Below are 72,089 nucleotides of genomic sequence, written 5' to 3' on the forward strand. Positions count from 1 at the left end.
GCCTAACGACTGCGCTACGATCTGCCTGAATTTACGATTACAGTAGCTAAAACTCGAAATTACACCTCCTATACGGAAACTCACACGCAATTTAAGTGAAAATCTACGAAGTAAACACTAAAGCGCGATGCTACAACTCTCAAATACTATAATACGCCCGAAATTTGTGAATTAAACAATGCAAGTACCCAAAAACATGCAAAGAAATTGAGAATTAAACTATGTAACAAATAAGTAAGCTAGGGGTATACTGCTTGCTGCTGCAGCTGCTTATCCAACGGCGGCAGGGAACACACTCAAACTAAACACTTTAATTTCTCCCAACAGAAAAGGAATGATGTTCATTACGGTGATTATAATCCCCTCAAGAAATGGAAATATTACCTCTTCATAAATCACCATGAAGTCCCATTGTTCTGTTTAATGGGATAAGATAAAGAAATCACTGGTGATTTTAAATTTCTTAAAATCATGTGTTATTGTCAGCAAAATTGTTATTCAGTCTAATTCCTACATTCAACTTTCGAAATAAGCTAGCTAATGGCTCTAAGACAATTACAGATAATATATTTAGAGAACGGAGTTATATCACGAAACTAACCGTCAACAGCCCATCAGATTATTGCATGCAGGTCCTTGTTGTATGTGTAAGTACTGAGTAGGTTAAAACGTCTACTAATCTGAGCCCAGCAGAGAAGTTAATCTACCAAAAATTGAGTAGTTTAGGAAATTACTCAAATATATGAACACGAGAGATATTTACAGTGCTTGTGACACGAATGAAAATTACAACAAATTCATCAATAAAATCATTATGTTGTTTCAAAAATGTTTTCTTCCTAATGTAATTCGGATTAAGCAGGAGTCTATAACAAAGCCAGGGAATAAAGGTATCTCGCAGAACAAAAGTTTATGTGTCAGACAGGAACAGCTCCAAAGTTGATGATTTAGCTCATTACAAGGAATACTACTGAACAAAAAACACAGTAATCTAAACATCAGAGTAAATGCAGTATGAGAGAAGGATAGCAATACTGGGGAACTAAATATAGCATTTTTTTAAATTTTATCCATACTGGATTAGAGGTCGTGGTTGTGAATGTCAATTTTTTAAAAATATATCGGCTTAACCACTTGTTTATAGTGCAAAACACTAAAATTGGCGCGTATCGGAAGTCAAGCTTCCATCATCAGAATAATTAAAAAGTAAAAGAACCTGTTGAAACTCGCTAAAATGGAATTGCACCAGGCTCAATAAAATTGATAAAATATTGATATTTCGCAAAAAGTGACTAACATTTTCAAACCTTTTAAAGTTAATATCGCTTTTCAGGCCCATAATAAGCTGCCTTTTAAACTAAGAAATAATTTACAGCAGGAAAGTGATAAATATGAGAGAGCTGGGGTCTAAAAAATTCAGTGTAACACGTGCAAGGCAAGATATGTAAGCCAAACTGGTAGGTCCTTTAAGTACGTTACAAAGAACATAGCGATGCTTTCCGGCTTAATAATTTCGAAAAGTCAGCTGTAGCCACGCATATTTGGGAAACGGGACACCCCATGTTCGAAATAGATCAGGATCTCGTTATTTTACATAGACAGGACAAAGGCAAGAAGCTGGATCTACTAGAACAGCTGGAAATTACGATACATAGCGTGGATAATCAGAACACACTGGATGAACTGCTAACTGGTGATACAAATAACTTTTTCAAACATTTCACTGGTATCTTTTAGTAATTACATTTTTAGCAATCGGTAGGATACCATCATTTCATGAGGTCATTTTAAAATGTATACGTTATCTGTTTGTATAGACATCTCTGTGACTTCCTTGTTTACTTGCGCTTGAGCTCACTCGCGTTTCAGTGTCGTGTTTGGCTACGTGGTGTGTGGTATCAACGAAGACGCACGGGCGGTTTACAACGATAGAGGAGAGAGCCATGTGGTTAGATGTTGAACACCATAGGCAACACCATTTTAGAGTTTTTTATATTTTGCCGACTATGTGGAGGTGCACCTTGGAAGACACGGCTGCAACAAGGGAAGTTGCCAATATGTTTTAATTTTATTATCAATTTCATTGTGCCTGGTGCATGTTCCATTTTAGCGGGTTTTAACAGTTCTTTTACTTTTTAATTATTCAGATTATGGAAGCTTGACTTCCGAAACGCGTCAATCTTAGTGTTTTGCACTATGAACAAGTGGTTGAGCCGATATACACTCCTGGAAATTGAAATAAGAACACCGTGAATTCATTGTCCCAGGAAGGGGAAACTTTATTGACACATTCCTGGGGTCAGATACATCACATGATCACACTGACAGAACCACAGGCACATAGACACAGGCAACAGAGCATGCACAATGTCGGCACTAGTACAGTGTATATCCACCTTTCGCAGCAATGCAGGCTGCTATTCTCCCATGGAGACGATCGTAGAGATGCTGGATGTAGTCCTGTGGAACGGCTTGCCATGCCATTTCCACCTGGCGTCTCAGTTGGACCAGCGTTCGTGCTGGACGTGCAGACCGCGTGAGACGACGCTTCACCCAGTCCCAAACATGCTCAATGGGGGACAGATCCGGAGATCTTGCTGGCCAGGGTAGTTGACTTACACCTTCTAGAGCACGTTGGGTGGCACGGGATACATGCGGACGTGCATTGTTCTGTTGGAAAAGCAAGTTCCCTTGCAGGTCTAGGAATGGCAGAACGATGGGTTCGATGACGGTTTGGATGTACCGTGCACTATTCAGTGTCCCCTCGACGATCACCAGTGGTGTACGGCCAGTGTAGGAGATCGCTCCCCACACCATGATGCCGGGTGTTGGCCCTGTGTGCCTCGGTCGTATGCAGTCCTGATTGTGGCGCTCACCTGCACGGCGCCAAACACGCATACGACCATCATTGGCACCAAGGCAGAAGCGACTCTCATCGCTGAAGACGACACGTCTCCATTCGTCCCTCCATTCACGCCTGTCGCGACACCACTGGAGGCGGGCTGCACGATGTTGGGGCGTGAGCGGAAGACGGCCTAACGGTGTGCAGGACCGTAGCCCAGCTTCATGGAGACGGTTGCGAATGGTCCTCGCCGATACCCCAGGAGCAACAGTGTCCCTAATTTGCTAGGAAGTGGCGGTGCGGTCCCCTACGGCACTGCGTAGGATCCTACGGTCTTGGCGTGCATCCGTGCGTCGCTGCGGTCCGGTCCCAGGTCGACGGGCACGTGCACCTTCCGCCGACCACTGGCGACAACATCGATGTACTGTGGAGACCTCACGCCCCACGCGTTGAGCAATTCGGCGGTACGTCCACCCGGCCTCCCACATGCCCACTATACGCCCTCGCTCAAAGTCCGTCAACTGCACATACGGTTTACGTCCACGCTGTCGCGGCATGCTACCAGTGTTAAAGACTGCGATGGAGCTCCGTATGCCACGGCAAAATGGCTGACACTGACGGCGGCGGTGCACAAATGCTGCGCAGCTAGCGCCATTCGACGGCCAACACCGCGGTTCCTGGTGTGTCCGCTGTGCCGTGCGTGTGATCATTGCTTGTACAGCCCTCTCGCAGTGTCCGCAGCAAGTATGGTGGGTCTGACACACCGGTGTCAATGTGTTCTTTTTTCCATTTCCAGGAGTGTATTTTTGAACATAAATATAGCATATTGTGAAAGAGGAAACAGGCAGATAATTTCAAGAATAGATGATACGTTGGTAAACCTCTTTAACAAGTATTTTATATCTGTTGCTGCTACCATGCGATTTGCTGGGTCAGTAAATAATGTCTTAAAATACCTGAGATTGCCCTTTACAAATATCTTCAGTTACCTAAATATGACACTCGCCTTACTAAAGGAAATAATATCTACAACGAAATCTTAAAAAAGAAGGCATTCTAGTGGAAATATCAGCAATGTTAAGTAAAAGCGTTCTTCTGAGTTTAGTACAATCTTAACTTATTTGTGAAACCTGTCTTGTAGCACTGGAACATTTCGTAATACGCTGGAAAAAGCTGACATTAAACTTCTCTTCAAGAAAGGAGATAACGAAATACCGTAAAACTGTACCACAGATTCATTTTTGGAACCTTTTTCAAATATTTTACAAAAGCAAATGTACAGGCTGGTTCTTAAACGTACGACCACGAATAAAAAACTGTCCAAAACACTATTTGAAATTCTAAACGGTTCTGACATTGAGAAACCAATTTACACATATATGCTACATTCTCTTTCCTCTGTGAGGTACTGGTTGTATTAAACCAAATGTTTTGGACGCTAGGCATCTTTTTTTATTTAACTAAGACGCTTCATTGTGTTCATCACAAAATATTGCTGTAGGTGTTGAAGCAGGGAGCAGCTCACAACTGGTTCACCTCTTACTTTAACAACAGACAGCAAAAGATCATTATTCACAATGTTGACAATGGCTGTCATGTGGGGTCTGAGTGGGGCACAGTTAAATGTGGAGTGCCCGAGGGATTAGTGCTGGGGTCACTCCTGTTCCTCATTTATATAAATGATATGCCCTCTAGCATTATAGGTAATTCTAAAATATTTATGTTTGCTGATGACACTAGTTTGGTAGTGAAGGATGTGTGTAACTTCGGCTCTGTTTAAAAATTGGGCAGTTCATGACGTAAGTTCATGGCGTGTCGAACATAAATTAAGTCTAAATCAAAATAAGGCTCAGTTTTTACAGTTTCTAACAAGCAATTCAACAAAACCCATCGTTTTAATTTCACAGAATGGGCAAATGATTAGTGAAACTTAACATTTCAAATTTATAGGTGTTTTAATTGATAGTAAACTCTTGTGGAAAGCCCACATACAGGATCTTCTTCACAGACTTAGTGCTGCCATTTTTACTATCTGAACGGTATTTGAAGTAAGTGATAGCTCGACACGAAAAAATAGTCTAATTTGCTTATTTCATGGGATTATATTTTGGGGTAAATCTTTCCATTCTAGAGTATATTTTTGGCTGAGAAAGGGCGCTTCGGGCAATAAGGGGTGTACGTTCTCAAACCTCTTGTCGACTCCTGTCCACTAGTCTGGGTATCCTGACATTGGCCGCACAATATCTATATTCTTTACTGTCTTTTCTTGTTGTCAATATCAGCTTATTCCCAATAATTAGCAGCTTTCACCCAGATAATACTAGGCAGCAATCCAGTCTGCATTTGGATCGCACTTCCTTGACTCTTGTGCAGAAAGGTGTGCAGTATGCTGCGTCCATTTTCAATAAGCTACTGCAAGAATTCAAAAATCTTAGCAGTAATCGACAGGCTTTCAAATCGATACTGAAGAGCTTCTCCATTGGTCACTCGTATTCTTTCGAGGAGTTCCTTAAAAAATTAATCTGACTCCTATGTTATATTGTTGATTGTGTTCACATAAACTTATGGATTGTCTTGTTTTCGGTTCATAAACATTTTATTTTACCTTCTATTACTTTCATGTTGTAATTTCATGTACTGACACGTTCCCTGATCTTGGAGATTTGCTCCTCAATTTGGTCCTACGGAACTAGACGTGTAAAATATAAAATAAATATAGTGAGAATATACGTAATTTATTGGATAATTAATTACAAGCTGCAGCTATTTTCACAGGTGTTTGACCGTGTTAGCCGGACGAAGTGGCCGTGCGGTTAAAGGCGCTGCAGTCTAGAGCCGCAAGACCGCCACGGTCGCTGGTTCGAATCCTTCCTCGGGCATCGATGTTTATGATGTCCTTAGGTTAGTTAGGTTTAACTAGTTCTAAGTTCTAGGGGACTACTGACCTCAGCAGTTGAGTCCCATAGTGCTCAGAGCCATTTTTTTTGACCGTGTGAACCACAAAACCTTATAATTAAATTAGACTACTGTCGTATCACTGGCAATTTTGTAGAATGTTTCAAGCCATATCTCGCAAACAAGAAACAATGCTTTGAGTCATCATCATACTGTGAAGTAATTAAGCGAGAGTCCTACAAGTGCCATTCTTTATGGACGTTCTTCTTATTCCCAATATTAATTTAGTGAATTGAGCTATTTTCATGTTATTTACAACAAGTTTAATTAACTAATAAGTAAATGAATACAATTGGTTCTGTCAGAACTACTTATAACCTTGGGACTGCCAGGGATAAACCAGTATTGGTATTTGTATTTAGTAAATTATGGGTCTTGCAAGCGAGAATCGTTCAGTTAGAAAATTTAATTGCTTCATTATTTCGGTAGACAAAAAATCTACAAGTGTTGACTATATTTAAAATTACTTGTCCTTTTGCCTGCTATTCTTTTCCGGAAACTGCGTATTGGTACGTATAACCGTTTACGACGTATTTGGGGTTTCAATTTATGTGGTCCAGACTGTGTGGTCTTGCCGCACGTACTGAGACAGTGTTCTACGGCGGAGTTGCGTGTTTCTTGCATGTTCAGTTAGATGCGCAGTGTCTCCACTGTACACTAATCCAATGTCGCAAGTGACTTCGACAACAGGTGGGTGTAGCGTGCTGTGCGGCGGATCCGATTTAGCAGTTGCTCTGGTACAACGTTTCGGCTCACTCTTCGATGAATTCCGTGATACGTTTACCAACAGAGGCATGTACAGCAATAGGGCAACGTGCCATCATTAAATTTACCTTTGACTTTATTTAGTATTTCCAGGATATTGTGTTCTATCTTTCCGTCGTAGCTATTGGTTACGAAAGAGTTACATAATTTTTGCAATTTCGTACTGAAGTGTAATTTTCCGCTGTCTGGTGCATCCTTTGTGCTAGTGTGTACAAGATGGGTCACGACGACAGGTGCCAAAAGGTATTTATCACTGCTGCTTGGTTTCCTGTACACTCTGTGGCACACTTGGGCTTCAGACTTCCAATATAGATCCAAATCGAGGAACGCTATCACGACGCCATTTTTAATTTACCTCTTGAGTTGGGTGGAGATACTAAAATTCACCTTTGACACACTTTCTTTTACTTTAGACTACCGATTTCTGAGTTAAACCTATTGCAAATTGTAGCAACATGGCATGAAATATCCAGTGTTTGAAGAAAGAAGACAGATCTTCCGCGTCCAAACCTCATTAACAAAGGAAAAAATGACAGTCGAAAATTTCACTTAATGCAACTGATAACTAAGAGATGAGGGTCACCAATTTATGAGCTAATGCGAATTTGATGACGATAGCAATAATATAATTTTGTAAGTAATATACTTTCCTCTCACAATGTGACCATGTTACGCTTAAACTGCTACGAATTAAAAAGGTATCACTTACGTACCTGCTGTAGCACACCGGACGCTATGATATGGCATGGTGTGCTGATCAGTCAACAACCTTAATATTATTTTAGGTAGCAGTGGGTGATAAACCTCGTTGTCATTGGGTATTATTCCAACTGCACACTGGATCAAGCACAAATCCATCACGTCACACATACTTTTAATGGGAAACAGATCACGTGACGGACAGGTGCGTTGATTATTAAATCGCGTCAGGTATACGAGAAGTGTAGTATGGACATGACTCTGCGAGAGGAGCTCATCTTCCTGCAGCTGTATACTCAGGATTATGTTCTGAAGAAAACCTACACTGGAAAGAATTCCTTTAACAAACACCAGATGTGTTCCGCGTCTGAAGTACGTAGTGGTTCATAGTATGATTCCCGGAATTTACCTGTATTTCACTGCCTGATATACTACAGTAGTTGTTGCTGCCCTGGTAGACGGTGCTCTATCAAGTGAACATCAATGACTTCGGAAGAATCTACCATCATTATTCTGAGTGGATAGTTGAGGAAAGGCAATATCGTAATTGGATAAAAGAAGGTTTCCGATGGTGTCACATGAGACCGTGAATCAAACACTGGTTCTAATTTATGCTACGATCACCATGTGGTGTGCTGTGGCTGTTCGTGTGATACGGCAATTAACGAACAGAGCTAACGCTCGGTGCGTTGTGTATCTGTCGGAGAGTGCCAGTCAGTGGATGAAGATACGCCTTTCCATCTTGGACAACTAGACAGATCGTCAAAAAGTGCGTTAATTTTTTTGAGGCATCAGTCTAACTGACTGGTTTTGTGTGGTCTGCCACGAACTCCTCTCCTGCGTCAACCTTTCTATCTCAGAGTAGACGAGTAATATCAGAACGGTAGTAAGTTGGAGATAACGGATTGTGTGTGAAGCTGTTCTGTTTCCCTTGTATTGTTTCATCCACGGCACGAGTTTCTTATATTTTTGGCCTATTGTTCAGACGCAATACGTTATTTCGCGAGTGATGGAAAGTGTTACTGCCCATTAAAATTTCCTTCTTTCTGTTCGTTAGATTTCATCGTGGATACTGGGTAGAGTCCTGCGATTCCCGGACACTTTTAATTGCAAAACAAAGCGACGGGTGCTATGAAATTAAAATCTGCTCACACCAAAGCAGCTGGCAAGTTGACAATGACTTCTGTAGTTTGCCTTTCAGTTTGGAACGTCGTAGGGACAGGCAGGTAACCAGAAAAGAAAGTTAGCGGAAGATGATTGTATGACTATTCCATCGAAGGAATTATGGATAAGGATGATTGGCGGCTTTGAAAAACACTGGTTGAAAAGTGGCTATTGTATCACGGGACGGGGAGGCCGGGTAAAACTTAACTATATATTTGTTGTCTCTATAGAGAACTTCCTGCGCAAAACTGTGCTTAGACGATGCATATTTTCAGCATTACTGCAAAAGCTCAGTTTTACGAGAGAATGGGTGAATCTTCAACGAACATTCAACATAAATAAGTGAACCCTGAGGTAAATCAATTAATGTATAATACTTTTACTGTGATAAAACTTTTGCGTATAGGAATAGCTTGTCCACTGCACATGTCCGTGCCTTGTCTTTGAATGGAAATATATTTCAATTTACAAGTAAAATGTAATAAAAATGTAACGCTAGTCTGACTAAATAGGTTCAAGTTACTGCACACGTTATATATCTCAGAACACTTAACAACCATTAACTGAAAGTGACTGCATGCCAGCTAGTGTGGGCCATAGTTGTCAACACAATCTAGCTACAATTCTATAAGATAATACACTGTGTGTTTGAAAAAAAACTCCCTAGTTTTAATGTGTCCTAGAATCTGTACAAAGTGACATACACTATTCTAGTTCGTGGTGTTTGATTCATCGACTCTCCAAGTTTGGCTCCCCTGCAGTTTGCAGGTCTGCTTGACCTTGAGACAGCGCCAGTGCTGTTTTTTTTTTTCGCTGTTCCCTCAGTTCAGCCCAGGCGTGCGTGGAGTGTAGCAACAATGAACAACTCAGCAACGGAAAGCGCAATGTGTTATTTGGCTTGTTAGAACTGAGTCAGTTATAACAGTGCAACGTAATTTTAGATGTCAGTATGGTGGTGAACCACCAGCAGCAAAAACTATCCGTCATTGGCTAAAGTCTTTCAAGGGAACCGGTGTTATTTAAAAGCAAAATCACCAGATAGACCGAGAACTTCTGAAGATGTTGAACAGATCCATGTTTTGTGTTTATTGAGAGCCCGAAGAAGTCATTGGCCAGACGTAGTCACAATTAGGATTACCTAAAGGTACTATGTATTGCCGGCCGCTGTGGCCGAGCGGTTCTATACACTTCAGTCCGCAACCGTGCGACTGCTACAGTCGCAGGTTCGATTGCTGCCTCGGGCGTGGATGTGTGTGATGTCCTTAGGTTAGTTAGGTTTAAGTAGTTCTACGTTCTAGGGGACTGATGACCTCAGATGTTAAGTCCCATAGTCCTGGGAGCCATTTGAACAATACTATGTATGATGTAGTGCGTAAGAGACTTAAGTTGTGCGTTTACAAATTGCAACTGTTACTTGAAATAAAAACCTACTGATAAAATCGGAAGGTATGAATTTGCTGTCGATGATGTCAATTTTTTTAAAAAAAATATTCTCTTTTCTAATGAGACTACATTTCATGCCAGTGGAACAGTTAACCACCATAACAGTAGAATTTGGGGAGCAGAGCATCCACATTAAGTTATTCATCATCAATGTGACTGTCCTACAGTTTGACGTCTTGTGCGTTTTGGTGGAAGACCAGTGATTGGTGTTTTCATTTTTGTAGAAAAAACAGTAAACAGGTACGTTTACTGTGACATGTTGACAGAGTGCGTCTTTCCCCAAATGGACGATATTGAGGCAGAAAAGGGGCTTGTGTTTTTCTAACAAGATTTCGCCCAACCTCATTACGGTAACCACGTGCGTGCTGCTCTTAACGCTCGCTTTCCAGGAAGGTGGATAGGCAGAGCTGGCCCAATACCTTGTCCACCATGAGTGAAAAGATCAGAGACATCAATCATTCACAGGAAAGAATCGTCGCAGCGGTTGGGATATTTAAAACTGAAATGCTGATGAATACATGGCGAGAAGTGGAATGTCGTCTCGAACTGTGCAGGGCAACAAATGGATCCCACGTTGAAGTCCACTAACATTAAACAAAGCTTGAAGGAATTCTCTTTCATGATATGTACTAATTGATGTAATTTTTCATTAATTTCCCCATTAAATATATACGTAAAACTCTGCAGGTCTTTTTCAAATCCCCTGTATATTCTGATGGTGCATTCTGTGGCTGCCTATATGGTACTCAACATCATTTACATACGCCTACATTAAGATCGTAGCAATTGACTCTGGTTTACTAATGTTGCACGTGGCTGTAGAATGGCTACACTGCGCAAACACACTTATATTTCGTAGATGAAACATTGCACATATGAGAAACAGATGCCGTGAATATCAGTCTAAGAGGAAAATTCACACTATTAAATATAGATGGCGCTACTATAGAATGCATAACAAACACAAAATTTATAGAAATAAATATTGATTCTCAGTTGGAGTGGTTTGAGTGCAAGAAGATATAAGGGGCAGTCAAATGAGAACTGAACACCCCCCGCAATGGGACAATGGAATGGTTCCAATCAAAAATAATCACCGCAGACTTTAAGACATTCATCCCACTTTCGTAGAAAGCGGTCGGCCGCTGATGGATCCACAAGCTCACCCGCTCTCACACTTCCTCGTCCGACTAAAACCGACAGCCACGCATGTCTTCTTCAGGTGGCCAAAGATGTGAAAATCACACGGTGAAAGATCTAGGCTGTTTTTCCCAACCAAGTAGCTTAAGCGCAGCCTCCGTTCGTTTGGCAGTGTAGCGACATTCGTCATCGCGCAACAGTGATTCCGTCCGACACCATTTCTGGTCGTTTTTATTTTGGTTCCACAATCGAGAACTCGACGAGCAAAAGGCCCCTGCAGTCGACGAAGAAAATCACCGTGAGCTTACCGGAATTTGTGTGTACAGCTTTGGATTTCTTTCGCGAGGGAGATGTAGGATGTTTCAACTATTGGCTTTGACGTTTGCCCTCGGGCTGCCGGAATGCTGTCGGACGAAACCATCCAGATGCATGATAACACTCGCCCTCACACTGCTTCATCAAAATAGTTGGGAAATGCTGCAACATCCTTCGCACAGCCCGGATCTTTCACCATGTCATTTTCACATCTTTGCCTACCTGAAAAAAGACGTGTGCGAATGCTTGTTCCAGTCGAACGACGAAGTGCAGGAGTGGGTGCGATTGTGGATCCGCCAACGGCTGACCACTTTCATCTAGACAGGAATTAATCTTCTCGTATCCCAGTGAGATAAATATCTTAAATCTTGGTGATTACTTTTGGATGGAAGCATTCCACAGTTCCCTTTTAGTGGTGTTCGGCTTTCGTTTGACTGCCCCTCATACCGACAAACAGAATGTCATCACCATTTATGCCATTTGAGCCTTGTCATCAGTGTGTAACAGCTATTACCTTTACGTTACGTGTCACTCATTTACACACTAAGTTCTTAGCTGCAGAATCCTTTTGTGGTGAACAAGTACAGAAAATAAGCAAACAGCTTTCAAACTATGTAAAAGGTTCATAAGAATAATAACTGAAACAACATCGATAATTACAGCACAGACAGGTCCATGTTGGACGATGGGAAAAGATGTAGGCTGAACTTTCATGTACTGCGAAAAAATAAATATAAAAAATCAAAATAGCAACTTCTACCAAGGAATAAAACTTCACGGTAAGTTTTCTAAGGATTACTAAAATAGGGACTGATGACCTTGGCAGTTAAGTCCCATAAGATTTCACACACATTTGAACGTTTTTTCTATTACTGAAATCAACTTATATAAGGAGGCATTTAAAAATTACCTGTTAAGCAATACAATTGATACAGTGAAACATTACTTAGTATTTACGCCCTCAGCATCTCCCTCATTATAGAGGGATGCTGCCTCAGGTTTTCAGGCTAGTAAAAGGAAAGTTTCGGTACACAAAACGGAACCAACCAACGTTGCTGTGGTTGTGACTTCATCTGATATTGTGTATAGTGCTAAATTGTGATTTTTATATATATATATATATATATATATATATATAGTGCGTGTCGTGTTTGCAGCGACCGGCAATGAGAAATGAATGAACAGTGTAACAATAATCTTTTACATCATTTAATAACTTTTTTGCCAAATTACAGTACGCTAGGGAAAAACGAATGAGGTAGCACTGTTTTAAACAGACTGGTCGATCGGGAGGGTGGATATTCGAATCTTCCTCCGGCCATCTTGGTTAAAATTTTCCTTGGCTTCCTTGAATTACTTTAAGCAAATGCCGGGACGATTCCCAAATTAAGGCTCTGGAAGACTACCTGTCCCATCCTTGTCGAAATCGGCCTGTAAATACGTAAATGCCTGCGGATACAATTCAAGTTGTTTTTATTATTCTTAAATTGCTACACAACATCTCCAATATCGGTATAAATGTGATATACGGTTCAATAAAACTCCTATTACTACTCCCACATACGTCTTAAAGAAAAACTGCTACTACTTTCTCCATTGGAGAGACGGACTGACATAACGAAAGCAAAGTAAGTAGGTCGGTCACTAACAAGTTTTTGTGTGATTAGTCACAAGGCTTAGATAGTATTTAACGTCTTCTTTCTTTGCACGAATTTACAAATATAGCGCTGATGTTGCATGTGCCTACGAACTCAATTACTCTAACACACAAATCACATGTACAAATTCCATGAGGGCTATGACAAAATTCTACATTTGAAAGGATTATACAAAAACAGCTCGGAATTTCCACAGATAAATTCAACACAAAGAAGGGGTAATGATTTAAAAAAAGACATTAGTCAGTATGGCAAGTGAATGGGATGCACGTAGCCAAAGTTTAGACAAACACGTTGGAATGTTAGATAACCATACCATGTAAAATATCTGACAGACGGCCGGAGCGACCGAGTGGTTCTAGGTGCTACAGTCTGGAGCCGCGTGACCGCTGCGGTCTCAGGTTAGATTCCTGCCTCGGGCATGGATGTATCTGATGTCCTTAGGTTAGTTAGGTTTAAGTAGTTCTAAGTTATAGGGGACTGATGACCCCAGAAGTTAAGTCCCAAAGTGCTCAGAACCATTTTTTAATTAGACTGCATCCTGAAAAAATTCAGTGATGAAGCGTCCTTCATCTCTTATTTCGATCGGCCTATTCAACAAAGCTATCACGACAATCCGGAACGGATTGATAGAATGTGATGATACATGTGTACAACCTAATAAAATCAAAATATTAAATTGAGATGCCATAATCAAAATCTCATTAAATGAGAAACAGAGTCCCAGACAATTACATATATGCATATCTGCCTCCGTTTCCATTGTGAATAATTAGAAAATTCAGCACTATATTACCATTCTACACACATAGGCATAGATTGATCTCGCCACGATAACGAGATTACTCGAAGGAACCACGTGACCCAGTGGGAATTAAAAGATGGTGCCCCAGAGACAAAGCTGTCATTCGCCTCCGTGATGGCTCAAAGCTAACTGTAAAGCAGGTGGTGAAATAGTTATTCGATCGCACTTTCGCATCGTGTGACAAATTCGAAGTTTTCGAGTAACGACCACGGAGTTACGAATCCAACAAGCCGAAAAAGTGTCCTCGTTTCAAGATCTCACACAACACAGCTGGCACCACATGCACATTCCGTAAACAAGAAACATACATTATACTGTAGAAACGCAACAGATGTACGAGACAGGCGAAATAGCCTCAGACTTCAAGAAAAAGATAATAATTCCAATTCCAAAGTAATAAATTACTGACAGGTGTGAATACTACCGAAATATCAGTTTAAAATGTCATGGCTGCAAAATGTTAAAACGAATTCCTTGCGGAATAATGGAGAAATCGATAGAAGACAACCTCGGGGAAGGTCAGCTTCCTATGGTTGAAAAACGCAGGAACACACGAGGTAATACTGACCCTACGACTTATACGATAGGTTAAGGAAAGGCAAAGCGGCGTTTATATTAGCTATAGACTATGAGAAAGCTTTTGACTGTTGACTAGAACACTCCCTTTGAAATTCTGGAGGTAGCAGGGTAAAACAGAGAGAGCGAAAGACTATTTACACTCTGCAGAGAAGCCAGTCAGCAGTTATACAAGTCGAGGGGCATGAAAGGGAAGCAGTGGTTGAGACTGGAATGACACCGGCTTGTAATCTATCCCCGATGTTATTCATTCTGTACACTGAGCAAGCTGTAAAGGAAAAAGAAAAATTGGAATAGGAATAAAAGTCCACGAAGAAGAAATTAAATATCTGAGGTTTTCGGAAGCATCCTAATTCTGTCAGAGACGGCACAGGAACGGAAGGGACATCAACGAAAGCGAAACAAGGATGATGTCATGCAATCGAATTAAATCAAGTGATACTGAGGGAACCAGATAAAGGAACGAGACGCTTACAGTATTAGATGAGTTTCACTATTGACGAAACATGAGACCGCAGTGGAAGGATAATTAAAATTACTTTATATATCAACTTGCCCCGGAGGTCAATGACAGAATCATACCATCTGCCAAACGTGACAATAATAATTCTTATATCGTTTCTTGTGCTAAATAGAATGGCGCTAAACGGTGTTCTTGCCCTCAAAGTGTGTAAGGAGTAGAGGTCGAAAATTAAGTAGTGGGTGTATTACACTTAAAAATGAGTTAAGTTCCCCAAAATTTGCAAGAAAGTGCAGTAACCGACGTAAGGAAAGTTTGTTTGCTTAAACATGAACAATAAAGACTGCAAATAGCGTTTTGTAGCTTCACTGTCCGGAGTACGGTGGCTGGAGCGAACGGCAGCGAACGAGCGGTAGTGCAAACTGGCGCTAGGTTTAGTGCGGGCTTTTACCAGCAGCGCCTCTCATGAATATTGCTTCCACTCATCGCCCGCAGCTGCGGCACCGCAAACTTGCTGTACTGTGCCGTGCCGCCCCGGCCCGCAGCTGCTGGAAACACTCAGCCGCCTCCTAAGCAGCTCTCGCCAACTTCTCAGACTCGGGCGTCCGCGCGCGTTCTTCCAGAATATACGTACCGAGAACCTAAGGGTCTGAGACACTCAGCACGGCCCGGCACTTAGTTATCATATTTCGAGAAACTGATTTTCGTTCGAAACGAGGGAGAAAATGGCGCACTGCGTCGTTGCTTCGGCCCAACTTCGGTCGTTTACACCGAGTTAGCCGTTTTACAGTATACACCCAATAATAAAACAAGATATATATTCTGTAAAAAAATGGTTCATTTGTTACACTTCATGGACTTTGGTGGAATTATCATCTACGAAATATGTGGCAGATGATATGTTACAGATGAGAACGAAGCAGTATTAAGCGTTTTCTCTACAAATAAACGCCGATGTGCGAAACCATTGTGATTACTGCCTACTGCGAGATTCGTTGCCACCTGGCACCGTTAAGGTCCGCGACTGCCGGCAGCAGTGGTCGAGCGGTTCTAGGGGCTTCAGTCTGGAACTACGCGACAGCTACGGTCGCAGGTTCGAATCCTGCCTCGGGCATAGATGTAAGTGATTACTTTTGAATACATTATGGGAGTGGCAGTGATCAATGTGTTACAAATATTTACTATTAAAAACAGTCTTCATCACGATTTATTTAACAAGGTGACCGGTTTCGACCACTGCTGTGGTCATCTTCACACCATTGAGTAGGAACCTTGGGATTGGGATTGGGATTGGGAGTCATGTTAGAGCTCATATTGGATCCAAATTGGAAATCGTGATCAAGCTGTTTTTAATAGTAAATATGGATGTATCTGATGTCCTTAGGTTAGTTAAGTTTAAGTAGTTCTAAGTTGTAGGGGACTGATGACCTCATACGATTAGTCCCATAGTGCTCAGAGCCATTTGAACAATTTTGATACGCGACTGCGTAAGGAAAGTATGTGAGCGGCTCAGAGACGATTGGGAGTCATGTTAGAGCTCATATTGGATCCAAATTGGAAATCCATTAACATAAACGATTCTGATAAACAGCAGATTGTTATGAGCCGGGGACGAGCGAAGCTGGTTGGCTGTTCCCGTGAGTACCGTGAACATTTATGGAAAGTGTTGAAGGACGATAGAATCACGATTAGACGACAAGGTGTTGAATGTCCACGCCTTATCACAGATCTTGGAGGTGGGAGACTAGCCCACTCTATACGGCAGGTAGGAGGCCCTCTGTTTCATATCTGGTGACAGGGTACAATGCTTGCGCAAGCGTGAGTGTTTCTGAGTGCAGAGTTCAGCGCATATTGTTGACCAGCACACGAACCCTATGTTTCTTATGTTGGCGCAAGGACATAAACATAGGAGCACAAAAACTGAACCGTGACTGAAAGGAAACCTGTCGCTTGCTCCGATAAATCATGATTCATGTTCAACAGATCGATAGTCGTGCCCAACACGCCACCATCCAGTCGAACGGCTGCTAAAAACACGCACCACGCCACGGACATAGACCGATGAGGGCTGCATTATGTTATGGGATACAATTCACTTGGGCTTCCAAGAACCTTGTGGTAGTAGTCGAAGGCACCATGACATCTGAGCATTGTCTGAATGTTATTGTAGACCGTCTTCAGCCCTTGAGGCTTGATGGTTTGCTGACGATAATGACATTTCCCAGTAGGATAACAATCGGTGTCATAGGCCAGAATAATTGTACAAACGTTTGGGGAACATGATATTTAAGATATGTTTATGTCTTGAACAACGATTTCACCTGATCTGAACCGTAAGGAACACATCTGGGGCGCTGTCAGGGCCAACTCCGTCCCTATAAACCACAAGCACTTAATTTACGGAAACTGATTGACATTTGGTGCCACATACCTCCGGAAAGCTACCAAACACTTGGCGGTCCATGCCACGCCGAAATGCTGCTGTAATGGGTGCCAACGGATTCTTATGAAGGTAGTCATAATGTTTTGGTTCGTCGTCTCATGTTAAACATAAATGACAGCTAAACAGTACTCCGTAAATATAATTGGAAGAGAATTACATTAGAACGCTGTGTTTAAGTACCCTCATCTGACGTTTATCATAAATCCCCTCAGGCTGCATAGCATGAGGACCGCAATAAATAATTAATTGAATAAATACCTTGTACATCCCAGAATATTTTTATTAAGGTCATAAGACTAATGAGATAATGATATCGGATAGTAGAAAGAAGAGTAGCGAGTATCTCAACATCGAATTTGGAGTAGACACAGTATTCAAAAAAGTTAAATTGCACCTATTGAGGACGCAAGAGTACACAATTTGATCTATCGTAAGTTCTTTTACTTACCATAACACGGGTGTTCCGAAAGATACCAACTAACTGTTAGACTCATATATATATTTCCTCTACTCTTATCTACATTGTAATGCAACAGTACAATAAAAATCGTTGTTAGTGTTCACAGAGAAAATATTACGAGATTTTATTAAGAGTGGACATCAGGTTTTTCAGTCTCCTTCGTGCTACTAATGTATATTTCGTCCCTATATCATGGTTAGTGTGAAAGATGAATCATATTGGGATTAGTGTACCCATTCAATCGTCTTGTAGTGAAACTCACAACTCTATGACGAATAACAAAATCGTGAGGCTGTATGTTTTTTAGGTCACTCTGGAGAACGAATATTTTTCTTCGATATTATGTCGACAAATTATACAGATGTTCTAATGAGACTGGCGAAGTGGTACCACCATTGGAGCAGGCAATTTAAGAAAGATCTTGAGGTCTTACTGAGTCGTGCATTCCAACAGCGGTGGCAATGTAGATGCGAGCACAGTTTGACAGAGTGGAAGCATCAGAGGAAGAAATCCGCGAAGCGCTAAAGGCACACAAGAAAAACAAGGCTCCAGCAGGTAGTGGTATCACAGCGAGGAGGTTCCGCTAGAGTGCTGCAACACTGATGGATGATTTGAAGATGCTAATATCTACCATTTGGACAGGAAAGATAGTTCCTGAAGAATGGAAGGGAGCAGTTATATGTTCCATCTTCAAGAATGGTGATGCTACAGAAGTATTCAAATACCAAGGTATTTCATTACTTGCAATTGGCTATCAAGTCTATACAACTCTGCTGCTAAACCTCTCGAAACCATTGCTGAAGGAACTGTAGGCCACTATCAACGTTGCTTCATCCAGGGAAGGTCGACTGTTGACCACATATTTACATGGGGCAACTGACAGAAAAATTTTACCATTTCGATCGCGAATTACATCTTCTCTTCAATGATCTTAGATAAGCCTGCGACGGTACTGACGGCGTCATGTTATGGAAAATGTTTAGTTTCATACCCCGTCGAAGTACAACCGACTAATTCGAGACTACTGCTCTTACTCACTTTGTCGAGTACAGTTCGGCCACTAACTATCGCCACCATGCAATATTAGAAATTAACTGAGACAAGGAGATCCATTGGTGCCGATACTATTTAACTTTGCCTTGGAAACAGTAAGCCCTGACACTGGTGGAAACAGTGAAATAGAGAGAGTGGGAGCAGATACAATCCTGTTATTTGCTGACAACACAAGATGCAATTAGCGATCAGGGTTCTACAATTTTTCTGTCATTTCCCTCATGTAAATATGTGGTCAACAGTTGACCTTTCCTGCATGAAGCCACATTGATAGTGGCCTACAGCTACTTCGGCCAATGGTCTCATGAGGTTTAGCAGCACAAACAGCGGCGTTTATTGTGGTGCCTAGACAGGGAGGCTTGGAGTGCTGATGAATGGTACTTCAGTGAAGAGTTGTGATTCTGCACTACCCCGGATGACCACCGGGGAAGGGGGTAGGGGAGAGGTTCTCATTCTTCCAATGTCTTGGAGAGGAACAGCGGTGCTACACCTGGAGTCATAGTGTGGGGAGCCATAAGCCATGCCTTCAGGTCAAGGCTGGTAGTGATTGAGGGAAATAGGACAGCGCAGCGGTACGCCAAGGACAGCCTGTGTGCTCATAAAGTATCCCTCGTGTGATACTGTTGCGGGTCTATTTTTCAGCGGGACAATGTTCGCCCACAACTGTTTCAGAAGCACATGTCCCTGTGAATGGCTTGCGTGATGTTGCGGTACTTTAGTGACCAGCAATATATCCTGAGAAGAGGGTGTGGGAGCACGGGTTTAGGGGAGGTTGAAGTCAGGAGGATTGTGGGAACGAAGAACTCTCTCTAATGAAACGGATGGAATCAGTTCTGACTCAGCTGCCTCCCATTCTCAGCATCCTTGATATCGAAGACTAGTTACAACAGTTATGGGCCATTTTGTTTCATGAATGAATACAAGAGTTTTATGAAACTCAACTGAATAAGTCCTTATATCATGGCCAGAAGAGGGGAGGAGGAAGGAAACGTCGCACGGGTAAGTGGAATCATACTGCTAAGTTCTTTGCAAATTTGACTAGATTTTGTAATCACTGAAATATTACCACATATCCTCTGAACCCATGAAGTTTTATTTTATTTGCTCTTATTCTTTTAGGTGCATTTACTTTTCAGATGGTGTATTCCGCTGTATTTGTTTACCTGTAAATTTTCTGTTCCATATGACAGGTGTATTGTCAAAATGAGGACTCACTCGCAGCTTGCACTGCTCGCTTTCGTTCATTACCTGTGTTTGTACACACACACTAGAACAAAAAAATATATAAAGGACATTGTATTGCATGTTAACCAGGGACCTAGAAACGACGGAGAGGCTCCGTCCCCGCCGCAGCCGCAGTGGTCCACAACCCCACGACGACGACCGCAGTCCACTTCACCCCTCCGCCGCCCCACACCGAACCCAGGGTTATTGTGCGGTTCGGCCCCCGGTGGCCCCCAAGGGAACGTCTCACACCAGATGAGTGTAACCCGTATGTTTGGTGGTAGAGTAATTGTGGTGTACGAGTACGTGGAGAACTTGTTTGCGCAGCAATCGCCGACGTAGTGTAACTGAGGCGGAATAAGGGGAACCAGACCGCATTCGCCGAGGGAGATGGAAAACCGCCTAAAAACCAGCCACAGACTGGCCGGTTCACCGGACCTCGACACAAATCCGACGGGTGGATTCGTGCCGGGGACCATGCGTTCCTTAACGCCCGGAAAACCGTGCGTTAGACAGCACGGCCAACCGGGCGGGCTATAAAGGACATACTACGACAAACTATGCATATGGGACAGAAACCGGTACATATGATAAACATGTGCAGATAAAGGATTACAATTTCACAAAAAAATTGGATTATTTATTCAAGAGAGGGAGTTTCACAAACTGAGCCAGTCAATAACGCATTGATCCAACTCTGGTACTTACGCAAGCAGTTGCTCGGCTTGACATTGATCGATAGACCTTTTGGCTGTCCTCCTGAGGGATATCGCTCCACGTTTTGTCTAACTAGCGTATTAAATCGTCAAAATGCCGAGCTTGTTGGAGGGCTTTGCCCATAATTCTCCAAAGGTTCTCAGTTGGGGAGAGATCCGGCGACCTTCCTGATCAAGGTAGTGTTTGGCAGGAACCAAATCAAGCAGTAGAAACACTCGCCATGGGCGCGACGGGCATTATCTTACTGAAGTACAAGCCCAGGATGGTTTACCACGAAGAGCAACAAAACGGAACGTAAATTATGTCGTCATTGTACCGCACTGATGTAAGGACGCCGCGGATGACAACCAAAGAGGTACTGCTATCCAGACTATCACTGCCGGTTTTCATACCTTATGGCGGGCGACAGTCAGGATTGTATCCCCCTTCTGTATGGGATGTCTTCCACACGTCTTCGTTGGTTATCACAGTTCAATTGGAAGAGGGACACATCACTGAAAACAGTTCTACTGCGGTCAATGAGATCCAAGGTCGAATGCGCCCGACACCACTGCAAACGACCTTGTTGATACACAGAGATCACTGTGAGTTGCCGCAAGGGCACTGTAAGCTCAGCCCCCTTCTGTGAGCCGCCTACTAACGGTCTTTGTGGTCACTGAAGCAGCAGTTGCACGTCGGATCAATGATTGTGATGAATCCGGGGCACTGGGTGTATCTCAGACGACCGCACGGTCCTCACGTTCCGTCATACGTCTCGGTTGATCCCTTCTTTCATGGCGCTGTGTTCCGGCATGCTTCAACCATTCCCGTCGTCAGAGTCGAAAAGTGATATTCCTCCTATTCAAATGTTGAGCGTTTTGACGATTACTCCAAATGGCTTCTTTGAGCCTAACTACACGTCCCCTCTCAAATGCTGACATTTGTGTATTTTGCTCCCGTGCCTGTCTGAGAGGCACAGTTACTGTATAACTAAGTACATGAAATTAAATTCTCGAAGACTTTATGCCGAGATATACAGGGTGTTACGAAAAGGGACGGCCAAACTTTTAGGAAACATTCGATGTAAAGCGACACCATGAATCGGTGTAAAGAGCGAGACCAAGGGACAGTGGACGGCTAGATTCCAGTGACTTTGAGTGACCAATCACGCCCATACCTGGTGGCGATACTTTGGATAGATTTGGATTTGACGAATGTCTGAAAAATGTTATCTGCCATCATGTGATGTACCTAGCGCCAGCAATGAAGTACAAAGAAGGTGTTGTTGTGGTACGGAGTCGTCCTTCCTGGGTAAGTGGTCGCCCCCTTACTGTGCTCACGAAACTATTAAATGTGGAAGCATATGAACGCATTTTTTAGAACTGTGTACTATGTACATCAGAGGAACATTACGGAGACAATTATTGTTGATATCTACATGACAGCGACCTTGTCATGTAGCAACAAACGTAAGGCAATTCTTTGAGGACAATAACGTTTCAGGAGTGGACTGGCCCTCTCAGACTCCCGACTTGGACCCTATGGAATGCCTATGAAATGAGTCAGAACGTCAGTTTCGCTCCAGATACCAGCATCCAGCATCACTTCCTTCCCTCCTTTCGGCTCTTGAGGAAGAATGGGTGCCTTTCCTTCAGAGACGTTCACCAGCAGAGATCAAGTCGTCATAAAGCCGAAGATGAATACATCCCACGTTAACCCTTTCGCTGCTACAGACATGCTCTCTGCATTCCATACCGAGGGCGACTTTGTTATGAGGGCCGGGCTAAAATTGAGGGCAGATCGATATCTCATTTCATTCTCGAGTTATTTGCTTTTTATATCCAATGGACGAAAGTGCGTGACGCGCCCAGTTCTGACTATGATGAATTTAATTGTTGGACATATTACGGTCTGATATTATCTCTCGATAGATGACTGATTTCTTAACATTGTATGCTATAGTTACTGTATTCCATCGAATTACGTAAAACATTGCGATTCATGTGATCATAACAATCGTCATATTTCACAGCCAATTCAAGATATCGGACGTGGTTTTATGCAAATTATAGCAAGCAGTGAGGCACGTATGTATCGAGTGATCAAAAAGTCACTATAAATTTGAAAACTTAATAAAGTACAGAATAATGTAGATAGAGAGGTAAAAATTGAAACACATGCTTGGAATGACATGGGGTTTTATTAGAACCTGAAAGAAAAAACAAAGTTCACAAAATGTCCGACAGATGGCGCTGGACAGCAAAACGTCAGTGACTGCGCGTGAGAATCGTGTATAAATGGAGCTGTAATGAGAGAGAGAATCAGATGCGCCAGCAGTCGCAGCATGTTGACGTTACCTGAAAAGGCGCTTTTAGTGGAGCTGTATTATAAGAATGGGGAATGTGCTAGTTCAGCGTTACGATCCTATCGCCGTAGGAAGGGGATTCGAACGGGTAAAGGTCCGTTGACAAATGAAGCTGTGGCGAGAATGATTTCGAAGTTCGAAGCCACGTGCTGTTTAGACGATAGACCCCGTAGTGGCCGACCGAGCACAAGGCGTAATGGTGCTGAGACAGTTCAGGAAGAAATGGAGACTGTAGCGGGTTCGTCTATGCACGGAAAAGTCAGCGCTCGTGCAGTCGCTCGTCGCACCGGCATTCCATACACTACTGTTTGATTGGCACTGAGGCGTACCCTCCGATGCTATCCATACAAAATCCATCGGCATCATGAACTGTTACCTGGCGATTTAGTGAAGCGGAGGGAATTCGCGGCGTCGGCGTTTCAAAAGATGGCGGAAGATGACGATTAGTTGAGTAACGTGTTGTGGACCGACGCCGCTCATTTCACACTCCGAGGGTCTGTCAACGCCCACAACTGCAGAATTTGGGCTACCGAAATCCTAGAACTGTCGTGGAAACTCCATTGCACGACGAGAAAGTCACGGCATGGGTTGGATTTACCACATCTACCGTTATCGGGCCTTTTTTCTTCGACGAAATGCGTGATTCTGGTTTTGTAACTGCTACCGTGACGAGTGAGAGGTACGCCGATATGTTACAGAATCGCATCATCCCCAGCCTGGCTGATAAACACCTGCTGGAACGTACGATGTTTATGCAGGATGGCGCTTCACCCCATATTGCTAGACGCGTGAAAGATCTCTTGCGCGCGTCGTTTGGTGATGATCGTGTGCTCAGCCCCTACTTTCGTCATGCTTGGCCTCCCAGGTCCCCAGACCTCAGTCCGCGCTATTATTGGCTTTGGGGTTACCTGAAGTCGCAAGTGTATCGTGATCGACCGACATCTCTAGGGATGCTGAAAGACAAGATCTGGCGCCAATGCCTCACCATAACTCCGGACATTCTTTACAGTGCTGTTCACAACATTATTCCTCGACTACAGCTATTGTTGAGGAATGATGGTGGACATATTGAGCATTTCCTGTAAAGAACATGATCTTTGCTTTTTCTTACTTTATTATGCTAATTATTGCTATTCTGAACAAATGAAGCGCCATCTGTCGAAGGTTTTTTTGAAATTTTGTATTTTTTTGGTTCTAATAAAACCCCATGTCATTCCAAGCATGTGTGCCAATTTGTGCCTCTCTAGCTACATTATTCCGTGATTTATTCATTTTTCAAATTTATACTAAGTTTTTGATCACCCGGTAGTACGACAAATATTCGAAATCTTTTTATTCAGCGAGATATGGAAGTAACTCGTCCGTAACTGTGAGAGGTAGGTGGCTCAGGACATACAGACTATCACAGCAGTACAGGAAATCCCAAACGGCGCTTGTATACACGTCCACAGGAACAGCAGAACATGAATGCACGTCTAAAACAGGGAAAGGTTTTGTCTACTAATACGTTTCCAGATGCTATTGATAGTGTATAAGACAGATTTGGCGAAAATAAAGCTGTGAGGACGAGTCTTAAGTCGGGCAGCTCAGTCGATAAAGAAAATGTCAGCGAAAGGCCAAGGTCACAAGTTCGGGTCTCGGTAAAACAGACGATTTCAATATGAGATGATGGGGAGATATTACTGGAACATCACTTGCAATGCTAACTAAGCAGTGAAATGCTCCTTCTATACGGAGAGACGTGAAGCAACGGCTGCTCCTCTCGCAGCACTTTCCGCTGGGTTGTCCGGAGGCCGCGCACCCTTCCCGCGGGCGCGGGCGTCCTCGCCGGCAGGCCGACGCACGGCCGCTAACAGAATCAGCTGGCAGCGCGCTAACCCGGTAATAGTCGGCGGCGCGCGTCGGCCGCGCCGGAGCAGAGCAACCAGAGATCAATACCGCGCCGTGCCGCCGCGCCGCTACGCTGTTTGTCCTCGCGCGCCCGTGTGCGGCGGGGAGGCCCATCTCTCAGGGGCTTAGCGGCTGATTCACACGTGCCGGCCGGCAGATCCCGCGGATGTCTGGCGCCCTCCTGCTTGCTGCTCGCCGAGGCGCAGTTTGCTTTGTAACAGACTGTTCGCGTCTGTTTGGCTCCGCCCTGTTTCCTCAGCATATCGGCAAGGAGGGTCCTGTAAACAAGAGACGTCTGCCTGTCGGCTGGATACTGGCATACGGTTGACACAACACTGTAGTAGACTGTTGGTATCCAGCACCTCTCTCTGTGAGCGTAACCCAGGACTTTAGTTTCGGTATTCCGGTAAGTGCAAAGAGAATAACAGACGAGATATGCTACAATTTTACATAAATAAACAGCTCTCCTCCTTTGAATGATCCAGTCAAGTCCACACAAATGCAAGGACGCAGTTCAAATGAAGTTATACTGTAGCCGGACGGCGGAACTTAGTGGAGGTTGGAGCGGTTGATTGAGCTTGTGTGTCAGTTTAAACGCCGGCCGGAGTAGCCGTGCGGTTCTAGGCGCTACAGTCTGGAACCGAGCGACCGCTACGGTCGCAGGTTCGAATCCTGCCTCTGGCATGGATGTGTCTGATGTCCTTAGGTTAGTTAGGTTTAAGTAGTTCTAAGCTCTAGGCGACTGATGACCTCAGAAGTTAAGTCGCATAGTGCTCAGAGCCATTTGAACCATTTTCAGTTTAAACCCAACATATTTATTGTAAACAGATAAATATAAAACTTTCAAATTCAACCAATAAAAGAAATACTGATGCACTTATTCATGAAGCATAATTGGATGTGAACTGTGACTATATAGTCAACGTTCGGAGTTTGAAATCCGTAAGAGAAGGCCGTCACGATTCTTTATAATCCCACATGTGTTGTGGCGTCACGTTGCCTCAGAAAGTTTCTGTAACAGATAAATTTACATCAGCACACAATATTCAGGATGATTACAAGTGGCATTCACGAAAACGCTTCATGGAAAAGCTCATAATCACACTCTGCTCAGTTCTTCACGTGAGCACATACGTTTCAAATGAAACTGATCTCTCAAATGTAGCAAGATATTTTTTCTACGCAACAGCTGAAGTGCACTTTAGCACAATCCCTTAAATTCAGAAACTGAAATCAGGAAACAATGCTTAGTTCAGCAATTAACTTATACAATTAGATCTAGTCTAAGAGTCAAGTGTTTAACGGCTCACTAATTACTACTCTTGCAGATGATCAATGTCCAAATGCAGAAATTCGAGAAGGATTAGACGAAGTTCATCAAGACAGTACAGGTACCTTAAGTAATTCTCTTCTCGTGTGTCATCGCTGATACATTGGCCTGTTTCTAAATATCACCAAATCACATTGCATCGGTTCCAAAATAGCTTGATCTTTTGACACATACCCAAAACACAGCAAAATGTGTGAGTTGGAACCGACTAAAATTCAACATATTATGGGGAACCCAATGAATCCATCAACTTTACTGGAGTCTGACATTTCAGGGAAGCACAGTTTCACAACACCTCAGAGCACAATCTTTATAAAAGGTTCTGCTTTACTCTTATTCCACAAGCTGTAAAATAATATTACAACAGAGCGCCACCGGAGCGCAGCCACTTCCACAGTCTATCCATAGAACAATCTTCCGCCAGGAAACCTGTTGATATCGAGGTCACCTTAGCATACAGTAAATCAGCCAGGACTCCAAAGCCACGCGTCGAATCGGGTGCGGGTCACACACTGACGCGATAGCCACAACATGCCCCCCGACTTATGTCCGTAAGTGTCACTCCTCACTTTCCGGTTCTCGCTCGCTAGATAAACACCTCGTTCGCCAACGACGTACCATAACTTGCAGGAGAACTACTTAAACCTAACTAACCTAAGAACATCACACACATCCATGCCCCGGGCAGGATTCCAACCTGTGACCTTAGCGGTCGCGCGCTTCCAGACTGAAGCGCCAAGAACCGCTCGGCTTCATCGGCCGCCTCAGAGTTTTCCATTCGTCACTTTCATAATCATATCATGGAGTGATAGAAGCCTCATGGCTCCGGCTGTGGGCTTCTCAACATTTGGATGAAGTTTAATGAGGTAAAAAAAGCAAGTAGATTGTTTAACGTGTTACGTAATTTGCATTTGTCGAAACTCAGAATCTCCATGCTCACTGACTGTGAGCAATTTACAGTTCTGGCAGCAAGACAGCTGATTTACGAAGAGCTTCTTTTCAGGCTGCTGTAGAGTAAACACTTCACCTTAGATCTTTGTGCAGAGGTAACTGCGATTTAGGCTGTTTTAAAAACTTCAGGTTAGATGAGGAGAGATGACTGATGAGACAAAACTTGTCGTCACTTGAATGATGTCTGTACCTGAGCTGTAAGCAGAAGTAGAGTGTAGAAGTCATATTTGAAACTTCTTTATTTAAATGCATGTGTCTGTACTTAAATGCTACGGTGGCAGGTTCGAATCCTGCCTCGGGCATGGATGTTTGTGATGTCCTTAGGTTAGTTAGGTTTAACTAGTTCTAAGTTCTAGGGGACTAATGACCTCAGCAGTTGAGTCCCATAGTGCTCAGAGCCATTTGCACCATTTTTTTGTACTTAAATTGCTGAATGTCTGATAACATGAAACTTCCACGTTATCTGATTCTGAAACAGCTGAGTAAAAATGGACGTGCTGTGCCTACTTTCTCTTTACTTTTTCTTTTTTTTTCAAACGAAATAATGTATTTTTTACCTTAATAACGTGACATCCAGTTCAGACACGAATTTAAATCGTCATTGACATCCAGTACAAAGATATATAACCACTAATAATTTACAATCTCCAAGGCTGATACTTCCAGGTCGTTAGCCTACTCTAACACTTCAGACCTCTACCCTCCATCAATGCTACTTTCTCACATTTAACATCACTGCGGGCTGCTCACCTCCAACTGCCCAACGGTAGTTCCATTACTGCTGGCGACTAACTTCCAACTGCCCAACATTACTGGCGATTAACTTCCAACAGCGAGTCCAACAAGCCATAGAGTCTCTTACAAAGAAAGCGCAGTCAGAGATCCAATGCAAAGCGCTACACAGCGCTGCCAACACGGAACAGCCAACTTACATATTTCTTCAATAATTTGCCAGCAAACGTAAAAAATTTAGTTACAAATAGATCTTTTTAAAAGGAGGCTGAAAGACTTATTAGTGGCCAACTCCTTCTACTCCATTGACGAATTTTTTAATAGAAACAAATGATGTATATATTCATACTGTTAGTATTGTTATTTAAGCGAAAAAAATTTACAAGTTCTTCATTCACGAGGATTTCCTCAGCACGGATCTATAGAACGAAAAATGAATCTAATCTAATCTACAGCCACTGTTGCCGCCTACTGTCATTCACTAGCCGGCCGAAGTGGCCGTGCGGTTAAAGGCGCTACAGTCTGGAGCCGCAAGACCGCTACGGTCGCAGGTTCGAATCCTGCCTCGGGCATGGATGTTTGTGATGTCCTTAGGTTAGTTAGGTTTAACTAGTTCTAAGTTCTAGGGGACTAATGACCTCAGCAGTTGAGTCCCATAGTGCTCAGAGCCATTTTGTCATTCACTGCCCGCGTGCTTCGGTAAGATGAGCCATCGTCGCACCCGCTAACGTTGTCCAGAGACAAAGTTAATTACTCCCTTCAGGAGCTGAGTACACGGCCTTAAAGTTACGCATCCAGCTTGTTTCTCTCATTGCGTATTTTGGCAGTTCCATGGTGTTAGTACTGAACTTTCCGTACACTTTCTATATCCAAGTAGCTTAGAGCCCGGTCCTTCGCTCACGAAGACTGTATGGCCTGCTGAGATATTTTTGTTTTTATTTAATCGAATTTTTATGTCTTTCACAAACTGCTACACCTTCTAAGCTTTTCACGCTAATTAAGGCCACGTAAGCACGGTCTTTTCCGAATGTACTTCTGACCATAAAGCGATTCTGGTAGCTGGAGTTCAATGCTTTTGTTAATCATGATGTTTTCCGTTCTTGTGGAGATATTTCCGTAGCAACTTTCATCCTCTAACAAATATTTCTTTATCTCTAACAGAGAAGTGAAACACCACTTTCATAAATTTAGCTTTAAATTTTGTTTTAATGTAGTGAAACATTATCTTAAAAATTTTCGTCCCCTATTGCACTCCCTTAGGGGCTGAACTTCCAGAAACACTGAAACATAGTTTTTTAAAATTTTCAACCGAGAAGTCAAATACCAGTTGTCATGGATTCATCCTTTAAAATCCCTTAGCAGTTCTTTGGTAATTATTTATTTTCAAACAACTTTCACCCGCTATTTTACCCCCTTAGTGGTTTAATTTCCAAAATTTTTTGTGCTTTCTGACTGAGAAACCAAATACCATTTTTCTCAGTTCTAACTTCAAAATTCCTTTAAGAGCGACATTTTTCCAAAAAGCCTTCCATCCCCTATTTCACCTCTTAGGAGTGGAATTGCCGACAATCCCTTGTTAAACGATGCCGGTCCACAGCTCGTGGTCTTGCGGTAGCGTTCTCGCTTCCCGCGCACAGGGTCCCGGGTTCGATTCACGGCGTTTCAGGGATTTTTCCTGCCTCGAGATGACTGGGTGTTGTTGTGTCGTCCTCATCAACATTCATCCCCATTACGATCGGAGGAAGGCAATGGCAAACCATCTACGCTAGGATCTTGACTAGTACGGAGGTGCGGGTCTCCCGCATCATACCCTACGCTCCTCGGAGTATGGGACCTCATAATAAACAGTCTAAAACCCAACACCAAGTTTCTGTCCACAGCGATTTGGGCTGGGCGCTGATGAGTCAGTGAATCAGTACGACTTTTTTTCACCCCCTTAGGGGTTGAATTTCTTACAAACTGCGAAACACGAGTTTTTTTATCTCCAGCCGAGAAACCCAACACAAATTATCAAAGATTTACTTTTAAAAATGCTTTCGCTATGAAATATTTTCATAAAACGTTTCGCCTCTCCCTATTTCACTCCCTTAGGAGTTGAATTTCGAGAAACAGTAACATACAAATGTTTTATTTCTAACAGTGAAGCCAAATACAAACTTTCATAGATTTAGCTTCCAAGGAAAGCTGGGAATGGTGTCCTTGAGACCAGATGCATGACATGAAGCAGAGATAAGGTCACAGTGCGGCGTCTCAGTGAGGAGCAACAAAGTTGCTTTGCCTTTACAATAAAAAAAAGAAAACATTCCCGCTATAGTACATATTAACAGCTATCGATAAACCGCTCACCCAGTCGCATGAGACTTTAAGAGGTTAACCATGTCATCGCAAATAATGTAGTTTATGGTTAGTTGCACCTTAAACTATAGTGCCTGTAAAGACGTAAGTGTGGGGGTGGCGCTGGATCACGAGTTTTACCCAGTGGTAGTTTTCAAAAATCTGCAATGTGGTGACATTGAGGCAATATTACTCCTGGATGAATGGAATCGTCTACGTAGTGTCTCAATACAGATAACCGCTATATTCCACGGAAACACCCTCTCTCTTCAGTAATACTTTCTGACCATACCATCACGGTTGAAAATTTACGACGAATAGTCGAGCTTTAATAACGAGAGGCAGTGCACTAATATACAGTAGCACATTTTTAAGACGATGTTGCAGTGCATGTGTTGTTCAGAAGTACGATGCAGTGTTCGGACGTGCATTCATGATTTGCGACATAGGAAATTAGGGTCTGGCCTTGAAGCATCCCGAAAAAGGCTAATGGTAGGCGACTGCCTGCGAGAAGCGGGAAGTTCGGGCTCGAGTTCCGGTCTATGGGAAAATCGTACAAGTACTACATTTTAAGTACCTGGGAGAAATCATCCAGCCATCACGGATCAACCTAAAGACCAATTAGGAAAGAATAAAAAAAATACAGAAAGCATATAAACTCACTTGGAACTATTATAACTAAGTCCATAGCCATTAACGCAAAATTGAGGCACTACAACACTGTCGTACTTCCGGAGGCACTGTATGCATCTGAAACAACACAAATACGTGGGCAACCTAAAACCAAAGAAATAGAGAAACAAGAAAGAAAAATTCTTAGAAAAATTTTTGGTCTGGAAGAAGAGACCAACATCAGAATTATATAAATACACAGACAAGATTCCGGATACAATAAGGAAAAGAAGACTGCAGTTCTACGGACATATCCACAGGATGAATGAAAACAGAATTTCAAAGCGAATTCTTAAAGTCATCAACTCAGGCAGGGGAAAAACATAATGGCTAAAGGAAGTTGAATAGGACCTCAAACAAGCACACATAACAGTAAACGATGCAGGAAATAGAACTGAATTCAGGAACATCATCCAAATGCATAAATTTAACACCACAACACAGAAGAGGCCAGGATGCAAATGGACAGCGGAGCGAAAGAAACAACACATTGAACACATGAAGAAAATTTGGGCTGAGATAAAACATAAACAATCATGAAGGGATTCAAGTTCAAATGCTCTCTTTAAATGGTGATGATCGAAAAAAATAATAAATAATAATATGCTGTCGTAACTGCGGCTCTGCGGGATTCGTGTGTGGGTGTCTGTGAACCAACACACACAAAGCACGTGTCTGCGCGATGTTACGCCTGACCGTCGCCCTGTAGTAATGCCGCCGCAGCACTGCTCTTATTCTACGTCACGCTGCAGTCAGGGAAAAATTCTAACTGGGGGCATTTGAAAGAAAAAAGACAATGGTTGTCATCTAAACAAGTTCCATGTTCACGTTGACTCCAGCATAAAAAAATGGACTTTCTACCAACCGACTAAACGTTGGAATTATCATACCGTTGAATTAAAGCGGTAGCGAGTATGCGACTCCGCTGCAAGTTTTTCTCGGCGAGAAGGAGTATCTCAGACATAATCAGTAGACAAAACTACCTGACAGCGTAGATATGTGGTAAACATCAGTATGAAAACTGCACATGCCCTCCGTAATTACATCTCAGATTCACAAAGAAATATCATAAATCACCTGAAAAGTGGAAAATAAGTACACAAGAAGATAATACCGCTTGTAAATCACATGTTCATACTGATGTCTAAACCGGAGGTGGATTCAGATCACTGCGTGTTCTGAATCAAATGGAATGCACAGAAAAACACAAATTCCATACGTGAGATTTGTATGCACAAACTCATGAAAATCTTATGACATAGTTCCCAATTAACTGATGTTCAGTAATTCGCCATATCGTTGAACAGAACCGGTTGTGTGGTAAATTTGCAAACAAGGGTAAACCTAACAGGCCTGGTAACTTTCGTTTTGGTTTAATCCGTTACCTAATAATGCTCCAGCTGCTGCTCACTCATCATTGGTGAGAGTGAAATTTATTATTGTAATAGTTATTAATTGTAAAATTGCATTAGACTTTGAAACATACTCTGCTCGCTATCAGGCTGTTGGTAATGCAAAGTCTTTATGGATTGATAATACTGATATCAGAATGAATTTTGATGATGTTAGTAACCACTGGGACTACAGTGTACCTGTCACCGGCATTTATTATGATTTAAATCCTGATAAAGCTACTAAAATTGAAAATACTACTAGTCTAAAACCATCAGGTGGACGTGCTAAAAATCTGGAAACAGTTCTTCGAAATACTCATTACAGGGCTCAAAATCTACTGGTGATCAATCCTACGACAAGAATGCAAAATAACGATGCCTGTTACTACTAGTAGGCAAACAAAAGTAACAAGTAAACCAGTAACTGTGACACCTGCATCTAAAACGGAATCCTTTTACTGTTCCGCTGAAGAGAATAAATACGAAAGAAAGTTCCTGGCAGATTAAAACTGTGTGCCTGACCGAGACTCGAACTCGGGACCTTTGCCTATCGCGGGCAAGTGCTCTACCATCTGAGCTACCGAAGCACGACTCACGCCCGGTACTCACAGCTTTACTTCTGCCAGTACCTCGTCTCCTATCAGCGCACACTCCGCTGCAGAGTGAAAATCTCATTCACGAAAGAAAGTGTTATAATAATGGAAATCATGGTGTTGAGGATGTGGAAATGAAATGAATTAACAGAAGCAGGCATTCATATATATAGAAAGGAATGTCTACCTGTGTTAATTGTTTATTTACAATCAATAAAATTTTCAATGACGACACTGGATTTAATTCTTTTTAATACCTTTCTTTCGTATTCCATATATGCTCTCCTCGGAACGTACCAGTATTGGAACACAATATTACATACAGTAGTTTTTGGTGTAATCTAATCTGGCTCATATTTTGCAGAAATATTAGTAGCATTTCAAGGGGAATAAAGTTTTAAACTCTTCACGTGAGTCTTCATCAAAATTAGGATCATCATTACAATGAATCTTCTATTTATATATTCCTGTAGTCCAAACGTTTTGGATGAATTATTTTGAATACAAGTACCGCAACTGATTAAGGTGAAATAGTACATTCGTGTAATTGTACTTCTTCAATACGTCCACAATCTCCATTAAACTGCAAATCCAACTATATTAAAATGAAGTCACTAGCAACAACTTCAAAATATAGTGTTTTGGCTTGTTTTATGTAAGTGTGCGTTTCGGATACAGCGTATTTCGTTAGTAGACGTTTTAGATACAGTATAGTGCATTAATGTTATTTGATCATGTTTGAGCGCTTTTTCAAAACTCTGTTTGGATAACGTTGCTGGTAAAATATCACTTAACGAGGTTTCAGTTTGACAAATGCTAGCTAACGGAAAACATACATTTTCTTGAATTAATTACACGATGTCTGGAAAGTTTTTACGCTTTCGGTGATCTACATCCATCCATCGCCAAACGTATTAGGCAGTCTTTGGTGGAATTCACGAGTAGCGTTGTCTCCTCGCCGAATACAGGCATTTCTGATCCTCTGCGTAGCGGAACTGAAGACGAGTATTTTGCTGTTTGCGTTGCCATGCTCTGAAAAATATTAAACAAATAACTTGGTTGGGACCTAACCTTCGTCTTGTGTTACTGATGTATTTGCTCTAATAGTGTTTTTTCTGTAACTGTCTCGTTTGTGAAATTATCATTTAACTGAAAGCCAAAACAGGGTTTTAAACATCTACCACAACATAACACTTGTTGCATTTGGTGAAGGTAACAAAATACATGATTCTGGTTACTACATTGAATTTCCCAATGCTGTTTTTCAAATTTCTGTTGCACTAGCGTTTCTAATGTATCTCCATTGTAATTCACTAACAACATGATTTCTGCAGCAATGGTCACATAACACTTGAATTACATTACTGCTGTGAACTTTGCGAACGTGACATCTGTGACAGTTTAAAATACTTACCCCATCAGTTTGTGTCACACAGGAAAACACTATGTAATTGTTTGTCTGAAACTGCGTCATTTGTTTCCTTAAGGCCATGGAATGTCATGTAGTTTCACACTGACATCTTGACACATAGCATCAAGCACCCATAGCGTCTACAGTCTGATAGATCAAAATCATAGTGTTCACCAAATGTTTTGCCAGTAACATATTTGTAACACACTTTGCGATATTTTAACATTTGGTCGGATTTTCAACCTGGACAGCGCAGTCTGTGTACTTCGTGGGCCTTAAACCACAGATGACTGTCTTTTGCAATTACATGAACTCGTGAACTGTTTATTCTACAATGGACAACATTTTGACGTTCATTGTTTCTATGGTACAAGTGTCCAGGCCGATACACAACATCGATTTCGCTTACGTCTTCAGTAATACCTAGATAAATATATACAGGTCTGTTGGTGTCGAATAACACTTCATTAACTTCGTTTTTTGTGTGTATCGCGGTGTAAAGGTTCTGGTGACATCTCACCAGTTGAAGTGCGACTTGATGTGAATATCCTACGGAAAATCTAGGAAATGACGTCTATCAGCACCACGCGTCTCTTAACAGTCAGAAACAGAAGGAGAGGCGTCTGAAGTGTATGCAGTTGACACTAGAAAAATGAACTTTCTTCCCCTCCATGTCCGATCGGTCTGGATTATCAATTAAATGACATTACATAATTAATCATTCAGGTTAGAATCTCAGCTCGTGGACGTCCACCGTTCAGGCGGCACGCACCGGTGGCGCACCGCGGCACAAGTTCAGAGCGTCCGCCCTGCGACTCCGAGACGTGTGCTTTTCCTGCAAGAATGGTGCCGCGGTGAGGGGTGGGTATACTTGGGACCCGGTGCAGCGCTGGCGCGTGCGGCATGAACGGTGGGCATCCACGACCTGAATTTACCTATATGTTTAGCCCAATGCTACTCTATCAGATAGTGTATACTTTGTCCACAGGTAACGTATGAGTTACTCTCGCTCACGGAGGATAACTTGTAGCGAACTCGCATAGTCGCTACCGCTATGTCCAATGATGCAGAAGTTACCATATTTCCAACGTTTAATTGGTTAGTGGGAATCAGTCCGAAAACGCCCTTTTTCCATCCTGGATGTAATGTTAATGACATACACTACTGGCCATTACAATTGCTACACCAAGAAGAAATGCAGATCATAAACGAGTATTCATTGGACAAATATACACTCCTGGAAATTGAAATAAGAACACCGTGAATTCATTGTCCCAGGAAGGGGAAACTTTATTGACACATTCCTGGGGTCAGATACATCACATGATCACACTGACAGAACCACAGGCACATAGACACAGGCAACAGAGCATGCACAATGTCGGCACTAGTACAGTGTATATCCACCTTTCGCAGCAATGCAGGCTGCTATTCTCCCATGGAGACGATCGTAGAGATGCTGGATGCAGTCCTGTGGAACGGCTTGCCATGCCATTTCCACCTGGCGCCTCAGTTGGACCAGCGTTCGTGCTGGACGTGCAGACCGCGTGAGACGACGCTTCACCCAGTCCCAAACATGCTCAATGGGGGACAGATCCGGAGATCTTGCTGGCCAGGGTAGTTGACTTACACCTTCTAGAGCACGTTGGGTGGTACGGGATACATGCGGACGTGCATTGTCCTGTTGGAACAGCAAGTTCCCTTGCCGGTCTAGGAATGGTAGAACGATGGGTTCGATGACGGTTTGGATGTACCGTGCACTATTCAGTGTCCCCTCGACGATCACCAGTGGTGTACGGCCAGTGTAGGAGATCGCTCCCCACACCATGATGCCGGGTGTTGGCCCTGTGTGCCTCGGTCGTATGCAGTCCTGATTGTGGCGCTCACCTGCACGGCGCCAAACACGCATACGACCATCATTGGCACCAAGGCAGAAGCGACTCTCATCGCTGAAGACGACACGTCTCCATTCGTCCCTCCATTCACGCCTGTCGCAACACCACTGGAGGCGGGCTGCACGATGTTGGGGCGTGAGCAGAAGACGGCCTAACGGTGTGCGGGACCGTAGCCCAGCTTCATGGAGACGGTTGCGAGTGGTGCTCGCCCATACCCCAGGAGAAACAGTGTCCCTAATTTGCTGGGAAGTGGCGGTGCGGTCCCCTACGGCACTGCGTAGGATCCTACGGTCTTGGCGTGCATCCGTGCGTCGCTGCGGTCCGGTCCCAGGTCGACGGGCACGTGCACCTTCCGCCGACCACTGGCGACAACATCGATGTACTGTGGAGACCTGACGCCCCACGTGTTGAGCAATTCGGCGGTACGTCCACCCGGCCTCCCGCATGCCCACTATACGCCCTCGCTCAAAGTCCGTCAACTGCACATACGGTTCACGTCCACGCTGTCGCGGCATGCTACCAGTGTTAATGACTGCGATGGAGCTCCGTATGCCACGGCAAACTGGCTGACACTGACGGCGACGGTGCACAAATGCTGCGCAGCTAGCGCCATTCGACGGCCAACACCGCGGTTCCTGGTGTGTCCGCTGTGCCGTGCGTGTGATCATTGCTTGTACAGCCCTCTCGCAGTGTCCGGAGCAAGTATGGTGGGTCTGACACACCGGTGTCAATGTGTTTTTTTTTCCATTTCCAGGAGTGTATTATACTACAACTGACATCTGATTACATTTTCACGCAATTTGGTGCATAGATCCTGAGAAATCAGTACCCAGAACAACCACCTCTGGCCGTAATAACGGCCTTGATACGCCTGGGCATTGAGTCAAATACAGCTTGGATGGCGTGTGCAGGTTCAGCTGCCCATGCAGCTTCAACACGATACCACAGTTCATCAAGAGTAGTGGCTGGCGTATTGTGACGAGCCAATTGCTCGGCCACAATTGACCAGACATTTTCAATTGGTGAGAGATCTGGAGAATGGTCTGGCCAGGGCAGCAGTAGAACATTTTCTGTATCGAGAATGGCCCGTACAGGAGCTGCAACATGCGGTCGTGCATTATCCTGCTGAAATGTAGGGTTTTGCAGGGATCAAATGAAGGGTAGAGCCACGAGTCGTAATACTTCTGAAATGTAACATCCACTGTTCAAAGTGCCGTCAATGCGAACAAGAAGTGACCGAGACGTGTAACCAGTGGCACCCCACTCCATCACGCCGGTTGATACTCCAGTATGGCGATGACGAGTACACGCTTGCAATGTGCGTTCACCGCGATGTCGCCAAACACGGATGCGACAATCATGATGCTGTAAACAGAACCTGATTCATCCGAAAAAATAACGTTTTGCCATTCGAGCACCCAGGTTCGTCGTTGAGTACACCATCAAAGGCGCTCCTGTCTGTGATGCAGCGTCAAAGGTAACCGCAGCCATGGTCTCCGAGCTGATAGTCCATGCTGCTGCAAACGTAGTCGAATTGTTCGTGCAGATGGTTGTTGTCTTGCAAACGTCACCATCTGTTGATTCAGGGATCGAGACGTGGCTGCATTATCCTTTACAGTCATGCGGATAAGATGCCTGTCATCTCGACTGCTAGTGATACGAGGCCGTTGGGATGCAGCATGGCGTTCAGTATTACCCTCCTGAACCCACCGATTCCATATTATGCTAACAGTCATTGGATCTCGACCAACGCGAGCAGCAATGTCGCGATACGATAAACCGCAATAGCGGTAGGCTACAATGCTACCTTTAACAAAGTCGGAAACGTGATGGTACTCATTTCTCCTCCTTACACGATGCATCAGAACAACGTTTCACCAGGCAACGCCGGTCAACTGCTGTTTGTGTATGAGAAATCGGTTGGAAATTTTCCACGTGTCAGTACGTCGTAGGTGTCGCCACCGGCGCCAACCTTGTGTGAATGCTCTGAAAAGCTAATCATTTGCATATCACAGCATCTTCTACGTCGGTTAAATTTCGCGTCTGTAGCATGTCATCTTCGTGGTGTAGCATTTTTAATGGCCAGTGGTGTATATTTAATCAGCGAGAAGAGTGAGTCTGTATAGAAGATAAGCAAATTTTTGTGATTAATGTTGGCTCATGGAGTTTTCACTTTGTGCGCAGCGTGACGTAAAACAAATAATTCAGGTGTGCTCTAAAAGAAAAAGACAAACAGCTGATTGCAGCTTCATAAAAATTGGATGATTTATTCAAAAGAAAGTGTTTCACAGACTCATCAAGTCAATAACGCATTGATTCAGCTCTGGCCCTTGTGCAAGCAGTTACTCGGCTTGGCATTGATTGCTAGACTTTTTGGATGTCCTCCTGAGAAATATCGTGCCACATGCTGTCCAATTGGGCGTTAGTCAACATCCCGAAACGCTTGGAGGGCCCTCCCCATATTCTCCAGACGTTCTCGATGGGGGAGAAATCCACCGACGTTGCGCGACAAGGTAGGATTTGCCATGCACGAAGACAAGCACTAGGAACTCTCGTCGTGTGTGAGCGCGCGTTATCTTGCTGAAATGTAAGCCCAGAATGGCTAGCCACGAAAGGCAATAAAACGTGGCATAGAATATGGTTGACGTACAGCTGTGCTGTAAGGGCATTGCGGATGAAAACGAAATAGGTCTTCCTATGAAATAAATGGCATCTCAGACCATCACTCCTGGTAGTAAGGTCGTATGGCGGGCACCAGTAAGGCTAGTATCCCACCGCAACCTGTGGTGACTCCAGACAGGTATTCGGCCTGTAATCTCATTAATTGGAGTAGAATTGTCTTCAGTGAGAAGTCACGCTTCGAAATGAGCCCTGGTGACCAGCGACGACATGTCTAGAGTCGGCCTGCACTGCTCGTTCGGTGTCATGGCCGGCCAGCCCACGTTAGCGCTGAATAAACCTACGTCTCGGTTAGCATTGTGTAGAATACGAGGTGTGACAATAAAGTAATGCGACTGATACTACTACTACTACTACTACTACTACTACTACTACGTGATCAGGCCCAGTGGACCGCACGCATCTGCAAGTTTCCTCCTCCACTGTATTCTGTCCATTGCTGCTATCCGCCATTCGTCCACATCTATTGACACTTGGTTTAAATCTTCATGGAGTCCATCCCTCCAACGCTTCTTGGGTCTAACTGGCGGTCTCTTTCCTGCAGGTGTGAAATCCAGGAGCTTCCGAGGCCATCTGTGATCCTCCATCCGGGCCACATGCCGGCCCACTGCATTCGTTTGGCGTTGACAGTCCGTGCTACGTTGGGCTGCTGGTATAGTTCCTCAAGCTCTTGGTTGTATCTGATCCTCCATTCCCCTGTATCTGCATCCAGAACCGTACCGAAGATCTTCCGAAGCATTTTTCTCTCAAAAACAAGGAGCTTATGGAAGTCCCGTTTCCGGGTACTCCATGTCTCACAGTCATATAGAACAACAGGATGGATCAGGGTTTTGTACAGTCGAATCTTGAACTGTCTGGAGAGAGATTTGGACCGAAGCAGTTGTGCTAGGCTGTGGTAAGATCGGTTTCCTGTTTGTATTCTGGCATTGATCTCTGCTTCACATGACGAGTTCTCAGTGAAAAGTGCGCCTAGGTATTTGAATTCTTGCACTCTCTTGTAGGAATGATCCCCAACCTGCAGTGATTGTAGATGATCAGCAGTCTGACAATGACCACGCGTCATAACGAGGTACTGTGTCTTGGCTTCGTTTATGTTTAGCCCAAATTTGCTGGCAGCCTCCTTTAGTGCTTTGGTCATTTGCTCCAACTCCTCTTCCGACCTAGAGAGTAAACAGATGTCGTCTGCATAGGCTAAGTATGCCAGTCTCTTTCCTTCGATTTCAATCCCTTCGTTCTCTTGAAAGGTCTCGCGTACGATCTTCTCGAGGGCAAAGTTGAACAGGATAGGGGACAACCCATCTCCTTGCCTGAGTCCTGTCACAATTTCAAACTCCTCAGTTACGCCATTTCCCTTCTTCACCTTTGCACGTGTTTCGTTCAGACGGATCTTTATCAGATTGATGAGTTTCTCTGCTATGCCAAACTCACTTACACCGTTGAGCAGGCTCTTGCGATGTATGCAATCATAAGCCTTCTTAAAATCAACGAATGAAATATGCAAATCTTTACCATATTCACCCAGTTTGTCAATGAGCTGCCGGAGACTGAAATGTGATCTACTGTTGACCGTCCTGGCCGGAAACCTGCCTGGTACTCCCCAATCACCGATTCTGCCACTGGCTGAATTCTATGTATGAGGCAATTGGACAGGATCGTATAGCAGACTTGATAGTTGTCACATTTCAGTTTGTCGCCCTTCTTATGTATTGGACAAATCAGAGCTCCTGGTAGTTCTTTGGTCCATATTGCCTGTATCAGTCGGTGTATTTTTTCTGCAAGTTTCTCTCCTCCTGCCAGGATCATTTCAGCCTGTATTCCATCTTCACCTGGACTCTTATTCTGTTTAAGGTGTCTGATTCTGGTTTTTATCTCATCCTGGGTAGGTGGGGGATAGTCTGCATCGGCTGTAATTGGGTATGGGAAATCAAACTGCAGTTCGTGTTCATCACAATTTGGCAGCTGTCGATAGTAGTCTTTCCATCTCTCAGCTATTTCCCTATCTTTCGTCAGGATCTTATCACGGGAATCTTTGACAAATTTCTGCTTGGCCTGGTGACCTTTGCAGAGGTACTTCACCCTCAGAAACATTTCCCTAGTCTCCTGTCCTCTGAAGTCTGTTTCTGCTTCAATGATGATATTCCTTATGCGTTTCCTCTTTGCTCTTCTCAGAATTGCTTGTGTAGTCTTTCGGTCCTCCTCAAATTGTGCTTTGGCCTGTGCCAGATTTGTCCCCTTCAGCCATTTGTTCTTGGCTTCCTTTCGAGGGCATCTGCACATTCCTTTCCAAACCAGATCTTCTTGCCCACTGGGTTTCCCATGAGTGTTTCCTTTGCTGTATCCCTAACTGAGCTCTGGATGTTTCCCCACATTAGTTCGAGGTCCTGATTCGCATCCACTTCACTGAGTGCTTCAAAGCGGTTACTAAGCTGCAACTGGTATCTGGTCTTCGTTGCCTCATCTTTCAGTTTCTCCACATGGTACCTTTCCACTCTTTTCAACTTAGGCCCCGTTCTCCCTTTACACTGGATGTTTAAACGGCCTCTGACGAGGAAATGATCACTCCCACCTTCGCCACCCCGCGCTGTCTTAACGTCTGACACCCATCTCTTGGCTCTGAGATCAATGGCAACATGGTCTATTTGATTTATAGTTCTCCCATCTGGTGATACCCAGGTTCCTTTATGTATGTTTTTCCGCTGGAAGTTTGTGCTGGAGATGAACAACCCTAATGGTGTAGCGAAGCTGATGAACCTAACTCCATTGTCATTGCTTAGGTTGTGTAGACTGTGCCTGCCTGTTGTGTCTTGGAATATTTGTTCTTTCCCAACCTTGGCATTCATATCACCAAGGAGGATCCTCAGGTGTCCATTTGGTATAGCGTCCATCACTGCCTCTAACTGTGCATAGAACTCGTCTTTCACTTCACATTCGCTCTCCTCCGTGGGAGCATGACAGTTCACAAAAGTCGCCTTAATATGCTTTACGTCAAGTGTTAGAACAGATATTCTTGGGTTGACTGAAACGAATTCTGAAACATTAGTGGCCAACGTCTTATTGACGCAGGAACCAGTGCCTAACAGATGACCTCGTTCGCAGGCTCCTTACAGAATTGTACAGTTTTCAACATCAATGCTCCCAGCATCGTCCCACCGGATCTCTTGCAGTGCAACTAGGTCTAGTTCATTCCTCTGAATTTCCTTGTCCACACTGATTACAGCTCCTGTTTTGTACAGACTCCTTACATTCCACGTTCCAAATCGTATGCCGTTTCTTTTCCGTTGACGTCGTCTATTTTTGTCAGTAATGTTCCGAGGCTTACTCGTAGTCTTGAAAGCATGTTTAATTTTTTACGAAGAGAGGGTGCTGGCCTCCCGTCCAACCTGCGGTACTACCCTCACAGCTTACAGGACTGCTGGCTTTTCTTAAGGGGTGGGCTCCCCTCAGGAGTTGGGTTATAAGTAGGAATAAGAAAATTGGAAAGACTGATGTGAAAAAAAATGTTGCTTACCGCTTTAGTCAAGTTTAGTGTTGTCTCCTTCAAAGTAGTTCCCTTCTGACTGCACACCCTTTTTCCAGCGCGTCTGCCATTGATGGTAACTTTTCTGGAACTCATCTTCTGTAATACCCTCCAAGACCTTCGTCGCAGCTTTTTGGACATCTGGTGTTGCTTGAAAACGGTGCCCCTTGAACGCCGTTTTGACTCTTGGAAATAGAAAAAAGTCGCACGGAGCGATATCTGGTGAGTAAGGTGGCTGTGGTAGTGCTGAAATTTGTTTTGAGATTAAAACTTGCTGTAGTAACAGAGCAGTATGGGATGGCGCACTGTCGTGATGCAGAATCCAATTATCAGCAATGTTGCCACGGACACGAAGAAATCTTTTACGAAGTCTTTCTAAAATTTCTTTTTAGTTATATTGGTTAACTGTTTGTCCAGGAGGCACCCACTCTTTATGAACGATTCCCTTGTAATCAAAGGAGAACACAAGCATGCATTTTACTTTTGATTTTGACATGCGAGCTTTTTTTGGTCTGGGTGATCCCTTTGAGCACCATTGCGAACTTCGGCGTTTTGTCTCTGGATCATACTGAAAAAAAAAACTTTCATCACCAGTGATAACAAGGAGCAAAAATTCTGGATTGAATTCCGTTTGCTCTAACAGATCGGCTGCCACATTTTTCCGTGTTTCTCGCTGTTGTGGTGTGAGATTTTTGGGGACCATTTTAGCACAAATATTTCTCATACCAAGATTTTCAGTTACTAGATGAACCGTTTTTCGATTAATGGTAAGTTCTTCTGCAATCATTTTCACGGATAATCTTTGATCAGATCATACGAGTTCAGGCACCCTGGCCAAGTTGACATCCGTCCGTGAGGTTGATGGTCGTCCACTGCGGTCTTCGTCTTCAATATTGGTTCTGCCTTCACTAAACATAATAGGCCAACGAAAAACTTGAGCTCTTGCCGTAACCTCCTCTCGAAAAGCCTTCTGAAGCTTACTGTAAGTCGTCGCGTTTTCACCTAATTTAACACAAAAAATGGCATACCGTTGCGCAATATTATGCAGTTCTATTTCCATTAAGAGAGACACGAACATGTGTTAACTTATTATATCACAACTCACGACTGAGCAGTTGCATCGATGTGCCGCTTGGACTAGAAGCAGCTTGTAGACCAATGTCAAAGATATTGTCCATACGCAAGCCTGCAGGGTTGCCACATCTTGCAAAGAAAATAAGTCTCATTACTTTATTGTCGCACCTCATACTCACACATAATTATAGCAGAGGTGTGTCTAAATATACAACACCCATGGGTGTATTTACGTTTCTCATAGGTAGCTTTTAGTGCATTTCAGGAGTCCTGAGGCAAAGTGAGTATGTTATAATGCAGTACTTACTTTATTCAAATTTTGTGGGAATGATGTTCAGGCTGTTTGCCGTTCGGCGAAACAACAGCATCATACTGCTCCTTTTTCCGCACCAAGGTTTGAAGAACATAATTTGGCTCTATAAATTGTTGAGTATATGTGATCTTCAAGAAGGGAACATTCCAATTATTCCAGGCAGCGTAACTAAAATGTCAGAACGGTTAATTATCACTACCCTGTATTTATGCATTTTTAGTTTAATAAATCTCGATCATGAGGACATCGGGACTACAGGAAAGAAGTTTTTTAAAGTTTCTCCGCGTACAACGTGAAGTGGCTGCTCATATGATCAGCGCACGCTAGTGGCGTCTTTGGAGCCGACGACACGTTTGCAAATTCCAAGAACATGGCGATCACGTGCACAGTTCATCGTCTCGGTGCCTTCACAAAATCGCCTGTCGGTTGCGCGTTGGTGCAACGCTGAAAACGCTGGCATCTCCGTAAGTGTACGTCAGCACGAATCCGACAAAGCAAGCTGTCACGTCAATGCGCCACTGATGTCACCTGATTGGAGTAATTTGTTACAGCAATAAAAAATTGATCAGAGTGTCGTCTCTCCTCAGAATACAGAACTCGACTGATTCCTATTGGACGAGAGCAAAATGGGGACACGTAGATGTTTGATTCACATTGGGTAACGAAAGTGACCTTCAGTTTGACACGCAATATGTAATGTGTCACCAGGCCAAAAGTACTGACGGATGCTGAACCAGCGATTTGGGCTCGTTCTCTCCTTGTCCCTCTATACGCTGTTGCACGCCTGTGTCACAATCACATTAATTCCTATTATATAAACAGGAAACAGACCACTGTCTTGTCAGAAAGTGTATCGTCTATTAGAGGTTTTTGTGTTTGGTAGTGACACCTCCATGGAAGCATAGAAAAAGATTCTATCAACCAGTTGTACTATGCTTTCCACGTTCCAGTGAGATTGGTTTTCAGCAAGCATTCAGGCCTTTGTTTCCAATCGGTGGTGATTGGGCCAGTAGTGACTGGCGCTTCTGCTACACTGCCTCTTCACAATTAGCGACGAGTTTCTGGATACTGTAGGTCTATGTTTATGTAAATGTTAAAAAGACTAGGACTGCATCGACAGGAGGTGTACTAAAAGCGCCCGTAGCTGGTGTGGAATAAACAGTAGTAAGCGACGAAATAACACAACGCTCAACTTCACGGGGTGAACGCGATAATCCCCTCCTCGGCCAACCATGCAGCGCACTCAATTCGCACGGCGCGCCTGTCGGATTTCGCGTGAAGTATTCAACAGAAGCATTCTGACGTTCGGGATTGCTAGGGGTCGCACCATAGTGCCCGACTAGTTCCTGCTCGCCATGTAAACGTAAAAGCGGCAGTGCAGGACGGCACCTGGTCTCCAGGTTACGGCGCGTGCATCCATGCGCCCCCGCGCTCCGTAATCCTCGCAGCGTTGCTCTGTCCCACTAATCGGCTTTTAAAAACTCGCTGCCCGCCGGGACCTGCAAAAGCCCAAGTGTAAACGGCACCGAAAGCTCCCGGTCGACCACAGGAGTCCGGGCCGCAAAAAAATATCGGCCGACCGTAACAGATAGCCCTTAAATATTGATAGATAGGATATTGAAGCGTGTGAGTCCGAGCACCTCAATTTATTCCACACGTGGTCTCTCCACGTACTGCAAATAAATTAAAAATGAATATTAAACGGCTTGCTCGCATCATTTCGTAACTGTGTGCACTGCTGGGCGATCGCTTTTCAGTGCCAGCAAACATTCAACTAGCAGTTGGACGTGTTTTAATCCTTATAGATTGTTTTCAGTTTATGTGTGTAAATTCACGCTTGCACATTTCAGACACAAATAATTATCACTATCACGCTCTAATATTGTCAGATATTATTTCAGTGCGTATTACGTAAAACTCACAAAGACACTAAATATAAATCGTAACACAGCCTCAGCTTCTTACGCTGCTCATGACAATGGGAAGTACTTCATTTACAGCCTCGCTCTCCGTATGCGACCTTTCCTGCACGACTAACCAAAATTCAGAGAAAACACTGACTAGAATGCCAGTGCGTGAACACAATGAAGTCGAAGCTCTCAGTTCACCAAGCACATATTGTCGATCAGTTGCGAGTATTTCTGTCACCTTAGCAATTACATAGTAGCCCCATGTCACTCTTTCGTTGGCACCATCTCCCAAACGCAGAATACGATATAGAGTCTGAGCTAACAAAATATAAACGAGACTGGAGCGAGGGAATCTGTCAATGGATGAGTACTCTTCGGCTATGAAACAGAATCAGGAATTGAAATGACGCAATTAGTTTGACTTCATACACAAGAGATTGATGTCGTAACGTTTGTGGAAACGCTCCTTCGTGCCGACCTCAGAGCTGTGGCTTTAGGCGTGATGTCACTCGCGGCCACGGCCAGCACCCAGCTCTCTAAACGACGTGCGGCACTTGAAACAAATGAAGCGACGTATTGTTCAGGAGATTAAGCAGGAAACGTCTATTGTCGGACCCAGACCAGTTTTCTCCACTTCTTCGCTATTGAAATCTGTCGAAATACGAGTCGCCAGCATCATTTTGGCCTGTGAGGCATGAGCAACAGATTCAGTGCTCCAAAGCTAATTATTTATGCGCTGTATGTATCTCACTTCATTCTGAGAGATCCCGCTATCCGATCGCTGAACAGGTAAACGTACACCGCCAAATGGCCGTATGCTGGCTCCTAACAGCTTACGCCAACAGTCACCACGAAAATAAAAATAACTTAATACTTGATATGTAGGGGAAAAAAATCACACATTGACCTCACAATTCACATTTATGCAGCAACAGATGTAACGTATTGGCTTTAATCAGACGTCACCAAGTCCGCCACTTTTACTCGAAAATACAGGCCGCTTGCTAACAGCTCTACTCTGTGATTTGAAGTTTCTTCCTACCGAGCACATTCACACTCATTAAACTGCAACATTCGACTAGATAACCAGAAAGTCCGTAAGCTGAAGTGCACGCCAAAGTGCGAGAAACCGCTTTCAAATCGTTGCAATATATAAAGTAACTTTTTTACATCGCGAGGGACCACTGTCACCCACCTTCCTAAATGTTGAACAATCTTGAACACTACCATCGCTTTCACGGCACATGGCCTGCCTCCTACACTTCGTAGGCTGCCGGCGGGCTATCTATATCCCAAGCTCCAAGTCAGTCCACGAAATTATTTTAATATTCAGACCTTTCAGCGAATCAGATTCATGAGCAGGCTTCAGGCCTTTTCGTTGATCATTTCGTGCACCCAGTAACAGCTCTCTTCTAGATAGGGTTGTTTCCTACAACGTCGTGTTACTGGTTTTTTCCGACTTCTTGTGTACACCTCCCGTTATCGGAACTTCTCTGATGCTTTAACCAGCCATTACATGCCCCGGACACAAACCACGTAGTTTACAAGAAGACCGACCAATCATCCACAAGCAGGACGAATCCCCCTTCCAGCAGGTGGTGCAGGCCGGCTGTTAGGCTCCAAAAGCCAAAGGACGACCCCTTCGTCAAGCCAGTAACAATATATTAAACTGCTCTTCATCTAAACACTGTAATATTTCTTAGCGTGACATATTAATAAGTTGACCTACTCTTCTAAGATATAACTACTACACTAGTGGCCGACCGGGTTGGCAGAGCGGTTCTAGGCGCTACAGTCTGGAACTGCGCTACCGCTACGGTCGCAGGTTCGAATCCTGCCTCAGGCATGGATGAGCGTAATGTCCTTACGTTAAATAGGTTTAAGTAGCTCAAAGTTCTAGGGGATTGATGGCCTCAGAAGTTAAGTCCCATAGTGCTCAGAGCCATTTGAACCATACTACACTAGTGGGCAGAACTTAAGGATGAAAGCATGTTTCGTATGATGTGTCACTGCTAAGTAACACAGCTTGATGAAACTTGGACCAATCACAGAAAGAAGTGCTACAGTATATCAGGAAACTTGACTGACAGAAATACGCAAAGAGATGAACAAAAATTAGCCTTTTATTCAAACACAGGGTTCATCCGAATTTATGATCGTCCCCTGGGATTACAAACAGAAAGGACATGTTTCTTGGTGGGCTGCGTGATCACCACGGACAGCAATGCATGCTCCGCAAACTGCTTCCACGTTGGCCGCAGGCTTCTTACGAGTTCTTGTCGTAGGGCGTTCTACACATTTCAAAAAATGTTTTGCATCACCCCAGTTGTAGTGTAACGACGCGTATGACTCAATGATTTTTGTTTGAAATATGACCATGTGCAGACTTCGTCACCCACATCGTTTACAAAACACTTCAAAAATTTATTTTAACTCTTTTAAAGTTCTCTATAAAAGATTCTTGATCGAAACTGTTATTAAAACACCTTCAGTCGAGTCGTTTGTGCAAAATTACGTCCCTCAGTCCAACTGGTTTGCGCAATACTTTTGAAATTTAGATGTCGTTTGTTTCTTCTTGGAAATTATATGTTTGCAAGTTATCTTATTTCTCCCATATTAAAATAAGACTGTAAAACCTTTAAGATTCAAAAATCGAAATCAAACTCTTCTGAAAATTAATGTTTTGGAAAAATTCAGTAATAATTTTTCCTCAATATAACTCTTCACGAACAATTCTGGAACACGTATTTAAGCTTTAGAGCATATACTGTTTTATTGTCTTCGTATGTGCTACATTCAGATGTGAACATCAGACTCGACAAAACATAACTGAACAAAATACAACACGAACTAAACATTCTGTGACGTCATTACAATGGAAAATTAATTTTTTTTATTTATTTGAATGTTGGAGGTTCGACGCAACAACCCGGTCACAGGATATTCTGCTGCTCTTTGGCCGTTGACCCGCGACGTCTAGTGGCCAGCAGTTTTCTTTCTGGTCCCGGTAGTGAAGATGCTGTTTCCGCGAGTTGCGCTACTCTCTCCAAACATGAAACATACAAAACAAAAATACAAAACTTTAAATATTTTACAAACGTAACAAAATATCACAAATACATAAACTAAACACTAAATTAAACTTATATTTGCCTGCAAACTTAGCTGATCCTTGTGGGTGGGTGACGCTTTAATTTCGCGTCCCTTTACACAGTTCCCAGAACTCCTGAAGACAAACGTTGATTTTAGATGTTGTATCACAGACCCAGTCCCTTTGACTGTTCAGAGATGTCACCAAACCCACCAAAATATGGTCCGACAGCCGATCAGTTCCAGTCATTCCACCAGGAGGGAGGTACACAGCTCATGTTATCCGTAGTTCAACCATGTCTAGACGGTCAATATGGCGGTTCGATCGCGTCCGCACAGATACTTTGTGCCAGGAAGGGCTCTCAACAAGAGAAGTGTCCAGGTGTCTCGGAGTGAACCAAAGTGATGTTGTTCGGACATGGAAGAGATACAGAGAGACAGGAACTGTCGATGACATTCCTCGCTCAGGTCACCCAAGGGCTACTTCTACATTGGGTAACTGCTACCTATGGATTATGGCTCGGAGGAACCCTCACAACAACGCCACCATGTTGAATATTGCTTTTCGTGCAGCCAGAGGACGTCGTGTTACAACTCAGTGTGCGCAATAGCCTACATGATGCGCAACTTCACTGCCGACGCCCATGGCATTGCCGATCTTTGCAACCACGACACCATGCAGCACGGTACCATTGGACCAACAACATGCTGAAAGGACCGCTAAGGACTGGCCTCACGTTCTCTTCATCGATGAATGTCGCATTTGCCTTCAACCTGACAGGTCGGAGACGTATTTGGAGGCAACCCGGTAAGCCTGAACGCCTTAGAGACACTGTCCAGCGAGTGCAACAAGATGGAGGTTCTGTCTTGTTTTGGGGTGGCATTACGTTGGGCCGACGAACGCGCTGGTGGTCATGGAAGGCGCCATAACGGATATACGATACGTGAATGCTATCCTCCGACTGACAGCGCAACCGTATCGGCAGCATATTGGCGAGGCATTCGTCATGGTGGACGACAATTCGCGAACCCGCCGTGCACATCTTCTGAATGACTTCCTTCACCGGAGGTGCGAGTTCTCCCTCGGGCTTGGGTGTGTGTGTTGTTCTTAGCGTAAATTAGTTTAAGTTAGTTTAAGTACTGTGTAAGTCTAGGGACCAATGACCTAAGCACTTTGGTCCCTTAGGAATTCAGACACGTTTGAACATTTGAACATCCTTAGCAACATCGCTCGACTTGAGTGGCAAGTATGTTCTCCAGACATGACCCCTGTCGAACATACCTGGGATAGATCAAAAAGGGTTGTTTATGGACGACGTGACCCACCAACCACTCTGAGGGATCTACGCAGAATCGCCGTTGAAGAGTGGGACAATCAGGACCTACAGTCTTGATGAACTTGTGGATAGTACGCCACGAAGAATACAGGCATGCATCAATGCAAGAGGACGTGCTGCTGGGTATTAGAGGTACCGGTGTGTACAGCAGTCTGGACCACCGCCTCTGAAGGTCTCGCTGTATGGTGGCACAACATGCATTGTGTGGTTATCATGAGCAATAGAAAGGGTGTAAATGATGTATATGTTGATATCTACTCCAGTTTTCCGTACAGGTTCCTGAACTCTCGGAACCGCGGTGACGCAAAGCTTTTTTGATGTGTGTATTTATCCTACAGCGTTGTTGATCACTGCTGGATGTTGTTGGCGCATGTGGATATGCTGCAGTACGTCTAACCAACGCATCCGCACCTACTGTATGGGATTTACATCGGGAGAACGGGAGGGCCAGTCCATTCGCCAAATATCATCTCTTTCCAAAATCTCCTCCATTTGTGTTGTTCCATATGATCACGCACTGTGATCCATAACAATGAAGAAAGGGCGGAATGCACTAATGAAAATATGCGCCAGGTGAAGGAGTGCAGTGACACCATGAAGTTCATCGGTGTGTGTACTGTGTTCAGAGATTTCAAGGTCAATAGGCACATTCAACATTACGCCTCCCTACACCGTAACACCAGCATCACTATAACGATCTGGTTCTACAATACTGGACGTAGACCCATTTGGCGAGTGATGAGAACACGTAATGCACCCAAGAAAACTGTCGAACATCATCGTTTTGGTGATACGTGTTACTGTGTGGGAAGCCATAATGTTGCCCTTGCAGTGAATCGTTCCGATTGTTTCTGCTGCTGCAGCCCCTGTCCCGAAGGATCCTGTTCTCAGTAGGAGCGCTCACAGTCCGCGCCCACCACCTTGTTCTTTGGCTCCTGAAAACTTTTCGTTTCAGAGGGACTTCCGCCGGCCCCTGTGACCGAGAGGTTCTAGGCGCTTCAGTCCTGAACCGCGCTGCTGCTATGGTCGCATGTTCGAATCCTGCCTCGGGTATGGATGTGTGTGATGTCCTTAGGTTAGTTAGGTTTAAGTAGTTCTAAGTCTAGGGGGCTGATGACCTCAGCTGTTAACTCCCATAGTGCTTAGAGCCATTTGGATCAATTTCTTTTTCTAGTATCACCCGATATATAGACCAACCTGTCGATTTCACAAAATAATATTTACCATTTCCTCCGCTATATATTCCATATCAAATTAATCAGATGCAATGTATCTAATTCAAAACATCAGTTCGTTACAAAATGCAGTTACATGTTGTTGCGAAATTAACTATAAACAGAAAAAATTATCTTACTTTTATAATACATGTGACACTGAGCTGCAGTGTTACAGTTAGCCTGAAAGAAATTGGTTAGCTTGACCTACAAAGAAGACAACGGCCGTGCAGTCTGGCCGCGTTGTTTGAGGCGCTATGTCACGCATTGCGCGGCCCCTCCCACCTGAGGTTCAACTCCTCCCTCGGGCATGGGTATGCGTGTTGTTCTTACCATAAGTTACTTTAAGCAGTAAGTCTAGGGACGGATGACCTCACAAGTTTGGTCTCTTCGGAATTCACACACATTTGGACATTTTGAACACAACGGAACGGCAATGAGTTTCTCATGCGGACGGTAGAAGATCATCGACGATCTTCATAAGAGAACTGAAAGACATAAATCCACGCAGGGGAATCATGTGGACCGCCAAACCTTCGAATAACGCTCTCAGTGATGCCCTTGTAGACGTTTTCGTCAGGAAATGTAAATTCACGTTGACACTTCATGGCAGCGCAAAAATTACACAACGGAAACAGTAGTATCTGGGGAGACGAAAGCAAGAAACAGTGACCACTCTTAACTTGCACTAGGTCTCCGCAATAAAATTCCTACCGAAAAAGGAGTTACACCAGAGATGAGAAATAACTGCGATGTATGGTGTGTCACCGCTACATTGTGACAAAGTAGTGATTTTACTGCTAATTGTAACTTAAAAGTACATAATTAACATCCTAAACCAATCGTGAAAAATTTTTGAGACTAAAAATGCGATGTAGTGGTCACTTAAGTAGACAAGGAAACATTTAAATTTAAACAATTTAGAACTAATTTTGACGAACTGAAGCACTTCTCGTGAACTTTAACTGCGCCCACAACATTTGATGTGCCTAAGAAACAAAGGTCTGTCCCTCGATGGTAGAAAGCTATTAATTCACCATTATAAAACCTGGTGAAGCATTAAACAAAAATCTTCAGCGTCTGCTGCGTATAGCGATACCATACATAAAAAAACTGTGTAAGAGTCCAACACTCCCTGGATCCAATTTTGGTAATGCCTCTGTTCACAGATAGGGCAGTGAAATTAGCGATAAGCTCTCCACGAGCAACCTCAAAATTCCTCATGTTTTATTATATGGAAACGAGTTGGTCTTGGGATGAAGGGTAATTTCGTGAACAGATGGATGACGTAGCAGTAGGAAGAGCATTAAGATGGTCTATTGCAGCAGCAACAAAAGTGGATGGTTCATCAAATACAACGTCGATACACTGTACAAACCATGAGTTTATAAGGTCAGATTTGACAGGGGATGGTTTGCGACAGAGAGACGGCATGCTCTATCAGCAAATAGCTAAGAAAGTCCTAGCCCCACCATTTGTACCAACAAACATTTCCCTGGTAATCACATGGGCTGACCATTTTTTGCCGCTACCTGATACGACACCACAGAAGACTCTCCTGCAGAATGCCAATGTTGACTATTACAATTCTTATATACATTGAAACAAATAAAGAATTTCCCCAAACTGTGACATCTATTCACACTATTAATTTCATCACGTTCTTGTTAAATACCATTGGGCCTCGAGAAAAGTCCGGATATTAGATGTGAAGTGACAGCGCTTCAGTAGTATTGGCTACTTCTCACAGCACTAGTAATTATCACAACACTGGTTCGTTTCATGATATGCCATGACTTACAAATCAGATGTATCTTTTCACTAAGAATATTTTTGTCTTCTAGGAAGTATATTCGGGTTCCCGAAGACTTTTGACCCTTCAGATTGATATAAATTCATTTGACATGCTCGTATATCGTTAACACGCGACTCCCTAGCTTAGAAGAAAGGGGAGGTGAACCAGACCGAATGGGCGCCGACCGTAGGCTAGCACACACTCCACCCTGCCTTTTAGCGATTTCCAACGCTCATGTAGGCAACTTGTGAGCCGGTCCCCAAATTCTGCCTCAGAGAATACGATGCACAGACGTTTACAATACTATAACACACAAAACAAAGTACACACAATTCACAGACTGATGGCTCCCGTAACGACTGTGCCGTCAAGGAAGAGTATCCGGCAAAACTTTATTAGATAAAATTTGTTAAATGCAGAGAAATCGGACCCCGTACTACACAGGATACACGCTGCGGGAAACGATAAAAACGGAAAAAAATACAAATGCATTTGATTTCTTCATTAAGTGTAGCAACAGTGGTTTGAGCTTTAGGTTTTCTATATGCAGCCAGATGTGCAACTACACTCAAACAAATGGAAAGTGTTACACCATGAACACCAAGACTGAATGCTACCGGGCTGATAATTCAAATTTGGTCATTATGTTGCTTCATTTTCAGTTTAGGAAACTTAATTCCTGCACATGAAAAATCGTTTGAGTACACGAGGGGTAGTGAGTGTTTCTAATGTAACTGGGTCATTTGACGTGGAAAATGCAACCAAGCCTGTACGGAGGACGTGTATGTACTGCTTATCTGACACTGAGAAAGGTGGACGCAGTAAACCAAGGAACGTGTGAGAATCACCTTGGCGCCCAATACGAAATTATTATCAACCATCACAAAGCGTTCAGCGTACTGTCTGATTAAAGTCGTTTCATAAGCGACTTTGAAGAAAGAGTGTGGTGAACAATTCAAACAATCGTCGAACGGTACACTTCTACATCTACATGTACGTTATTACACTGCTATTCACAATAAAGTGCCTGCCAGAGGGTTCAATGAACCACCTTCAAACTGTCTCTCTACCGTTACACTCTCGAACGGCACGCGAGGAAAACGAGCACTTAAATTTTTCTGTGCGATCCCTGATTTCTCTTATTTTCTCGCGATGATCGTTTCTCCCTATGTAGGAGGGTGCCAACAGATTGTTTTCGCAATCGGAGGAGAAAACTAGTGATTGAAATTTCATGAGAAGATCCCGTCGTAGCGAACAACACCTTTGTTTTCATGATTGCCACTCCAATTCATGTATCATGTCTGTGGCACTATCTCCCCTATTTCTCCATGATACAAAACGACCTGCCCTTCTTTGAACTTACTCGATGTCATCCGTCAATTGAACTTGATGCGGATCCGGCACCGCACAACACTCCAGAATAGGCCGGACAAGCGTTGTGTAAGCAGACTCTTTAGTCGACCTGATGCTCCTTTTAAATGTTCTGCCAATGAATCGCAGTCTTTGGTTTGTTCTACCCACAAGATTATCTATGTGATCGTTCCAATTTAGGTTATTTGTAATTGTAATCCATAAGTATTTGGTTGAATTTACAGGCTTCAGTTTTGTGTGACTTACCGCGTAATCGAAATTTATCGGATTTCTTTTAGTACTCATGTGAATAACTCCACACTTTTCTTCATTCAGGGTCAATTGCCAATTTTCGCATCATACAGATATCGTATCCAAATCATTTTGCTATTTGGTTTGGTCATCTGATGACTTTACAAGAACTGACAGGAAATCACGAATCCAGTCGCACAATTCAGGCGATATTCGATAGGGAAATCGACATTAATAATATGGGCCTGTAATTCAGCGGAATACTCCTATTTCCCTTTTTGGGTGTTGGTGTGACTTGACCATTTTTCCAATCTTTACGTGCGGATCTTTCTGTGAGCGAGATTTTGCATATAACTGATGAATATGGAGCTATTGAATCAGCTTACTCTGAAAGGAACCTTACTGGTATAAAATCTGGACCGGAGGCCTTGCCTTTATTGATTTAAGCTGCTTTGTTACACCGAGGATATCTACTTCTATGTTTCTCATCTTCGCACTTAATCTTGATTGGAATTCAGGAATATTTACTTCGTCTTTTTTGGTGAAGGGGTTTCTGAATTCCGTGTTTAATAACTCTGCCTTTGTGACACTGTCATCCGTGACTCCGCCATTGTTATTGCGCAGTGAAGGTACTGACTGCGTCTTGCCACTGGTATGCTTTTTGTAAGAGCAGAAACTCTTTGGGTTTTCTGCTAGATTCGGAGACAGAGTTTCGTTAAATTATTATAAGTATCTCGCACTGAGGAACGCACTGTCTCTCGACATTCTGAAAAACTTTGCCAGTCTTCGGGATTTTGCGTTCTTTTAAATTTGGCATGCTTTTTTCATTGCTTCTGCAACAGCGATATGACCCGTTTTGTTTACCATGGGGGATCAGTACCTTAACTTATTACTTTATATGGTATATGTCTCTCAATTGCCGTCGACACTATCTCTTTCAAATCATTCCACATCTTTTCTACGCTTAGATGATCAGAACGGAAGGGATGAAGACTGTCTCTAAAGAAGGCGTTAAGAGCATTTTTGTCAGCTTTTTTGAATAGAAGTGTTTTGTGTTTCTTTTTATGGTTGTGGGTGTTACGGTTTTCAGCCTAGCAACAACTGCTTGTGGTCGCTAATCCCTGTAACCGTCATGATACTCCCCTTTTGTCCAGGATTATTTGTTGCTAAGAGGTCAAGTGCGCTTTCGCAACCATTGCTGACTGACAAATAAACTATAAGATTACTGATGAATGCGTATGTGAAATATGTATTTGACACCAAGAATCTTTCCTTAACATATAACGTTTATCCGCTGTCCGCTTTGCCAAAACTGGTTGTCTGTGTATAATTAGACGTTACAGCAGCTTTAGGAGGCTCCAAAATGCCGTTTCTATTTAGGGATCCAACATTACAGCCAGAGTTTGAAAGAGATTCGGAAGACAAAAGGCGAAGGTGATATTCGTTCTGAATTTGTCCTAATCATTGGGATAGTGGAAACCAGCGATTATTCAAGTCAGCGTGTACAACATATGGGACTTGAGACATGCCACCCGAATTTCGGGAAAATATCATCCATAAAATGGCAAACATTTCAAAGGGAGATAAACTGTCGCACAATGAGCTTGTACATCTACATAGCTGAGAAGATTAGTATGCGAAAGAAAGGAAAACATGAAGACATGTTAGATGACACTCACTATTTTCCCTAGGAAAGGTAAATGCACCAGAGAGGCAGTTGTGGGATTTCACTTTGTAGAGGAATAACTTAATTAAAGTTAACGAATCGCCTTAAGGCTCAGGATAAAATTCAGTCGTCAGTTGCAAATATATTTTTGTTTCGCTTTATCGATTTCGGCAAATTTATTTGTCTGAAAAAGCCTACAGAATTAGAGATATTATAAATATTTAGATATTGGCTGTACATTTATGTAAAGGATAAAAGCATATTACAGAAACTTAGTATTTGTTTAGCAGATGTCAGTGTCTTCTTCACAGTAGCATAATACCATGATATGTCCAAAAAGGTACATTTTGTATTTGATTATTGTAAACACAAACTGACAATGTACTCTAACTGAATCACATCAATGTACGAGTTAAAGTGTTGCGCTAGCACCAAGGAACACGTATAAAAATATACAGAATATATAACCGAGGTATATAAAGAAGTTATATGTAATACATTTAAAAAAATAAATGCATAAAGTTCCGATATAAAAGGAATGGGCTGATTTTCACATATTACGAGAGATACTATGCAGTCAAAACTGTTGATCATTCAGCGTAATTTTTAGATGGAGGTGGGGTTGTTTATGTATTCCAAAGTCTACTGAAAGGTCCATTCTGCAGCGCTTCTCAGCTACATGTAAAACTTCCAAGTTAGGCAAGGTTGTAGGAGGAAGAGCGTGTTTCTCAGTTTTGAGATGTTCTGCAAAAGGTGAGTTACATGAATTTTCATCGTCTTTGTTGAGCAAGTGTTCACGAAAGTAGGTCTCAAATCTCTCCGTGTCTAGCTTATATAAAAACTTTGGGATTGTGTTTTATTTACCACAAAACTTGAGAAATTAGTCAACTGGAGTTTTAGAATTGAGTATAAAGAGCAACTTCGTGGCGTCATTAGTGGTGAAGGCCACAGGTGATGTATTTTTTTTAAAAAGTTACCTACACTATATGAAAGGAAACCTGAAATGGAATTCTATCGTATTTCTTAACACAAAGGCGACTTTATTGAGTTAACAGGAATTTGTATTATTATTGGCTTTATTTCTCTAATGTTTTTGTGCTAGGCTTGCTTGATATCCATTTTTGACCGCTAATGGGAACTATTTTGATTCATGGCAGCTCTTACAAAATGAGAAAATTAGCCCATTCGTTTACTTTATCGGAACTTTGTGCCATTTTCTTCAAATGTATTATATATAACTTCTTTAAATACCTCAGTTATACTTTTATATGCTTTTATATGTGTTCCTTGCTGCTAGCACGATACTTTGCCGTGTACCTAAATGCGATTATTGTTAATTCTCATCATGTGATTACAATAATCACATACAGTATGTAACTTTCTGTACAAACATGGCGTTATGCTATTATTAAGAAGATACTGCCAACTGCTCAACCAGTACTAAGTCAGTTTCTGTAATATGTTTCTTATAATTGTAGAACCAATATCTAAATATATATAGTATATCCAATTCTGTAGGCTTTTGAAGAAGACAAATTAATTAGCCGAAACCGGTAAAGCGAAATAAAAATATATTTGCAACTGACGATTGAATTTTATTGTGAAATATGTACTAAAGTTACTGAAAATAAGAACCATGAATAAAATAATAAATCTTCATAACACTGGCCCAACTAGCTAAAGAGTTCTAAGTGTTAAGAGGTAAAATATGTTGGAAATTCTCTGAAGAATTGGTAGGTTCTGAAGTGCTTATATACGATAGGCGCAGTAAGCAAGAGGGAACTATTACAATGTATGAACAGTTGAAAAGTGTGGTCTTTCTCTAAGACATATCAGTCTGTGTACCGAGAAGCAAGGAATGGCATAAAGAAAGTTTCTGTAGTAGTTTTGATGTTAAAGGTGGAAAGGTAGAAATTAGATATATATGTCCTCTAGCTTCAGTGAAAGTGAGAAACACGGGGGCTATTGAACGGTACTAATAATGTACTGAGCACTGAATATGGCTTAATAGTAAAGCAAAAAAGGATAAATGAGTGCAGTGAACACTTCAATTTATAAATTGAGGCTACTTTATAGACAAAGTGAAGAAATTCTCTGACCTTGGTAGTAAAATGCTAACTCTAAGACAAAAGATGGAGGCTATAACAAGCAGCCTTGCGCAAGAAGATAGGGTATTCCTCCCAAAAGACCTCCTCGAGCATCAAACAAAGGCCTTAATTTCAGGAGAAAATTTCTGATAATTTACGTCTGGAGCACTGCATTGTATCATAGCGCATTATGGACAATATGATAACCGGAATGTTAAAACGATGTGTTTGAGATGTGTGTTACAAATAATGCTGAAAATGAAATGAAGTGCCAAGACACAGAATGAGGTAACAGAATGGTTATGCATTAACATGTCAACCTCCAAGGTACAAGCGGGAAACTTAGAATGAAAAATTACAGAAAAGGAAGACAGTGAAATATGTAAAACAAATAGTTGTCGACGAGGAGTGCGGATGCTACTTCCAGATGAAGAGATGAGCGCAGAGGAGAATATTGGGGAATATGAATAAGTCAGTAGACTGATGACAAAAAGGTTTCTTCATTATTATTTCATAAAGAAACAACAGACTAAAACGGCACCGGGTTTTAAATCGGGTTTCTTAAGTACCAGCACGGTACAGTAGTAATGTGCATGTGGTTTCCACTCTTTCAGTACTCTCCAAATTGTTGTGTAGCATGTGCCCATAGCAAATACTAGTTGAAAGACAGCATAAAACCCATCAGGATCATCGCTAACTGATTTAATGGAGATCTATTAGGGCATTGCGAGTTGCGGCGATGACCGAGGACATTGCCTTGCACTCAAGCAGGCATTAGGCAGTGTATAAATATTTCTGAATCCTTTAAACATGTGCAGCTGAAAACGACTGGTAAAGCTATGTGGACGGACTGGTTCATTTACATTTTTAGCCGTGAAATTTAATTTCGTACCTAATGGAACGTGTCGGATTTGAACATGGTATAATTATTTGGTAATTAATTAATACGTTTAGCCGATAATACACAGCGCTTACGTTTCAGAAGGGAGACAATTTGGTCATCGTTTCATAACGTTGAGGATGGACGTATTTAGTTGCTGCCGTCAGACTCGGTAATTTCACAATGCAGGATGGAAATTGTAAATTGTTTGCCAGCAGTTGTGTTAGCATTTATAAATAATGCTGCGTCTTAGGGAAATAAAAATACAATATTGCAGTAATTACCAAACAGCGAAGATAATCAATGACTTGTCAGTATTGTGTACGAAAATACAGTAACAGTCTGGCTACATTGTGACTTTCATTTTTGAATTTATATGGATGGCAATAAAACGTGATGAGCTCCGTAACGGGAAACGTTTCTACTAGACTTTGGTATACATCGTCTATTCGTGTGAGGAGACACATTTTATGCCTGTTCCGGGGAAGTTCATCAAAGCTTAGGCTTACGTTTCTTAGACCGGAGACGCTGAGTGACTTTATTACTGCAACTAGTGTTATTTTTAAGTCAATAGCTGACGATAACTATGCTGCTACAGTAACGGCACTAACCTACGGGTGTAGCCTACTCAATATGCTAAGGAATTGTCTCTGCCCATGTTAGGAGAAAATGTATTTCACACAAGAAAGGAGCGCAGTAAGTAATGGTACAAATTTCTTACATACGTAAATTAAAGTTCTACGAATCAATTTCAAAATAATATAAAATGTATTAGAAACACTCCTCGTTCAACGTATATATCCTCACTGCCAATATTCCTTTCCTTAGCTTCTGCTGCTTGGCAGACAACTGTTGTCATAAAACAGCTAAGAATATTTTTCAAGCGTGCAGACTGTAACAATATTTGTATTTTAATCTGTAGACCAGAATATTGTTCAGCTGTTGAATCTGCTTGTTTCTCTTTTATGTTTAATTACTAATGGCTGTCCTCGAGTGATAAAAGGCAGCGTTGAAACATCATACCAAGGATGTCGCTGTATCGCAGCGTAAGCAAAGTAGAAATCTTATCCTTTGACTGATGAAATCGTGAGCAAATATTGTTGTGAGGAATAGCTACGTGAAGCAACATCTTTCTATCTAGGTTACAATAATAGCAGACAGGTTAACGTTACGTGCTCTCTGTCTCAATATGCACATTTCATCGTTATTTATACGGTTACGGCAGCTAAATGGCGATTCTTCGGTTGGCAGGTAAGTGTGAGTCGACGACCAGTGGCACAAAGTTAGATTCTTAATGCGAAAGAGCGCTCTTGGCATCCGTATCCCGCTATCGCTTGCTTTTAAAAGTTTCTCCAAATGCTTCTCCGTAAATATATGGACAGTTGCAAAAGCAACATCGAAGTCAGATCTTACTGAATTTTTGTCACACCACTTTCGTACTTAGTCGCAAATCCAAAGAGAAATTTTATAATATCAACAGACTTTCCAAAAATTGCTTCCCGTCTCCTGATAGGTGCCACTTCAAATAAATCGTAAGTTTCTAGTTTGGTACATGAGTCTACAAGACGTTTAACAATCAGTCCCTACCATTTGCCACGCCATGGTACATCAACAGCTGTCTGTGAAAAATTAACTTCAACGATAAATATCTTTTCTATACAAGAGTACAACGTATATCCACACATTCTGCTCAGTTCTACAAGTTCGCCAGCCGCGGTGGCTGAGCGGTTCTAGGCCCTTCAGTCCGGAACCGAGCGACTGCTACGGTTGCAGGTTCGAATCCTGCCTCGGGCACGGATGTGTGTGGTGTCCTTAGGTTAGTTAGGTTTAAGTTGTTCTAAGTTCTAGGGGACTGATGACCTATGATGTTAAGTCCCATAGTTCTCAGAGCCATTTCTAAAAGTTCATATATCTGGAACTCGTTTTCCTGTGAGTCCTAGGAATTCATATCATTTCTATCAACTTTGGCAATGGTTGCTTGTGTGAGAAATGCCAGGTAGCGTCTTGGTTTGCAGACAATTTTAAACTGTAGGCCCTCTACAACTAGCTTGTCAAGTCGGTTCAAAGATCATAGAAATACAAAGTTTTAACGTATCTTATAGGACCGTGCCTGAAAAATCCCTAATGTGTTCTAACTAATCTACAGGTTCAGAGCAGCTTTAGTTTAGATAGATAGATGATATTACTAGACATTAAAACATTGTCGTCCTATAATATCTCTCATATGTAGTCACTTAGGTAACGAATCACCAATAAATTCAGAGAGTTTCCCCAGACAGATTAAACTGTAGCTTCGTTAGGACGCTCTGTAGGAAGGGTCACTCTTCAGATGACAGTGACTTCCACTCATTGTCACCCCTTACATCATATTCTAATTTTTTTGAAGACAATATACTCGATGGTTGTCAGCGACCTTTTTAATTATGGGATCCTGACCGAATCTCCGAAACACCAATCTGCAATTGTACGTTTACTAAGTTCATAACAAAATATTTTAATGACCTTCCGTGACCTACTGAAGCCATTTGGTCCCGTAAATCATGTTTTACATCACGACATTTATCGTGAATATGATCTATGGAACTAATTATTCTGAAAAGATCTGGGCCGTTAAATCTTTTCTTGCCTCTAACAAGCAGTCTTTGTATTTTACATTACATTCATTATGATGCATCGATGTCTTACACAGGGTGAGAGAATACGACGCAAAAGGTACCAATGGTCTCCATTGGCTCCTTACAGAACAATTTCTTTTCTTTTTATCTCTTACTGTCGTTTATCACTGCACTGACAATATTTGCACCAAAGCGGAAATCTCGACGGTATGTGAAGTGAATTTTGTTTGAAAAGAATCTTGTTCTATTCACTTACGATATTATGGAGACACTTTAAAGTAACAGTTTTAAACGGTAAATGATTTGAAACATGGTTGCGTAACATACCACTAGAGAGTAGGTGTCAACTACATCCACAGAAAGAAAATCGCAACACCCAAACTATAATTAATGTAGAGTAACGAAATTCCGGGACTACATTTGTCTAGGCAACATATTTAAGTGATTCACATTGAAAGACCACAGGTTAATGTAAACGCAAGATTAGCCATTGCAAATGTGAAATGATGATACGTTAATAACCGGTGTAATCGCCTGAATGTAGAATGAAAGCATTCAAACTTGGATGAATTGTGTTCTACAGGTGCTGGGTGTCAATTTACGAGGTAGAATTTCATGCCTGTTGCAAATGCTCAGCCAATACCAATACAGGGACGGTTCACGCTGGTTTTGGATGCCACTAGACATCAGATGATGTACCATATGTGCTCGACTAGTGATCAAACAGTCCAAGGCGACATGTCGACGTTCTGTAGAGCATGTCGGGTTACAACAGCAGTGTGTGTCTGAGCGTTATCCTGTTGGAAAACACCTCTGCAAAGTTGTTCGTGATTAGCAGTACAACAGGTTGTGTCACCAGACCGAGTACACATTTCAGTCAGATTGCGTGAGATACCCACGAGAGTGCTCCTACTACCATACAAGATCGCACCACAGACTGTAATTTCGGGCGTAGCCCCAGTAAGACTAGCACTCAGACAGGTTGATAGCAGGCCCACAACTGGGCTCATTATAACCAACCCACGGCCATCACTGCGAGCGAGATAGAACCAATTTTCATCAGATAAGAGACCTTCACTCTGATCTACAATGAGCTCTCGCTTGACACCAATGAAGTCGCAAATGGCGGTGGTTAGGGGTCAGTTGAATGTACACTATAAGGCGTCTTGCTTGGAACTGACCTCGAAGTAACAGATTTGCAACAGTTTAAGTCTTGAATAATAGTTGCATGTAGTTGTAGTTAGATCTGCATGGTGGTGGGGGGGAATAAAAGAGCAGTACAAATGGAGTGGTTTCTCTAGAAGTAGCGGCCCGCCTCCACGTGGCTAGGGACGGGCAACTCTCTGGCAGCGTTCCAGAGAGGCTAAGAGGCCGATGATTCACATACAGTGAAGCTACGTAATAACTAGATAGCTTGCATGCATTAATAAACCACTCCTGTAGTGCTAATAGTAGAGATAGTTAGTCATAATACGCCCACTCAAAAGTGTTAGAAAGTGGGTTATGCATGTTCCATAAATCTGGGAAAAAAAAAAAAAAAACTGTCACTGTGGTGCCAACTGCTGTTCAGATTGCTGCTGCAGATGCGGTAAGATGCCCAGAGACACACGCCGAACACGATGGTCTTCCCTGTCGGTAGTGCCACGTGGCCATCCTGACACCGATCTTCTTGCGACCGTACATTCTCGTGACCACCACTGACACCAATAATGTAGAATGGCTGCATTCCTGCCAAAGTCTTTCTGCAGCATCGTAGGAGGAACATCAGCGACATGCCGACCGGTGTGGCCGAGTGGTTCTAGGCGTTTCATTCCGAAACCGCGTGACTCCTACGGTCGCAGGTTCGAAACCTGCCTCGCTCTTGGATGTGTGTGATGTCCTTAGTTTGGTTAGGTTTAAGTAGTTCTAAGTTCTAGGGGACTGATGTCCTCAGCTGTTATGTCGCATAGTGCTCAGAGCCATTTGGACCATCCGCTACATCACTCGAACTCACTGAGTTATAGATAACGGTATCTTTGTTGCCTTAAAGGCATTCCTGACCTACATCAACTTACCGCGTCCAATCTCAAAGATTAAACTTCTAAACTAATTTTTTACTTAAGTGAAATAACTGACACGGTGAAACTTCTACATTACTTGATTCTCAAACTGCTGAGTGAAACTGAACGTACTGAGCATACTTTCTCTTTACTCATTCTTATCATTCCTACATTGACCCAAACTATCCTAGCGGAACGCAATCTGGCAGCTCAGAAATGATAACCTGAGTTCAAATAATTAATACAAAAGAATGGCCTTGAATTAGAAGAAATCCTAACAATATCCCATACATTTCATAAGTCACTTACCTCACAGAAAATCTTCATTACACGATCTACAGCAATGCCGCAAGCAGCAACACTGCCAGCTAAATAAAATATTGTAACTACTGAAGGCTCTAACTACTAATAGGCTTGTGGTTAGCAAGAGAATGATTTTGTTGCAGAGCAAACAATGTATTTACCAGATTTTACCTTAACCAAGTGACAACCAGTTCAAAAAAATTATATAATCATTAGCAATATATCTCCAAGACGGATACACATTCAGACCGTCCACTCTCGCTAATACTGCAAACCTCTAACACCTCTAATTATTAAATTCTAACCTCCATCACTGCTGACTACTCACACGCAACTTCCATCACTGCCGGCGGTTCAACTCCAACTGCTACTTCGACCAGCCACAGAGCCTCCTACAGAGTGCGCACAGCGCTGTCAGAGTTATTACTGCAGAGCGCCACATAGCGCTGCCAACATACAGACACATAAACAGCCTACTTACAAAGGCAAAGCACTCTCGTGACGGTTAAAGCTTGTATTTAAATCAAACCTGATTCGCATCCATATAGTGCCACCACTCTTGTGCGACTGGTGTGAAATCTGAACAGATGTCATCCTTGAGGTGCAGAAACACACCTGCCAACATTCGTTTATGCCTCACAACTCTTTCTTGTTGTTTCGATTTTGTTTCGTCAGTGTACGTCAGCAAGCAGTTGCGCGGTAACCGTTACCAAACGGTAGGTGTGCTCAGCTTAGCTGTGGGTTTATTTTCTTTGCTTAAATTGGATTGAATGAAGCGACTAACTGCGGTCCATCACGAAGTTTGTGTGGGACCCTTATAAGACTAGAAGGGATGTCTGTTTCTTATGGCAATGTGTGAGTTTTGCTTTCGTGGAAATACGCCAGCGCTGCGGCAGGGAGGTGTACCTTCTTCACCCGCACCGCTGCCCTCCACCCTGCGGTGTGAACTGACGAGTTCTCCTTTAATTAGACTAGAGGTCAACTGCCGCGATACAGTGCACGTACTATACTTGCTGCTGAGAGCAGTATTACCCACCTGAAAGTTGGCTATTGCATTGGCAATTTGCAGAACTCAGTTATTTGGCATTTTGGTTACCGTGGGTTTTCTCCAAAGGCACTTTGTTTTATTTTGTTATCGAATGCCACTAACATAGCTTATCTTTGGGTCAGTCAGTAAGATGCGCAGGAAGAACTCTTTGATTTAAATCTTAGCGAACTAATTTGGTCACAGCCCGTTTCGGAGCCACCTCTGAATAGGGTTTATACAGGAAAGTGATTGGCAAGGAATAATCGATTTTAAAAATGTTTGATTATGAATGCATATAATTGTCTCCAACATTAGTTAAACCAAGAAATTGTAGCATTAATTCTCAGAAGACACTGAGCATCCAACTTTCCAACATGGGAGAAAATCCAACAAAGCAAAGCCTACACGTTTCGCAAAACATTCACACAAAACCATTTACAGAGAGTGTGACGAACTCAAACATTGTGCCGTTCGGATGAATTAATAGCAAACAGATCTTGTACCGAATTCTTCAGCCTACTGTCCTCACAGGCGACCAGTTCTCCCTATGGATACACACTTTCAAGCCATGAAATGTTCAGTGAAGTTTTCTTCTTTCCGGTTTGTAATGCGAACCAAGCAATTAATTACACATGAGCTATACGACTCCTGTGCAAGAATAGCAAACTCATACTACTAATGTGGTTGTTCTGGACACCGAACTGCATGTAACCACCCGTCGTGCCGCAAACAGCCAACCGCTGCCTCAGACTGCAAAACAAGACCTAAGCTCGCTAGAACATAAAGAATGTCTTTTTAAACACCCTATTCAGAGGTGGCTCCGACTCGGGCAGTGACTAGATTGGTCCGCTAAGATTAAAATCAAAGAGTTCTTCGAGCGCATCTTACTCACTGACCCAAAGATAAGCTATGTTAGTGGCATTCGATAACTAAGTAAAACACTGTGTCTTTGGAGGAAACATACGGTAAACAACATGCCAAATAACTGAGTTCTCCAAATTGCAAATGTAATAGCCAACCTTCAAATGGGTATTATTTTTCTCAGCAGCAAGTATAGTACGTGCACTGTATCGCGGCAGTTGACCTCTAGTCTAATTAAAGGAGAACTCATCAGTTCACACCGCCCTGAGGGAGGGCAGCGGTGCGGGAGAAGGAGGCACACCTCCCTGCCGCAGCGCTGGCGTATTTCCACGAAAGCAAAACTCACACATTGCCATAAGAAACAGACATCCCTTCTAGTCTTGTAAGGGTCGCACACAAACTTCGTGATGGACCACAGTTAGTCGCTTCACTCATTCTAATTTAAGCAAAGAAAATAAACCCACAGCTAAGCTGAGCACACCTACCGTTTGGTAACGGCTACCGTGCAACTGCTTGCTGACGTACACTGACGAAACAAAATCGCAACAACAAGAAGGAGTTCAGAGGCATAAACGAATGTTGGCAGGTGTGTTTCTGCACCTCATGGATGACGTCTGTTCAGATTTCACGCCAGTCGCACAAGATTGGCGCTAGTGGCGGCACTATATGGATGCGAATCAGGTTTGCTTTAAATACAAGCTTTAACCGTCATGAGCGTGCGTTGCCTTTGTAAGTAGGCTGTTTATGTGTCTGTATGTTGGCAGCGCTATGTAGCGCTCTGCAGTAATAACTCTGACAGCGCTGTGCGCACTCTGTAAGAGACTCTGTGGCTGGTCGCACTAGCAGCTGGAAGTTAACAGTCGGTGGTGGTGGCAGTTGGAGGTGAGTAGTCAGCAGTGATGGAGGTTAGAAGTTAATAATTAGCAGTGTTGGAGGTTTGCAGTAATAACGAGAGCGGACGATCTGAATGTGTATTCGTAATGTAGACATATTGCTGATGATTATACATATATATATTTTTATTTTTGTCACTTGATTAAGGTAAAATCTGGTATGTACAGTGTTTGCTCTGCAACCAAATATTTCCTTTGCTAACCACAAGCCTATTAGTGGTTAGAGCCAACAGTAGTTAGGATCTTTTATTAAGCTGGCAGTATTAGTGCTTGCGGCATTGCTGTAGTTCGTGTAATGAAGATTTTCTATGAGATAAGTGACTTATGAAATGTATGGGTTATTGTTAGGATTTCTTCTAACTCAGAGCCATTCTTTTGAGTTAGTTTGAAAGCAGGCAGATCGCGTTACCGTTGAATATTGTGAGTAATTAATGAATAGGAAAAGTTTGAGTACTGTTTGTAAGGGCAAATTCTGTAGGTCAGTGCTGAAATGATTAAGAAAAGCAAAGTGACACTTGCATTCAATTTCACTCAGCAGTTTAAGTAAAAAAAAACTTAACTGAGAAGTTTCACCTGTCGATCCTTAGCCGAGGATACCTCACTGATTTTTCTTGTAGTTTGAATAATTAGTGCTTCATTAGAGATTAGTTATAGCTCGCGCGTAATTGTATAGAGAATTTCCTTTGTAGTTGTTGTTTCTCATTGTTGTACTGTATTGTAATGAGCAAAGCAGATATGGCATGCATGTGGATTGGCACCACGTATCTCGCAGTCGCCTTCGCAATTAACTAGATATTGATTACTTGCAGTGCTATTTTCTTGTGTCTTCTCATTTTTGCTTTTCTAATTGTGTTTTTTTGTATGTTATCGTGTGAATTTCTGTGATAGTCATGGTGTGTGGAAATCGCAACACTAGTCTGCAAAGCAAATTGAGAAATGATAGCGACGATGAGCGTAAATTGTCAACACCACCTTGTAATGAAGTGACAAATATCCAAATTAATTTGGTAATTGTGCATAGGGACATGGAGCAGGCAATAAATAACGGTGTAGATAGTGAAACAATTAGTGAACAGGGAAGTATTGTCGATCGATCGGTTGGCAATAATTCCTCAGCAATGCGAAATGATAGAACAAAATCTTGCGAATACCGTAGATTCAGGTTTTGCGTCATTACCCTTTTCTCAATTAAGTCAAGACTCACTCTCTGCTTTTCAAAATACGAATATTGCGGATGCAAAAGCACTGCCGAAAAACACAAAGGATCATGTTCTAGACACTAATACATTGTTATTACAATTAATGCAACAAATGGGACAAAATCTTCAAACGTTAGACACAATGGAGCAAAATCTTCAAAATTTGGACATAATTGAGCAAACGCTTGAACAAAAACGTGAAGATTTAATTGCTGAGATACTTAAAATAGAATCGAAATGTCAAAAAGTTTGTAAAGATGTAAAAACACAAATTTGTGAGCATTTCCAGTCTATTTTTTCGCTACATGAAAACGCTTTACAGAATCATGAAGCAGCCATAAAAGAACTGCAGATCATTGTACATGAAAATCATGACAGCTTGGAAGCTAAAATTGACTCTGTTGCTCCTACCGATACGGTCGCGCAACTTGTACAAAATCAGGATAACTTAAAGGACACAGTAGATACTCTAAAACTTGGTTCAGAAAAACACACGGAGGAAATCAGCACATTATCGGGAAAAGTAGTGGAACTTTAGGATCAGCTAACTAATTTATCTACGAAGGTAGATGATGATTTGAATGATACCAGACCGGTAGCCTTCACTGAAACAGAGGTGTACAAAGAACTTAGGAAACTGAAACAAAATCAGAATCAAATTAATACACAGTACAAAAGGGAAATGCGGGAAATACAAGATCAGTTGGCATTGGTGATACAAGAACTACACATTTTAGAGGAGACTCGCGCTCTGACATGTGTAGAGGGATTTAGAATCACGGAAAAGCCACAAAGTAATAACACAGGGTATTTCGGAGGTTTTGAAAGGAGTTGGCAAGGTGCAACGAGCCTTGAGATGGAGTCGCCGACACGACGTAACAATGACAGATTTGCGAATCGCCGACACGATGATTTTGACTATAAGCTCTTTATCACTACACGTAAATTTAAAACATTCAAGAATTCCAGTAATTACATACATCCACAAGCTTGGCTTCATCAATTTATTGATTGTTTTCCTCCAAATTGATCATTATGGCACAGATTAGAATTTATGTGTGGCTAGCTAGAAAATGAACCAACTGTAAGAATGCGATCGGTTATTCGCGACTGTCACAGTGAAGGAGATTTCTATCATGCCTTCCTTTCTGCATATTGGTCTCAGACTACTCGAGATCGAGTAAAACACAGCAATATCATGATGAAACATATCTAACAGTCTGAATTTTCCAGCCCGGTAAAATATTTTGAAGATATGTTGCACAAGAACCAGTATTTGTCAAACTCGTGTAGCCCCTTGGAACTCATTCGCATTTGCTTAATTAAATTCACTGAACATTTAAGACACATTATTTTAGCTGGACGTTGTAAAGATGACATCGAAGCTTTTCAGGGACTGTTGCAAGAACTGGAAATAGACACAAACATCGCATGATGCCAAAACAGGAATACAACAGCAATTACAGGTCAAGTCCATCACAGTTCCGTGACGACAGAAATAATAACCGAACTCGACAAAGTTATAATGATAACAACGCAAATTGTGGCCAAAACAGATACCACCCGTATGACAACCGTTGGCAGAATAACAATAGTTGCAGGGAAAGATCACCTCTCCGTGGTAATGAATATGACAGAGATACCCGTAGAAACAGACAATATAGGAACCAGAATAATTATTATCAAGGGAGACAAAATAACTTCAGACACAACTCTCCACCTCGCAATTACGATTCTGGGAGAAATTCTCCACCACTTAACTGACAAGAAAGAAATTATAGAAATTACCGACGTGGCGACAGACGCTATAATCATGACGACTGACCTGAATTTAATCAGAACGGGCGTGATTCAAACAGGGCAGGGCCCTCTCGATTGTTGAAATTAGATCTCCAAATCCCAGTAACGGCGTACAACAACAAAGAGATAACAGACAATGACTTGCACCGCAGGCAGCCACGAAACGTACTTATGAAGTTGCGACGTAGCTGGCATGAAAATCAACTAATACAGTAATTTCACGAGTCCAGTTTTATAGGGAATAGACGACACAGTCTCATTGAGTGTACTTGTTAGTTGCATGATCATGTCATGATTATAAAGTCTACATTCTTCGAACTTATTGCACTAATGAGGTTTTACTACACCATTTTGGTTTATTTGAAATGACATTTTTACTTAAAGCACTTTTGGAGAGGCCACAGACAAATAGTATTTGATGAATTTTATCCATAGTGGATGCTGTCGAACTCCGTGACTGTTCCTTTATGTGGTGTAGAAAGATATCCGCTACCAGTCACAATACAAGGGTATTTATTTTCACAGGACTGGTTTCGGGCTTGCGCCCATCTTCATGTACATGTTTGTACTTTTGGAGATCACTGTATGCATAACTGTAATAATGGTGCTTCATCTTTAAGTAAGTACAGATATATTTTCGTCAAATGCTGCCTTACCACTTAAAATTGTCCCACTTGTATCTGTATAGTCACCAGCAAATATTTTTTTTGTATTTATACAGTGATCTCCAAAAGTACAAACATGTACATGAATATATAAACACCTGCAGATGGGCGCAAGCTCGAAACCGGTCGTGTGAAAATAACCTTTTATTGTGACTGGTGGCGGATATTTTTCTACACCCAAAATAGTATATGGTTTGTTTTACAGCTACACGCTTATACTACAATGCGTTTACACAGTTTTCTGCGTTCTCCTCGAAAATAAAACATGTTTTGGTAATGACTTTTGTGGCACAGCTACAATCTGACAGGTATTTTGCGTAACACAACAGCACGTTACAGTACAGTACTTTCAAGGTCACAGCAATGCACGTAATAACTACGACATTTATACCCATAGCTCTTTACTTTTAGTTTGACGAAGGTAAGCACACTGACTTCTGGAAAACTTTACTAATGGACGACAATAACTACGACACTTCGCACATTTGTACCGTTAAGCAATGACAGAATTCTTTTTTTTTTTTTTTTTTCAGTGAGAACTACAGTTTAGCACAACATGACACGCTACTGAGTGATTACGTTTTGTACTTGGAACATTTTTACGAAGTATTTTTGAACTACAGTGGTTTGGAGTATGTTTTCGGTGATACATTTCATTCTGGGGTCTTAATCTAGGTATAATCACATTATCCTTCATGGGGGTACGCCTAATTTTTGCACCATGCGTGTGGCAAGCGCAAGGAGCCCTAGCTAATATGGTATTTGCTTATACAGTTTTACATATCGGAACCATATTTCTCTAATACAGAATTACACAGCAATCTGGTCATTTTAATGAGAGAAACGAACATTCACTATGTCAGTGAGACAGGCTTATGTAATTACACAGTTCGATTACAGTACACTTATGAAATTGTACTTTGTCTGCATTTTGGGAACTGTTCACATTTACTTTTTGAACCATTGTGATATTATGAGAGATTTGAGTGATGTATTTAGCATCGGATCACGATTTTTGAAGTACGTTTGAGGTAGATGACACTATTGACACGAGCAAGAGAACATTTTTTTAGAGGTTTTGAGATTATTGATGTTGAGATATGTTTATGATCAATAACATGATGCTATGTGCGGAATATGAGTATGCTGCAGGTTTATGATGATGAAGTATTGAAGAAGTACAGACGAATTAGTATATGTATACTGAGGTAATGAATAATGAGTAGGGGTTAGGGACACTGGTTCGTGAAAAAGAATG

The sequence above is a fragment of the Schistocerca americana genome, chromosome 1, assembly GCF_021461395.2.
Source record: "Schistocerca americana isolate TAMUIC-IGC-003095 chromosome 1, iqSchAmer2.1, whole genome shotgun sequence".
Taxonomy (NCBI): domain Eukaryota; kingdom Metazoa; phylum Arthropoda; class Insecta; order Orthoptera; family Acrididae; genus Schistocerca; species Schistocerca americana.